This window comes from Lolium perenne, chromosome 5, assembly GCF_019359855.2.
Source record: "Lolium perenne isolate Kyuss_39 chromosome 5, Kyuss_2.0, whole genome shotgun sequence".
NCBI lineage: Eukaryota > Viridiplantae > Streptophyta > Magnoliopsida > Poales > Poaceae > Lolium > Lolium perenne.
In genome coordinates, this window is record NC_067248.2 from 143,747,827 (window position 1) to 143,819,537 (window position 71,711).

A 71,711-nucleotide genomic window follows, 5' to 3' on the forward strand; every position below is an offset into this window, starting at 1 on the left:
CTCCTACCTCTCCCCACGAGCTGCTGCTCCTCCTAGAAACCATGGCCGGCCATGGCCATGGAAACCTCTCCAAGATTCAACTCCCTCCTCCCTCAAGCTTCCCCTCACCATGAGAGCATCCCTCTCACTCTCTTCTCCCCTAACCCTAGCTGAATCCATATCTATTTCTCCTTTCTCCTCTCACAAGATTGGATCTTGATGCAGGTGCATGTTGGTCCAAGCATGGAGAAGCTTGAGCTATCCTCAGATCTGAAGTTCTAGAGCAAAGTTCGTCCAAATCCCTGCAGTAATTTCTGCTATCTTGCTGTTTCAGATTCTGGTACGATTTTGTAAAATCCGTCAAAACTCATGTGCAGATCCAAATCGACTTATTCAAAGTTCCACAGATAGGTATTGAAAAGATCTACAACTTGGCGTTGGTCTCATCCTCAAATTCGTTAAGGATTTTCCTTGGTAAATAAAGTTCTGTAAACATGCAGAATCACTGTTTGTTAGATTTATCCCGTTTTACAAAACTTTTTTGAGCAAACTCAACTGTGGGTGAAAGCCCTCTTCGGTACCTTCATTTTGGCGTTGGTTTCACTTCAAATGACCTCCTGAAATTGAAATGGTTCACAGATCAAGATCTGGTCAGATCTGACTTTGTCGAATTAAACCAGGAGCTTGGAAACGAATTTTTGAATGAAACCAATTGGGTAAGAAACACCTATTCAATACCTTTCAGATGCAGCTTACCCCATATTTTTATGATTTATGTACGATTTGTGGTGAATTAAACTTGTTCTGTGTGTTCTGCAGACATGGCTGTTAGCTTTTATTTCATCAAAAATCCATTTTTGAACCTAATTGAGTGATTCCAATTCTGTAGGATTACTGAATGTTTTCTTAATCATCTCAAACAAGTTTCAAACCTTTATCTGTTCTGCAACTCCATAGTTAAAGCAAATGGTGAAAACATGCAGTAACCTTATCAATCCATTTGTGAGAGTTTCAGAAACAATTTGAACCCAAATCCAATTGTGTATGCATCTCTGTTTAATTACCTTTCAAATGCAAGTGGCCTCATATTTTTAGGATTTTTCTACGATTTATGGCTTACAGATCTTGTTTTATGTACAGTCAGATTCAAAGAAATTCCTAAAATAGTAGGATTAACCTTTTTGGGTGATTCCAATTGGGTTAGTCTTGTATTAGTACTGGCTATCTAGGAAAAATATTATTAGTATCTGTTCATACATATTTGTTGCTGTTAGTAATGTATATGTGTGACATGCAATGTTGAAGCAAAACTTTTCGGTTTAATTAAAACCCTTGACCAACTCTTTTTAGTAGAGATGGGCAATCTTTGTTTTATGCTTGCAAAACAAAACCTCTGCAACTTAACATTAGCCCTATTGTTTTGCTTCAGTTTTCAAATGATGTGGAATATGGTTTGCTTCCTATTTTGGATGTTGTGTTATGTGAGCAAACTAAGTTAGGAAAACTGTTTTCTACTTTTCCAAAAATGTTTTGTGAATGTATTTGATGTCAAACTAATGCTCTTGTCCTCCTTATGATGTTATCTACCAGGGGATGTTTGGTTTATACCATGGTGATAACCGAAAGAGGCAATTGCTAAGTCATGGCACTCTCATACCTTCACTAGGTAAATACATTGGGTTCTCTTTTAGTTGCTTTGTAGTATCTTTAAGTCCTTAGTATGTTATACCTTGGCTGCATGGTTAGTTGTTGATTGTTGCATGTTTGTTTTGTTGGTGCAATGTGATTGACTGTATTCCTTTTATATTTTTTCCGGCGGTAGATGCGAACAATTCCAGAGAAGAAGAAGAAGTGGAATCGGACGAGGATTTTATTTATGTTGTTGGGATTCTTATATTGATGGAGTTGAAGAAGTACAGGGACAAATAAGCCAAGGCAAGCCATCTTTTGACCTCTGATTCGGTGTCTAGTTGGATGTCATTTTTTGATGTCCAAAGCACCTTGGTTCTATGTGTGTTGTTCCCCTTATTATTGTCATATATGTATGGTTGCTAGTGGAGTACTCCCTAGTGGTGATACTCCACTATTGTCGTTGTGATTATGGGATGCATGGTATCATGGCCGTGCTATTCCACTTGGTCATCTTGTATGCTCAACATGAGCATGTCTCATTTCAAGATAGTAACTTACACCACACTCACCACTTTTGTAGTTTAGAGGTATCAATGTCATGATCTTGGTGTTTTCTCAAAATGAGAGAGGTATGCCTCCGTACCATATCGGAGAAGTATGTTGGATAGGGATACTCCACTATCTAAGTTGTATATTTAGTACCAAAAATCTGAAAGTATAATCCTCCTTGTGTTGTCATAATACATGCTTACCGTAAGCAAGTATGATCCACTCCACTACCCTTTTATACCTTCTATGGCGTGATGACTCTCATCTCGGCCGTAGTGCAATATTAGTTCCATCTCATGAAACTATAGGTTGGGAACCCCTCAAGGTTTACCTTGTTGTAAATGTTTATGAAAACCTTGGGTGAGTTAACCCAAGTGTATGGTTTGAGAAAACAAAGGATCTTGGTAAGAATGTTTGGGAAAGTGGTATGGCTGTTTGATGAACAACCATGGTGTTGTGGGAAAAAGTGTTGGTTTCTAAAAAGGGGCACTGCATATAAGTGTTCGCCATCCCAACTTTTATCGCGCAACCACTCTACCCTGGTGTGGGACGGGGTTTAGCCCGTAGTTTGTTGAAGCTGGCAGGAGCACCCTTCACAACTTTCTAGGGAGGGTCACGATGACCTCTGACGCCGGGTTGCGCTCTGGAGGAGGCAATACACTGTAGTTGTCTATAGCCGGACGACACGAGGGTCTTGTCATGGCGCCGGAGATACGCTCAAAAAGGAGGTATGCTGCCGGGGTGCCGGGAAGGGTTAAGCCCGCAGGGAAGGACTCATGCCAGTGGAGATGGGCGAAAGGTTATGTCCGGGTATCCGTCGTGGCATATGTTGTTATGCGGGGATGATGCCCACACGATAGGTATCCGGATAGTTGTGGGGAAAGTGTGCAAACTCTGCAGAGTCAAATCTATTCGAATAGCCGCGTCCGCGGTCATGGACAAGTTGAAATGGCCATACTTAACCGGGGCTTGATTTTTGTTTTGACAAATGCTTTGCAAAGAAAGTGTTGTGTTTATGTGTACCAGAAAGGTACGGGAAAAGGGTGTGTATTGACCATATGGAGATGGTCGTGGAAAAACTGAGACCAAGTGGGGAACTCTTTCCTAGTGTTTCTTGAAGAGGAACTATTTTTTAACAAAGATATAGAGATGTCATAGATATCTTTTGAAGTATCTTCTTCAATAAAGATATAGATATGTCATAGGAATTCTCTAGCATTCCCATCAACTGAGATGGCCGTATGCTAACTCTTCTTCAATAAAGATATAGATATGTCATAGAACTTCCTAAGCGTCCCCATCAATTGAGATGGCGGTATCCTACCTTTCCTCCTAGAAGGTTAGCGGGATGTCCTTGAAACACCATAGTGTCCGCATCACTTGAGATGCCGGCATGCTATATCCACAAGAGAAACTGACACTCTTGTGCATGCTATCTCCACGAGAGAAACTATGTCTCTTCCACATGCTTTATCCACAAGAGAAACTGATTCTCTCCCCCTGCTATTTCCACTAGTGAAATTAGCTCTTCCCTCTTGTCATCGTAGATTAGCACTTGTTATCTTGCACTCTTGCAAAGTACCTTTCTTGATGGTTTGCGAGTACAATTCCAAATGTACTCACGGCTTTGTCCCTGGCTATTTACTTGGCCAGACTTGGAGGAACAGGATGGATGAAGAAGGAGTTGACGACGTCTATGCGAGCTAGGAACGTCTTCCCGCCCGATTGCTGTAGGGTTATGGCAGATGACTTGGGTACTGCGCTGCTGAAGTGATGATGCTACTCTGATGTTTAGTTAGGCCCTTCGAGGCTATTATGTAAGTATCGGTCATGTGACCATGTTGTAATTTTCTTATTCCGCTTTGTAATGGATGGTGTAATTTGATATCAGTTCGGTTATGTGTTCACGGCGCACTGATCATGGGATCGTGAACTGTATACATAAGAGGGAATTTTGGACAGCTAGTCCGGGGTCCCCACAACCGCCATCTTCATCAACGCTGCTGTCTCCCATGAGGAGGGAGTAGTTCTCCCTCGAGGCTAAGGGCTGTACCGATAGCTATATGGTTAATCTCTCTCCTATGTACTTCAATACAATGATCTCATGAGCTGCCTTACATGATTGAGATTCATATGAGTTTTGTATCACTATTCATCTATGTGCTACTCTAGTGATGTTATTAAAATAGTCTATTCCTCCTCCATGATGTAATGTTGACAGTGTGTGCATCATGAAGTACTTGGTATATGCTATGATTGTGATCTCTTGTAGATTATGAAGTTAACTATTACTATGATGGTATTGATGTGATCTATTCCTCCTTTCATAGTCTGTCGGTGACGGTGTGCATGCTATGTTAGTACTTGGTATAGTTGTGTTGATCTATCATGCACTCTAAGATTATTTAAATATGAATATCGAATGTTGTGGAGCTTGTTAACTCCGGCATTGAGGTGCTCTTGTAGCCCTACACAATTAGTGGTGTTCATCATCCAACAAGAGAGTGTAGAGTATAGCATTTATCTATTCAGTTATGTGATCAATGTTGAGAGTGTCCACTAGTGAAAGTATGATCCCTAGGCCTTGTTTCCAAATACTGCAATCACTGCTTGTTTCTTTTTTCTGCATCTCTACTTCTGCAATATTACTATCGCACGCCAAAGAACCTATTTTCTGTCGTCGTAGACAGTCAAGTATTTTCTGGCGCCGTTGCTACTGCTCATATTCATTCATACCACTTGTATTTCACTATCTCTTCGCGGAACTACTGCACCTATACATCTGACAAGTGTATTAGGTGTGTTGGGGACACAAGAGACTTCTTGCATTGTGATCGCAGGGTTGCTTGAGAGGGATATCTTTGACCTCTTCCTCCCTGAGTTCGATAAACCTTGGGTGATCCACTTAAGGGAAAACTTGCTGCTGTTCTACAAACCTCTGCTCTTGGAGGCCCAACACTGTCTACAGGAAAAGAAGCGTGAGTAGACATCAAGCTATTTTCTGGCGCCGTTGCCGGGGAACGAAAAGCTACACAACAGAGATTTCCTCCCACGTCAACCACGCGCCAGTTGTGGACAGCAAGCTATTTTCTGGCGCCGTTGCCGGGGAGGAAAGGTAAAAGGTACTCACACTCCGGATCTCGGCTACTAAGCTATTTTCCGGCGCCGTTGTAAGTGCTCGAAGCTATTTCCTTTAGATCCTGCAATTGCATCTTTTTGTTTCTTGTTTTTATTTCACTAGTTAGGCATAATGGAAAGCAACATGGAGCTTTTTAATCTATTTCCTGAGTTAAGACATAAATGGTGTGTTGCAAAAATTGAAAAACCTATGGAACCTTATTTTCATGCTAATGGCAATGTTATTAGTATGAATACTTTGAACACCATTGTTGCTAATGATATGGAAAATTCTAAGCTTGGGGAAGCTGGTTTTGATGAGCTTGATATTTTTAGTCCCCCAAGCATTGAGGAGAAAATTTACTTTGATGATACTTTACCTCCTATTTATGATGATTATAATGATAGTAGCCTTTTGGTGCCACCTACTATGGAGAGTAAATTTGATTATGATTACAATATGCCTCCTATATTTTATGATAGCTACTTTGTTGAATTTTCTCCCACTACAATTAATAAGAATGACTATGCTTATGTTGGGAGTGGTAATAATTTTATGCATGAGACTCATGATAAGAATGCTTTATGTGATAGTTATATTGTTGAGTTTGCTCATGATGCTACTGGATATTATTATGAGAGAGGAAAATATGGTTGTAGAAATTTTCATGTTACTAAAACACCTCTCTATATGCTAAAAATCTTGAAGTTGAGCTTGTCTAGTTTTCCTATGCTTATTGCATTATGCCTACATAACTTGTTTGTTTACAAGATTCTTTTTCATAGGAAGCATGTTAGGCTTAAATTTGGTTCATACTTGCTTTTTGATGCTCTCTTTGCTTCAACTCTTATTTCTTGCGAGTGCATCATTAAAATTGCTGAGCCCATCTTAATGGCTATAAAGAAAGCACTTCTTGGGAGATAACCCATGTTTTTTATTTTAGTACAGCACTTTTGTTTTATATTTGAGTCTTGGAAGTTGTTACTACTGTAGCAACCTCTCCTTATCTTAATTTTGTTGCATTTTTGTGCCAAGTAAAGTCTTTGATAGTAAGGTTCATACTAGATTTGGATTGCTGCGCAGAAACAGATTTCTTGCTGTCACGAATTTGAGCAGTAGGCTCTATAGGTAACTCAGAAAAATCTGCCAATTTACGTGCGTGATCCTCAGATATGTACGCAACTTTCATTCAATTTGAGCATTTTCATCTGAGCAAGTCTGGTGCCTCTAAAAAATTCGTCTTTACGGACTGTTCTGTTTTGACAGATTCTGCCTTTTATTTCGCATTGCCTCTTTTGCTGTGTAGAATGGATTTCTTTGTTCCATTAACTTCCAGTAGCTTTGAGCAATGTCCAGAAGTGTTAAGAATGATTATGTCACCTCTGAACATGTGAATTTTGATTATGCACTAACCCTCTAATGAGTTGTTTTGAGTTTGGTGTGGAGGAAGTTTTCAAGGATCAAGAGAGGAGGATGATACAATATGATCAAGGAGAGTGAAAGCTCTAAGCTTGGGGATGCCCCGGTGGTTCATCCCTGCATATTTCAAGAAGACTCAAGCGTCTAAGCTTGGGGATGCCCAAGGCATCCCCTTCTTCATCAACAATTTATCAGGTTTCTTCTCTTGAAACTATATTTTTATTCGGTCATATCTTATGTATTTTACTTGGAGCGTCTGTGTGCTTTTATTTTCGTTTTTGTTCTCTGAATAAATGATTGTGTGGCCGCTCCGCTGGTTCATATGAACACATGTGTTCTTAGCTTTTAATGTTCATGGCGAAGGTTGAAACTGCTTCGTTAATTGTTATATGGTTGGAAACAGAAAATGCTACATGTTGTAAATGGTATGATGTCTTGAATAATTTGATACTTGGCAATTGTTGTGCTCATATGGATCATGTTTAAGCTCTTGCATCATATGCTTTGCACCTATTAGTGAAGAAATACATAGAGCTTGCTAAAATTTGGTTTGCATGATTGGTCTCTCTAAGGTCTAGATATTTTCTGGTAAAGGTGTTCGAACAACAAGGAAGACAATGTAGAGTCTTATAATGCTTGCAATATGTTCTTATGTAAGTTTTGCTGTACTAGTTCATACTTGTGTTTGCTTCAAACAACCTTGCTAGCCTAAGCCTTGTATTGAGAGGGATTACTTCTCATGCATCCAAATTCTTGAGCCAAAAACTATGCCATTCATGTCCACTATACCTACCTACTACATGGTATTTCTCTGCCATTCCAAAGTAAATTGCTTGAGTGCTATCTTTAAACACTTCAAAATTTATTACCTCTTATTTGTGTCAATGTTTTATAGCTCATGAGGAAGTATGTGGTGTTTATCTTTCAATCTTGTTGGGCAACTTTCACCAATGGACTAGTGGCTTCATCCGCTTATCCAATAATTTTGCAAAAAGAGCTGGCAATGGGGTTCCCAGTCCCAAATTAATTAACTTTCATAATTTTACAAAAAAAAGACACTCCTCCATGGTATGTGATTGTTGGACGGCACCCGAGGATTCGGTTAGCCATGGCTTGAGAAAGCAAAGGTGGGGAGGAGTGTCATCTAAACAAAACTAAAATAAAAAGGCACTCCTTCATGGTATGAGATTGTTGGCATGCACCCGAGGATTCGGTTAGCCATGGTTTGTGAAAGTAAAGGTTGGAAGGAGTGCCACCCAAAAATTAAAATGTTTCATGGGAGCCGCTCTTTGAAGGTTTGTCTGGCAATGGGGTTAGAGTGCCCACTACCATTCGCTGACAACAACAAACACCTCTCAAAACTTTACTTTTATGCTCTCTTTATGTTTTCAAAATAAAAGCTCTAGCACAAATATAGCAATCAATGCTTCCCTCTTCAAAGGGCCATTCTTCTACTTTTTTTGTTGAGTCAGTTTACCTACTTCCTTCTATCTTAGAGGCAAACACTTGTGTCAACTGTGCATTGATTCTTACATGCTTACTTATTGCACTTATTATTTTACTTTGCATTGACAACTATCCATGAGATATACATGTTACAAGTTGAAAGCAACCGCTGAAACTTAATCTTCCTTTGTGTTGCTTCAATGCCTTTACTTTGAATTTATTGCTTTATGAGTTAACTCTTATGCAAGACTTATTGATGCTTGTCTTGAAAGTACTATTCATGAAAAGTCTTTGCTATATGATTCAGTTGTTTAATCATTATCTTTATCATTGCTTTGAATCGCTGCATTCATCTCATATGCTTTACAATAGTATGATCAAGATTATGTTGGTAGCATGTCACTTCAGAAATTATCTTTTATCGTTTACCTACTCGAGGACGAGTAGGAACTAAGCTTGGGGATGCTGATACGTCTCCAACGTATCTATAATTTCTGATGTTCCATGCTTGTTTTATGACAATACCTACATGTTTTGTTCACACTTTATGATGATTTTATGCGTTTTCCGGAACTAACCTATTGACGAGATGCCGAAGTGCCAGTTCCTGTTTTCTGCTGTTTTTGGTTTCAGAAATCCTAGTAAGGAAATATTCTTGGAATTGGATGAAATCAACGCCCAGCATCTTATAATTCCACGAAGCTTCCAGAACACCCGAGAGGGACCAGAGGAGAGCCACAGGGGGCCCAGACATGGGGCTGGCGTGGCCCAGGGGGGGGGGCGCCCCCCTATTGTGTGGCGGCTCCGTAAGCCTTCTGACTCCGCCTCTTCGCCTATAAGAAGCCCCCTGACCTAAATCTTTGAGACGGAAAAGCCACGGTACGAGAAACCTTCCAGAGCCGCCGCCATCGCGAAGCCAAGATCTGGGGGACAGAACTCTCTGTTCCGGCACGCCGCCGGGACGGGGAAGTGCCCCCGGAAGGCATCTCCATCGACACCACCGCCATCTTCATCAACGCTGCTATCTCCCATGAGGAGGGAGTAGTTCTCCCTCGAGGCTAAGGGCTGTACTGGTAGCTATGTGGTTAATCTCTCTCCTATGTACTTCAATACAATGATCTCATGAGCTGCCTTACATGATTGAGATTCATGTGAGTTTTGTATCACTATTCATCTATGTGCTACTCTAGTGATGTTATTAAAGTAGTCTATTCCTCCTCCATGATGTAATGTTGACAGTGTGTGCATCATGAAGTACTTGGTATATGCTATGATTGTGATCTCTTGTAGATTATGAAGTTAACTATTACTATGATGGTATTGATGTGATCTATTCCTCCTTTCATAGTCTGTCGGTGAGGGTGTGCATGCTATGTTAGTACTTGGTATAGTTGTGTTGATCTATCATGCACTCTAAGGTTATTTAAATATGAATATCGAATGTTGTGGAGCTTGTTAACTCCGGCATTGAGGTGCTCTTGTAGCCCTACACAATTAGTGGAGTTCATCATCCAACAAGAGAGTGTAGAGTATAGCATTTATCTATTCAGTTATGTGATCAATGTTGAGAGTGTCCACTAGTGAAAGTATGATCCCTAGGCCTTGTTTCCAAATACTGCAATCACTGCTTGTTTACTGTTTTGCTGCATCTCTACTTCCTGCAATATTACTACTGCACGCCAGCAACCTATTTTCTGTCGCCGTAGACAGTCAAGTATTTTCTGGCGCCGTTGCTACTGCTCATATTCATTCATACCACTTGTATTTCACTATCTCTTCGCGGAACTACTGCACCTATACATCTGACAAGTGTATTAGGTGTGTTGGGGACACAAGAGACTTCTTGCATTGTGATCGCAGGGTTGCTTGAGAGGGATATCTTTGACCTCTTCCTCCCTGAGTTCGATAAACCTTGGGTGATCCACTTAAGGGAAAACTTGCTGCTGTTCTACAAACCTCTGCTCTTGGAGGCCCAACACTGTCTACAGGAAAAGAAGCGTGAGTAGACATCAAGCTATTTTCTGGCGCCGTTGCCGGGGAACGAAAAGCTACACAACAGAGATTTCCTCCCACGTCAACCACGCGCCAGTTGTGGACAGCAGTATTCGGAAAGTGTAAGTTGAGGCATGTGGATCAATAGTGGGATTTGTCCATCCCGATGACGGATAGATATACTCTGGGCCCTCTCGGTGGAATGTCGTCTGATTAGCTTGCAAGCATGTGATTGGATCACAAGAGATGACATACCACGGTAACGAGTAAAGAGTACTTGTCGGTAACGAGGTTGAACAAGGTATGGAGATACCGATGATCGAACCTCGGACAAGTAAAGTATCGCGTGACAAAGGGAATCGGTATTGTATGTAATGGTTCAATCGATCACTAAGTCATCGTTGAATATGTGGGAGCCATTATGGATCTCCAGATCCCGCTATTGGTTATTGGTCGGAGATGAGTCTCGACCATGTCTACATAGTTCACGAACCATAGGGTGACGCGCTTAAGGTTCGATGTCGCATAAGTAGATTCGGAATATGAGATGGAGACCGAAGTTTGTTCGGAGTCTTGGATGGGATCCAAGACATCACGAGGAGGTTCCGAATGGTCCGGAGAATAAGATTCATATAAGGGAAGTTGATTTCTAGGTTTCGGAAAAGTTCGGGATTTTTCCGGCGGAAGAACAAGAAGGTTCTAGAAGGTTCCAGGGGTCCCACCAGTGGGCCCACAACCCTAGGAGGCCTAGCATGGGCCGAGGGGATGCTCCCTAGCCTAATGGGCCAGGGGCACATGCCCCCAAGGCCCAGCCGGCCAAACCCCTAGGGTTTCCCCAAAACCTTAGGGGGATCAACTTGGGGGGGAAGTTTCCCCCCTTTCCCCATCTTGGCCGCCGGCCAAGGGCTTGGAGGAGGGGCCAAGCCACCCCTGGCCGCATCCCCCTATATAAAGAGGGGAGGGGGCAGGGGGCGCAGCCCTCTCTCACCCCTTGACGTCTGGCCGCCTCTCTCTCCCACCGATAAACTGCTCCGGCTTAGGCGAGCCCTGCAACTTTTCTCCTCCACCACCATCACCACGCCGTCGTGCTGCTGGGATTCCGAGGGGATCTACCACACCTCCGCTGCCCGCTGGAACGGGGAGAGGACGGGCTTCATCGACACTGTACGCACGACCGAGTACGGAAGTGCTGCCAGATTGCAGCACTGGATGATTGACTACATCAACAACGAGATCTAATCTCGTAGGCTTTGGAAATCTTCGAGGGTTAGTCTCACATACATCTCGTTGCTTCGATCTTCATAGATTAGATCTTGGCTTTTCCTAGATTGGATCTTGGTTTTTATTTTTGTTCACGGTAGAAATTTTTTGTTTTCTACGCAACGAACCCATCACACATCAAACCCACGCCACATTAGCGATGAGCGCCATTGGGCCATGAGAGGGCATCACCTTTTTTCGGTCTCTCAAAGCGGACCCAAAGGCGGTCGTGGGAACTCCCCAACGTGTGGGCATGGTGGATGCGATGACACGAACAACAGATTTGGTAGATACGATGGTCACCGGTGAATTTGTCCGGATTTGATCTCGGAGGAGTCAAGGGGCGGTGGAGAACTTGGCCGGGATTTTCCCCTTACATCCGCCTCCAACCCCTATATCGTTCTCGAGGGCGACGGATTTATGGTAGCCTTAAATTCTCATGGTTGGGCCATTCTAACGGGTCGGGGCTATTTAAGGTCCCTGCTAGAGATGCTCTTACAAGAATTTTGAAGCTAAGGTTTGTTCCTACTATAACTAAGTACATATTTTGGAGCACTAGGTACATTTCTCTTCCTCGCGCAAAAACAATAATAAATTTTCCTATGAAGAATGCAACAATAACCAACGAATTAGACCATTTAACTTTGGAAAACTCTTTATACTAGCCGGTTTGGAGGAGAGCGCATCTATTTTCTTTAGAACATGATACGCATCCAACATGTTCCTTTCGCCAGCGGCGTAGCCCCGCCACTGCTCCTCCAGGCAACCGTCTTGGCCGCCGATGCTCCTCTGTAGGGCATTGCTGCTCCTCTCGGCGACCTTCTGGCTCACCGCTTCTCCTCGCGCGCTGGCGCTGCTGCTCCTCCAGGTCGGGTCCTCCAATCCATGGATGTCGCTGTCGTGAGCCTCCGATGCCTTTCTTTGTCTCTCAGCCCGCTTCCAATCACCGCCGGTGAGCTCGACATGGTAGAGTTTGCCAAGGAGGCCATGAACGGTTAGGTGAGGTGCCCAATCTTTTCCGGACTTGGAGAAGACAACACCCACGAGTAGATGGGCCGGGGATTCACCCAATCTAGCTCCAAGGACCTCCGGCATGGCGGATTTGCCGTTGGTCAGCTTGAATCCGGCCATGTGAGTGCCTCCATGGTCATTAGGAAAGCCAAATTTGGGGATCTTTTTGTTGATGTTACATACCACATTGCAATTTGTTATATGTATACATTAGTTTTATTATGTTAGTATTAGTATGGACATAGTGACACAATGATTTTGATATGTATACTACATAGATATTGAACCAATATTACATACGTCTTCCTATAATGTTTTATAAGCTAGACAAAACTGTTGGATATGAGAAATGTCAAAAAATGATGTAACCTTTTTTATCTACATTCAAAATTATTTTGTACCATTGATGGATTTTTTTGCACCATAATATCCCGATTTGCTAGACTATAGGGAAATACGAACCGTTTTATATCTTGATTGGGCCAGAATCGCTCACTTAAGTTGATCAGACGATCTAGAAGGCAGCTGATGGGTGGCGTTTTTACAGCCTGATGCCTAGCGCTGGCCTTTAATTTTTTGTTAGGAAAAATATCTACGTTGATTTTTATATTTCTGGGAATGTAGACATTGATGGGCCGGGGCTAGTCTAGCCCAACCCGGCCCAACCCATGCCTGTCCTGCGGTCTGTGTCTCTCCTCGCGCGGCGCAACGCAAACAAAAGCGAACCCAAGACAAGAGAGAGAACCCCTCTCAAAACCCTAGAACACTAGGCACCGCCCGCCGCCACGCGCAAGACAGCAGAGAAGGAGGACGAATCCAAGCCTCCGCCATGCCGAAATCCAAGCGCAATCGCGCAGGTCAGTTCACCCGCTCCATTCTACTGCACTTCCATGCCCCGTCCTACCTCTCTACCCGATTCTTGTTCTTCTCCTGGATTCGGCCAAAGTTTGGCTGGTCTAAACGTGTCTATCCGAATTTGTTCTAATTAGTGGTGGTATATGTATTATTGATTGGGATTATTGGCTTGTCAATTTTCAGCTTGCTTGTAGCTCTAGTTTCTGTTACTTGCTTGGCAAATATCCAAGTTTTCTTGTAAATTATGAGAGGAACCTTTCCGAGGATCCTCTTCAGCTCTTCTCATGCATCAGTTCCCAAATTTCCGTGCTTCTTGATAATTAATACCTGAACCTCAAGTATTAAGACTTCAGTGGACAGTTATAGCCTCTCTCTTTTTCCTCATGCGCAACGATTCAATTTTTTATGGACGCAGTTACCTTGTCAAAGACCAAGAAGAAGCCAGGTCTAGAGCGTAAGGGCAAGGTGGTCACGGAAATCAAAGACGCCATCGAGCGCCACAGCAGCGCCTATGTCTTCACCTACAATAACATGAGGAATCAGAAGCTCAAGGACTTAAGGGACCAACTGAAGTCCTCTAGCAGGTAGGTTTTCGCTATTTACTATGTTGTGTTCTGCTGCTATCCAAATGGTATGGGTGTGCTGAGGGAAGTTTATGATATGGTTGTTCTTGGATCTTCTCTCCTTTACAACAAAGACATATATGCAAGTGTTAACATCAGTTATTTGGGCTGAATCAGCACAATTTGCATTCATTTGTTGATTCATGCAGTTGTATTTTGCTAGAGAGTACACTTGAAACCCTGCTAAGTGACAAATATCGTGTAGACGCACCATGCCAAGCTTGACTGGATGGCTTTTGCTGCAGAAATTTGTGGACATGTTAATAGCTCCTATATGTTCTCTTCTCAGGATATTTCTTGCTGGAAAGAAGGTCATGCAGATCGCATTGGGGCGTTCACCTGCTGATGAAGCAAAAACAGGCCTGCATAAACTTTCCAAGGTGATTTATTCTTTGTCATTGTTTGGTAAAGATCGAAAAGTGTAATTTATAGCATTCTTGTGAGGTTTTGCTGATGGTAACTTTTCTGTATCCAGTACCTTCAAGGTAATACTGGATTGTTATTCACGAATCTCCCAAGGGATGATGTTGAGAGGTTAGTCTCATTGTCTGATAGTTCTTATCTGTACACAATAGTTCTAAATGCTTGCTTATTTACTTGCTGCCGCTCTAATAATTTTATGACCTTATGATCATATATCTGGTGTGCAGATTATTTCGAGAATTCGAAGGGCTTGATTTTGCAAGGACAGGAAGTATTGCCACCGAAACGGTATTGCTTTTTCTTTCATGTGTTTGTTCATTGTGTTTAGCTTCCGAAAACAAATGAATGCCATGTTTTGAACCAAAGTCGTACCCTGGTTACCAAACACAATGTTATCTTTTTGATGGTTCTGAGCATTTAATTAGTAATAGTGATATGACTGTGAAAAGGAAGGTCAACATTATTCCTGGAGTTAGTTGTGTTATCACATCTATATTCACATAGTAGCACTCTGTTCAGAATTACTGTTTATGATAGCTGCTTAGCCTGTATAGGATACATCAATGAATGCATATTTAAATCGTGTTATTGTTCAGAAATAAGTTGCCCTTGCAGCTTCTTGTATGATATGGTTAACTCAATTAACACATATACAATGTTCCAGGTGGAGCTAAAGGAAGGTCCTCTGGAAAAGTTTTCCCATGAAATGGAACCCTTTATACGCAAACAAGGACTGCCAGTTCGTCTAAACAAAGGTTTGTAGCCCCATTACATTTACACAGCTCCTTGAAGCTACCAAACAAAATGGTTGGATTTCCTAAAGTTGACCGTTGCTGCCTTGCTGGTTCAGGTGTTGTTGAATTAATTGCTGACCATGTAGTATGTGAAGAAGGGAAGCCCCTTTCACCAGAAGCAGCACACACTCTGGTATGTATAAATAGCATGCATTATTAGCTGCATAAATGTTAGTTAAAAGTTAGATACATGATAACCATATCCTTTGATCAAGTTATGGCAATGGTTTACCTAACACATAGGTAGATGCTTCACTTGGTACAAAGTCTTACTCTTACACTTGATTTGGTTTATCCAGGCATCTGGTACCATTTTTACTCGTAAGTGTAGAGCTGTGGAACCTGCTTCGTTTGTATTAATGTCCCTTTGATTTTCTTGTTGCAGCGTTTGCTTGGGGTGCAGATGGCAACATTCCGACTGTACCTTGTCTGCCGCTGGTCTTCGGATGACTTTGAAGTGTACAAGGAAGGCTTGGCTCAGCTGACAGCTGGTGATGCTGATGAATCATCTTAAGGTTGTGGATGGCAATGCTGAGTTTATGGTGGCACTATTGTTGTCTTGCTGTGTTAAGACAGTTTTCTGATATGCCTTTGTACCCTTGGAATCTCAAATATATGATCTGCCCCAGTTGTGCATTTCGTTTGGTCCTAATATTCGTATGAGCTATTAGCAGTAAAATTTGACAGGCATTGTAAGAGTTATTTTTCCTGAGAAAAATAGAGGAGGATGTCAGCAGAATTTTTTTGCCAGAAAGAGTGCCGTGTTACAACACAAAAACAGTGGAGGAGCACAAAGAAAAACAACTGTTTTGGAAGAACAAGATCCGAACTCTTGTGTCCTCTGTGCAGACTCCAATTTTCGCATTTTTTTATTGAAATTTGGCAAGTCCACATGTTACAACACAAAATATGTTCATAAGAAAAATATAATATCCTCATTTTTTTAGTAAACTTAAAGTGCCACAACCGATCCATGGTGAGCACCTGTGTTCAAGCTCACAGAATATGATTTGATGTTATAACGTATAAACTGCTTCTAAATTTTGACTAACTTTTAAATTGAGATACATCAATCACCATTTTAGTTTACACTAATAATCATATTGCTAACCACACACGAGTTAAGCTAACATTCAATGGGAGGTTTTTTTTTTTCATTGACATGAGAGGTGAGACAAGGCTAAGCATAAGAATCTGTACTAGGAACTTTGCCCCAAAAAAAATTAAGGCCATATCGTTTTGACTTTGCTCATGATATAAAAATTGGTAAAGCTGGCATAGACGATTGGACAATAAAAATCCCGACGAGAAACTAGTTCAGTTGAACTTCCTGCTTCTCCCTGCAGTAGACATTTTCTTTTTGTAGTCACTGACTAGCATGACCCACAGGGCAGCTGCAGTAGGCATTTTCATTTTCTTTTTATGTTTCTGATTGTTTTGCCGCTTTTAATGGTTTGGCCACCGCTCATCATTTCCCCACCGAGCTATTCGAGAAGCAACGGCGGCTCGAGGGCAGTGGGGGTGGGTTGTCGGCCGGAGCCTCGCCGGAGCGCTGCATCGCCGTATAACTCGCCGACGAGCTCGTGCTGCCTGATTCTATCAGGTTCAGGTAAACTCCTCCACTTCTCTCTCCCCCGCTGGTCCTTTGCTTGCCTATTCCCCCTCCACGAGAGCACAGCAGAAATCGAGTGATGAATCCCCAATTGTAGGAACTAGGGTTTCTAGATGGTCATGTTTCTGATTTGGTGCTGTCGATTTCCTGGTTTCTTGAGCTATTCCGTTGTCAGTTTAGGCTGTAGAGGGGACGAGGGTGTCCTGCTACAGTTTAGGCTGTAGCGCTTAGTGCTACTGTTTACTGGGGTAAACGCCGGCCGCCGTTGCTGTGCATAGGCTCTTCCGCTCTGCCCATGCCCCATGAGTGCTCTCGCTCTGCCACTGAATCCCTCCAAACCAACCCAGTCTCACTTAGATTCAGAGTTTTCTCCTATGTTTCGTTTTCCTTATGCTGGGTGGAGAAGTTTCAGGTTCGGCCTGAATTGTTGTTGTCCAAGTTGCAGCATATAAATGGCCTTGGGCGTGTGAGGTGCAGCACAGACTGCATGGTGTTTAGTCAAGGACATGTGGTGTGCCCTACTGAATCATCCTACGTATTGTGCATCTGCAGTGGATATAGATTTTGTGTTGCTTGGCTTTTGTAAACAGTGCATATTTGCTTTGCACCAGCCTGCCCCTGATATGAATTGTGCCCTACTGAATCCTACGTATTGTGCATCTCTGCATATCCCTGCTTATCTAATAGACATCTTCTCCTGCATAGTAGTCTATGGTGTTTTTGTGATGCCGTGAGTTTTGTTTTTTGTCGCAAATTCAGTGGCACATCTTCAGCGATAGGGATCTCTATTCATGTAGAGGGACGGGCCGGAGATCAATTCAACTTGTATGTAGAATTGTTTTGTGTGGATCGATTTTACAAGTATCTGCCATTTTCTTTGGCTGGTCCATTTTTGCTTGCACCCAGCACCCTCGTATCTCTGTAGTTGATGGCTTACGGGTTAAGCATTTTATCTACACTTGTTTTGCTTGAATTGGCGATTGGATGCTGCTGCGGCAGGTTTGGTTTTGATGTATTTTTTTCGTTGCTGCTTTTAAAGCAATTTAACATACCAACTACATGAGTTTACATGTGTTCTGAAAATGTATTATAGGTAATGATAGCGGTATATATTTGCTGTTTCTGTCATTTTAGTTCATGCACTGTTTTCTGTCTACTTCGCTGAATAGTTGTAGCTAGTCGAATGCAACCAGGTCCTACTAGGATTTTTAAGGAATGCAGAGCGCTAACTCCTCATCTGCATATTTATATTCGTGGCAGAGGGTGTGCCGGAGGTGGATGATCACCAGCAGCATCGATTGCAATGAAGACTCTGGCAGCAAGATCGCCATTGGTGGCGCTAGCCCTGTGCCTATGCCTCTCGTTTGCGTTCGCGTCGAGGGATGTGGAAGAGGTAGGATGGAGGACAGCAGAAGGTCGGGCGGAATGGGGAAAAGGGCATTCCGGCGACGGTGGCCGGCCGTACTACTTCGGCGAGGAAAGCTTCCGTGAGTGGTCGCGCACGCCTCTCGGCCACTTCAAGCTGCTAGAGCGGTTCGACGACAAACTGCTGCGTGGCTCCGTGGGCGACTACCGCGTGGCGTACCTGGAAGTGGCGCCGCGCGCGTTCCTGCAGCCCAGCCACTTCGACGCCGACAAGGTCTTGTACGTGAAGGAAGGCGAGGGCGTGCTGGTGCTGCTGAGGAAGGGGAGGCGGGAGTCGTTGTGCTTGAGGGAAGGCGACGTGATGGTCATCCCGGCCGGCTCCATCCTGTACTCCGCCAACACACACCGCTCCAAGTGGCTCCGCGTCGTCATGCTCCTCAACTACGCCAGCTTTGAGGTGAGCGACTGACGCGTGTTGGAATTCGCCTACGAATCAATCATATCAATATAGATGAACACACACACACAAAAAAAAATTGCCTAGGACGCCGGTGTGTTGCTACTAATTTTATTCTCTTTATTTCTTTTCTGTTCTCTGAGTTATAAATCTTCAGCCTGGACGCGCATATATATTCACTCACAGCCAAATAACCTAAACCTAGACTTGGACGCCTAACTTGAACCTGAAACTGCTTGGACTCAAACTCTGCACCTCTCCTAAACTGACTCAATACATATACAAGACTAGTACTGCTCTACTTTTAGCAACTAGGACACACGCACGGACAAGAACTAACCACTGCATGCTACCTAGCTGATTACAACTCTTAACGTAACCAGACTAACCAAACCTACCAGCAATCTTGCTGACTCCAAACCGGACAACACTAAAACTACTAGGACTCTTACTCTTGAACACTGAATTCACTAAGGCAAGATTATTTTTAACAACGCACTCGATCGATCGAACCGCTTTGCAACCGTAATTTATGGGCTGAGCTGGGCGTGCTGCATGTGCAGGAATTCTTCCCTGTTGGAGGCGAGGGCCCGGATTCTTACTTGAGCGCCTTCAGCGACGAGGTTCTCCAGGCGGCATTCAATGTACGTGACATAACTCTTTGACATTTTCTTTGTTCATCTGACCGAATGATTTTGCTTGACTTTAACAGTCGCGCCGGGATGAACTGGAGAGAGTGTTCGAGAGGCAGAGCAAGGGGGAGATATGGCAGGCGTCGGAGGAGCAGATCCAGGAGCTGAGCAGGTTGTGCTCCAGGGGCGGCGGGGGCTCAGGCTCCAAGGAGGAGGAAATCAAGCCGACCAGCCTCCTCGGCCAGAAGCCCCGCTACTCAAACAACAACGGCAGGATGCACGTGATCACCGGCGACGAGTGCCGCCACCTCCGTGACCTCGACATGGAAGTCGGCATCGCCAACATCACCAGCGTACGTAGAAAAGATTAGCTAGCTCGTTTTGTAACAACACACGCAACTTGACTTGATCGATGGTGGCGCGTGCAGGGGTCGATGATGGCACCGAGATACACCACCCGCGCGACCACGATCGCCGTGGTCGTGGAGGGGAGAGGCTACTTCGAGATGGCGTGCCCGCACAAGTCCGACTCCGGCCGGTCGGAGCGCCGCGAGCATGGCAGTGAGGAGCAGCAGATGATGAAATCGAGAGGGTACAAGCAAGTGACGGCCCAGATCAAGGAGGGGTCGGTCATCGTGCTCCCGGCGGGCTACCCGGCGACGTTCGTGGCCGGGAACGATGGGAACCTGGCCGTGGTCTGCTTCGGCGTGGGCTCTGGCAACGACGAGGAGGTGTTCCTGGCGGGCGGCAACAGCTTGCTGAAGCAGCTGGACCCGCCGGCCAAGGCGATCGTGTTCGGTGAACAGGGCAGGGAGGCGGCAGACAGGGTCATCGGCGCGCAGACGGAGTCCGTGTTCCTACACGGCCCGCAGCAGCAGAGCCGTGGCTGCGTCTCCAACATGTGAGTGGTAGTGCGACGATCTAGAGCGAGGTTTTGTGCGCAGCGCGCATGCAGTTCGATCAGGTAGCCGCTGGAATAAGTAGCAGCTGGCACGTACCCGCCGAGCCAGCTGAGAAGATGCTAAGTACTGTATGTATGAGCAGGAAGTATATTGCTACTGTAACGGTATTGATTTTGCTTTCATGTGTTCCTTCATAGCGTTTAGTTTCAGAAAACAAATTAACAGGATGCGTTGAACCAAAGTCGTACCCTGGTTAACAAACAAAATGTTCTCTTTTTGATGATTCTGGGCATTTAACTAGTAATAGTGATATGACTGAAAAGGAAGGTCAACATTATTCCTGGAGTTAGTTGTGTTATCATGTTTATATTCAGATAGTAGCTCTCTGTTGAGAGTTACTGTTTATGATAGGGACACACATCAATGAATGAATATGTAAATTGTGTTATTGTTCAGAAATAAATTGCACTTGCTGTTTCTTGTATGATATATATGGTTAACTGAATTTACACATTTACAATGTTTCAGGTGGAGCTAAAGGAAGGCCTTCTGGAACAGTTTTTTTTCATGAAATGGAACCCTTTATAGGCAAACAAGGACTGCCAGTTTGCCTAAACAGAGGTTTGTAGCTCCTTTACACTTACACAGTTCTTTGAAGCTACCGAGCAAAATGGCTGGATTTACTAAAGTTTCACCATTGTTGGTGCAGGTGTTGTTGAATTAATTGCTGACCATGTAGTTTGTGAAGAAGGGAAGCCTTTCACCAGAAGCAGCACACACTCTGGTATGTATAAAACATCATGCATTATTACCTGAATATTTTTAAAGTGATAGACGATAGTGGTATCCTGTGATCAAGTTATGAGAAGCCGAAAGTCTTACTCTTACACTTGATTAGGGTGTTCAAGACATCTGGTACCATTTTTGCTCGTAAGTGTAGAACTGTAGAACTGTGGAAGTATACATGTATGTTTTGTGGTAAGGGCATCTTCATCAGCCCGAAGCAAATGGATCAAGGGTTCCTTTGATTCATAGGATAACGAAAGTATAGAAATAGAAAAGCATGGGATTTGGATGTCATATCTCTTTGAATCATATCGGAAAATGAAGCGTGTTTGATTGTAGCAGCGAAGAAATATTTCATGATGTACTGTATGACCTAATTTTTTTATAGGATTTACACTACAAGACTCTTATAGGATTAATTCCTATAGGATATGTTTGTATAAGTTAAACAACAAGTGTATGGAATTTTTCTATGAATCTAAATCCTACACAATTTTTATGCAAATCCTATGAATCAAAGGAGCCCCAAACATGTCCATTTCGGTCCGCATTGACAGTAAATGGGTAAGACCTGGCTCGATGCAAAGTGACCTATTGGATTGGGAATGCGTCGGTGGACACAACACGGACGTGACGAGTGTCCCCCTTAACTAGCCATCTAAAAAGCACTAGCACGAAACGTCTTTTGCACCATCATGCTAGCCTTCGATCGCACGCCCATCGATCTAAAAAGGGCGCACCTTCTTTTTTCTTTAAGCTTCTTCCTCCATGAAACCTGCCGCCCCCACCTCCTGTTCGAATCCCGTGGCTGTTCGAATCCCGTGGCTGCGCTGACCCACCGCCCCTTGACGAACAGCCACGCCGCCCACCCCTCGCTAGGCCATCGCGTCGCGTTACCGCACTTCGCACAGACCCGCCCCCTCGCCCAAGGCAGGGCCGCACAACCCTCGCCCATGCCGACGCGCAACGCTGCTGGCTGAACGCACCTTGTCTAGGCCGCTGCACTGGCCTACCCTTGTTTCAGCGGCTGCGCATGCCACCGTAGCTCCAATACATCGAATTTTGGCGTAATTTCACGAAAAATGATGGGAAGTCAGGTGGCGGTGGTAAGGGACACTGTCCGCGCAGCGACAAACTTGGGGATGGCTAGAATCAACCACCGACGGTGGCAGCGGCGGCGAGGAAAGGAGGCTTCCGAGCTAAATATCCCCCCCACCAACCTTTTTGGAGCGATGCAGGGGAATCTAGGCCTCAAGTCCGTGTATATGCAATATTTCGAGAAACGATGCGGGTTTGATGAAAAATAAAATTGGAGGCCAGCTATTTTTCCGGTATCTGCATGGGACTTTTTTTTGACCTGGCACCGCAAACTTGCGGTTATTTTTTGGTTTGCTCTGAATAGGTTATATCTGCTAGACCATGAAACAAAAAAGGAAATTCTTGCAAGCACGTTTTTTTTTTTAGCTTATCTTGCAAGGACTTTTTTTTTTTTGAGCCAATGAAAAAGGTGACGCACCACCAATTTGAGAAAAAAGAAATAACGATGTCGGGCCCAGCATAACCCGCGTCAACGCGGCCCAGATCTGAATCCCGCGTAAACTCTACGCAGTCTGAGTTCGAGTTCGAGTTCATGTCGGAGACGGAGATCCTTCCGGTGGATTTAAGGCCGCAATTCGCCCGCCGGATCGAAACCCTAGCTCCCCCCTCCCGAGATCTCGATCTGATCCAGCTCTCGACAAACCCTAGCTTCTCAGCGCTCCGTTTCCCGGTGATCGCGCGCGCGTGCTTTCCCTCGGCGGCGGACGACGATGTCGAGCGCGGCGGCGCCGTGGGCTCAGGCGCCTCACCTGCTGCAGGAGTTCGAGTTCTTCTTGGTCGTGGATTTCGAGGCCACGTGCGAGAAGGACAAGCGGATTTACCCGCAAGAGATTATCGAGTTCCCCTCCGTGCTCGTCGACGGCGCCACCGGCCGCATCCAATCCGCCTTCCGCAGGTACGTCCGCCCCAAGTACCATCCAGTGCTGACCCCGTTTTGCAGGGACCTCACAGGGATCCGGCAGGAGGACGTCGATGGAGGGGTGGATCTCAGCGAGGCGCTTCTGCTGCACCACCGCTGGCTGCAGGCGGCGACGGCAGGGGCCAGGAAAGGCGGCAGCTTGGCCGTCGTCACGTGGGGGGATTGGGACTGCCGGACTATGCTTGAATCGGAGTGCGTCTTCAAGGGGATTGAGAAGCCGGCCTACTTCGATCGCTGGGTCAACCTCAGGGTTCCCTTCCAGGCGGTGCTCGGGGGCGTAGGGCGCGTCAATCTGCAGGAGGCCGTCCGGGCCGCTGGGTTACAGTGGGAAGGCCGCCTGCACTGCGGGCTCGATGACGCGCGCAACACGGCGCACTTCTTGTGGAGATTATGCGCAGGGGCGCCAAGATCGCCATTACCGGCTCCTTGGCGCCGCCGCCGATCCAGCACAAGGAGGAGGAGGAGCAGCAGCCTCACACAAGTCTGTGCGGGGGTGCCTGCTACTGCGGAGTGGCGAGCCGAGGAGGCGTTATGGCGGTGCCAGGGCAGACACAGGGGAGGTGCTTCTGGGGGTGTGGCAACTGGACGCCAGCCATGGGAGCCGCCTGCCCCTACTTCTTGTGGACCAACTGAATCAGTTGCGCCACCGATTGCGATTTCAGGCTCAGTCTAGATGAATGCTTGTGTTAGCTGTAGTCAGAATCAATGGCAGCCTAGTTGATTCTTGTAGTCAGAATCGATGGCAGCCTAGTTGATTCTCTTGTAGCCAGAATCGACGGCAGCCTAGCTTAGTTCATGTGTACTGTCAACGGGTCACCGAAACCTATGGCCTAGGGGAGTAGCTATCCTATGTAATCGGTGTCTGAGTTATTAATATTAATAAAAGGTTTGATTTAATTATGATCCTTCTTCTCTGTGAAATTCTTCAACATCGAGCAACGTTTGTCTTCTAATTTCATCAGTTTGTGATTAAAATTAAATAATTGCTGACCAAAGTTAAAAGTGGGATCACTTGTATATATGGTACCACCGATGGTCTTGGATGAACATATCGAGCAGCCATTGCTCAAATCAGGTGGATCCAAAGCACATTTATCCTTTTTTGTTTGTTAATAATTGATATCTAAATGCTACCTTAAATTGGTGAAAAAGACCTAAAGATATTTCTGCAATTGATATTATGTGCTCGATCATGTTTGTAGTTCGGTAATTCCAATGGATTTGTAACCCCATATGTTAATATTTAAATGCTTCCAGCAAGTATCTTTAATTAGTGAACAAGGCTTATGAACTAATTTCTTTGCAAATTTCTGCAGTTTAGTCATTTCTTACACATACAGAACTCTTTAAGCTTTTCTTTTTTCCTTTGCTATATGACTTTGTTGTGCTTTGATATATGCAGATTACAATCAGGACAGGGCATGGTGTTGATTTGGGAGTTTTCGGCGGTTTTCTGTAATTGATATGCGCGGTTCTCTGCTTTGATGAACTGTGAGTTTGGGTTAAGGTGTACTCCCTTTGATCGGCATCTGATCATACCCTTTGAGGCGGGCTCTTTATTGAGTCATGATTTATTATCGGATTATTGTGCTTCAGGTTAGTTTTCCATGCAGAGATGGATCAATAATCCTAATGTTTAATACACAGATTTGTAGTACGATTATTTTTTTAAATAAAAGAACGTTTTTACTCCGGTTGGGCTTAATGTCACACATGAATTATATTGATCTAAGAATCCGATCACTGGATATATTGAGATGAGTAGTACCGTTATTATTTTTAATAAAAGAACATTTTTACTCAAGTTGGGCTTAATGTCACAGCAATATACTTGTTTCGCTTCTTAGCAATCACTCTAACTGTATGTTATAGTGTTATCATTTTAAGCACCTCATAAGTTATTACATCCTAATTTTTCCTCAAATCACTGGTACTATTTTGATTTCCCTTCCAACTTTCTGAAATCTATTTCATCTTGAATAAAAAGTGCAACATACAGTGCTCTCAAATAAAAGGTAGAAGTAGAAGCATAGAACTGCAAAGTAGCATACTGCTCTCAAAGAAGCTCTGACTCAGTGTTTTGATTCAGTAGGAATGCTTTTTAGATAATATAGGAGACTGGGAGGTTCCATTCTTTGGTATCTCAGTGGCATTTTCTAGGGAGTTATCCGCTGTAAATTTCACATATTTATCCAGAGGCCACAATCTCTCCAATGTGATTATCCACTCCCTCCCCCCTCCATAGAAAAATTCTCCTATATTTTATTTATTTATTACACATATTTCCGTGTGTAATCTTGGTTTAGTGCATTTCTGGTGCAGTAGTGACATGATGTGATCACAATTGTTAATAACTTGATCAACAATTTGTGGGTCAGAACATTTAGAATATCAATTAGCTGTCAAAATTGGATGATGGGCTGGTGAACACAATTTATACTGCGCACTTGTTTGCTCACGTCCCTCGCCTCATCAAGGTCTGAACTCCACCTTGACACCCACTCCGCTGAGTAGTACCTGTAACTCGTGAGACTCTTCTTTTTCTGTTTAGTTTTTAGATTTTTTTAGACTTTTGTCTGCAGATTAGTGTCATAAGAATCACCTTTAACTTGAAATAAATGAATGATAGCTCGTTCCATTTGAATTGATTACCAAGTGCAGTTCATAGATATCTAGGTGCATCTAGTTGCTTTTTATGGTAAAAGCACCTAGATATGGTTAGGTAATATTTATGGGAGTGAGGGTTACATGATTGTCCTGGTAGCCAGTACGTATGTAGATTCAATCTGAATGTTATTTTTCATTCTATTTCTTTCTTGTTTTTTTTGTCTTACTATCCACCATCCTAACGATCCATTCTCTCGATTTCATTCTCTTTCATTAGGTAATAATGCTCATGTGCATTGCAGGTACAGGGAACACCATTTGTAAAATTACAGGTTGCAACATGAAAGTTCTGGTTACATCTCAATGGCAGTTAATCGTATCATATTCTTGCAAATAGAGGTACCATTCCTCCTGTTACAGAATCAAATAAGGCATCTGAATGTAAATTCGAGAACCAAATTTTTTACTATTAAGCACAAGAAAGGCTTGACATCGTCTAGCTCAGGTCCCATGTTGGTTCATGTCTTAAATAGGGCATCACCAGGCCTCTTGTGTGGTTAGGGACCTGTTGTGAGGTTAGAGTAGGCAGAAAATTCAGACTAGTAGCTGGACATACACATGGTTAGTGACTCTGGTTGGAATATAGGCCACTGGCGAGAGTAGCAGGTGATCCATGGAACGGCACTTGAATGCACAGCTAATTCTCACTGTACATGCATATATCGATTCATCACCAAATCCCACATATCCATAAATTCCGCAATCGCAGGCACAGAAGGTGCACCCCTGATCATGTGTACTGTCAACAGGTCACCGAAATCCATGGAACGGCACTTGAATGCCAGCTAATTCTCACTGTACATGCATATATCAATTCATCACCAAATCCCACATATCCATAAATTCCGCAATCGCAGGCACAGAAGGTGCACCCCTGATCATGTGTACTGTCAACAGGTCACCGAAACCTATGGCCTAGGGGAGTAGCTATCCTATGTAATCAGTGTCTGAGTTTGGCAGAAAATTCAGACTAGTAGCTGGACATAGACCTGGTTAGTGACCCTGGTTGGAACATAGGCCACTGGGTGAGAGTAGCATGTGATCCATGGAACTGCACTTGAATGCACAGCTATCAGTTCTCACTGCACTTACATATATCAATTCATCACCTCGACGAACTATTGCATCATCCATCAGGAGATGGATCGTGTCCTGGTTGAGTTGTTCCTAAGATGTAGTTAGCATTCAGCAGCTGATCTGCATGGGCATGAAGGACCTGGAGGGTGGCGTCTGGTACAACCTGGGGGCCTTGATTTCCGGGTGGTCCTGGTTGTTGGGGTCCTTGGTTAGGCGGCTTCTTCGGATCCTGGTAAGTTGGATCATCAGCTAAGTTTTAACTTCGCATTTCTTCCAGCGAATTCGTCAATTTATTCAGTCAACTTTTCATAAGGAAAAAAATACTATAACAATTCCTACAGTTAGGTTGTTAGTGCTTCAGTAGAACTTTCAGTACTAAATGATGAAAATGCAATATGCAAGGGATGAAGCATGCACTAGTCATTTAGCTTTTTTCTCTTATTTGACGGCTACCTCTGATTATCTAAAACTGACCGAATGCTTCTTGTGCAGCTTGCCAGCTTCTACCTCCTCATCTGCTGCTGCTGCTGCTGCTGCCTGCTCATTGTACCAGGAAGATGCTATTGGTCAGAGAAGTCCCTGTGGATGCAAGATGGATGAGACACCTCCGGCGGACACTCTCTGGCAATGCAATCACCCAGTTCACTGAGATTTGGACTCTGCTGGAACATATTCAGCCGAACGCTGACGTCCCCGACTTAGTGACTTGGAAGTGGACGGATGGAGGCCTGGCTGGCAAGGTGCAACCTGCTGCAGTTTTCAGGCCTGGCCGGGAAATCGGATTCCAGATTTTCTCATGGCTCGCCGTCCGTGGCAAGTGTTTGACAGTAGATAACCCGCTGAAGCAAGGCTGTACTTGCAATCCCATATGCTCGCTTTACAGAATTATGCCCGAGGCTTCAGTTCACCTCCTTGCGGAGTTCTCCTTCATCAGAGCTCTTTGGCAGTTGATCCTGGATCACTGCCACCCCCCAATGCCAGCCATGCGAGTAAACAGTGACGTCAAACTTCTGGATCAACGGTCTGTCTCAGCTTACTCCGTTCCAGAGCCTCATTGGCGGGCTTTGAGTTCTCTCCTTCAGTTAGTTTGGTGGTCATCATGGAAGGGGCGTAACCAGAGGGTGTTCAGAAGCAATGCTATTTCATTCTAGGTGTTCGCCCAAAATCATAGTGGAGCTATCAATGTGGCATCAGGCCGGACGCAACAGAACCAGGAAGCTGATAGACACATCCCGAGAGCGGGACTGAATTTAGTTAGCCAGGCGCGATTTTTCCTGATTGCTTGCATGGAGTAGCTGTTTCTGTCACTTTTTTTTTTGACAACTAGTAGCTGTTTGTATCTTCTTTGAGCCATGTACGAGACGAAAAGGCCCTTGTAAAACTCTCTTTTTCCTCTAATAATGATCAATGAAAAGCTGCCCTGGGTTCGTCAGGCACCCAGCTTTGGTTAGCCTGCTGCCGGCCTGCTAACAGCGTGCTGAAACTGTGCCAAATAATGGCCTGGATTAAAATTCGTAGCCTGAACAATCACTGAAAAACTCACTTGGTAGAACAACAGAGCAGAGTGAATCAATACTAGCGAAAACTTTTGTTTTGTATCTTAGGAGTTAGGAGATAACTGTATGCAGTCTTAACTTGTGTGCCTTGATGATACATTACACGGATCAGCATGGGACGAAACTGCAACCTCGTAGTTGAACGAGGCCAACCATGCATGGTAACAAATCACAAAACTGCACCGAATGATAATCAGAGAACTGCAAGGAGTTTGTGTGGTACTGATATTTGATTTGAGGTCTATTGTAAAAGAAGAACGAGGAACTAGCTAAAAAAACATCTCTATCTGCTACATCTCTATGGACGAGGAACCGAGGAAAGGGAACTAAAAGAAGCAACGTACCCGTGAATAATCAGTGTGGCGGTTGGGCTGCGCGCCTAACAAAATGTCGGATACATCACCGAAAACCCACTTTTAAACAAACATGGGAGCATATGCTCCTGCTATACGGGAAAAAACGCTTTAAAATGTCAAAAGAGATCGTATATATCGATGTTATATATGCACGTTAAGTTTCGCAGAAAAGTGTATCTTTTTGTGTCATGTGTAAAAAAGACAAAGAAATATCTCTGTTCAGATGTACATGTCAAATTTTTATTCGATTTTTTTAACTTTTCCAACTTTGTTTAAAAGATATTTCAAAAACCGGAAGCATTTGCCCCGGCTGCCAAAACGTCTCGTCCATACATCACCTCTCTTGGTGATGCATATTTGAGTCGCTTGGCCCAAAATATACATCATGAGGTAAATCTTTTACATCACTAAATAGATCAAGGTCATTTCTTGGAGAGATATTTTTGGTCAAATGTAACCTAAAAACAGGTTTAACATCACCAAGTTTAATTTGCATCATCTTTTAAAGATGCTTTTATTGTACTTGTACTCCGACAGAATGCATAGACCATGTCTAAGCTTCTGCTACATTATGCAAATCGTCGCACAGCTACCAGTCTACCACGTACACACTTGCATTAATCAATTGGCCCGTTGAATCTCCCGGATAACAATCTCGAGCGCTTGATCATCGGCCACAAGATCATTATGAGTCACGTTGGACACCTTGACCAGCCTATAATCCTTCCACTTGTTCTCCACCGCGAGGGCGCTCGCCAGATTCACCACTCCGTCACCGTCTCCGGCGACCGTGGCGGGCGTCGCATCGAGGTCATCCCCGGGGTACACAATCCTCTCAGTGGTCCCCACCCCGACCCCAACGATGTTGGTCACCGGAACCCCGGGAGGCGGCAGGTAGCCGCCGAACAGCGGCAGCACGCGGGACTCGTATGGCCCGACGGCCTCGCCGAACCCGATGGCGACAAGGTAGTCCGCCACGTCGCCGGCCGAGTAGTTCCTGCTCTTGGTGATCACCAGCGGCTGCGCGGTGCCGAAGACAGCCGGGCTGGGGCTTGGCAGCAGCCAGAGGCTCGTCTGCTGGCTCCTGCCCGCCGCCAGCAGCGCCCGCGCGTCCACGAACGGCAGGCCGTAGTTGTTCCCGGAGACGAGCGTGACCATTCCTAGCACGATGCCTCCCCACGGAGCGGCGACGGGCACGAAGCGCCTTACGAAGCGCTGCCGCCAGGCCGGCGGCTGCCGGATGAGCAGCTGGTGCGTCAGCGGGCCGCCGGCGCTGTGGGTGATGATCGTCACGGGCCTGCCGCCGTTCAGCCGGCTCGCCCGCTCGACGAGTCCCTTGAGCGCTCGGAGGAAGGCGTCGCCTACCCTGGACGGGTGCCCCGCCGGCGCCACCACGTACCGGAAGTCGTAGGGCGCGCCGAACATGGTCTCGCCATCCCGGTACCCCACCTTCTCCAGCCGCTCCACCAACGTGTTCATGTACGAGAAATTCCTAAGCGTTTGAGAGAGGAACTGTTACGAAAATCGTCTGACCTTTACATATTGGGAAATTGTTGACTTACAGGCAGGCACAATTCAAGAACGAATTGATACTTACTTGCGGTCTGGATCGGGATAGCGGAAAGCTTGGGTGGAGCCGAAGAAGGGGACGCGCGTCTCGACGCCGGGGACGTTGAAGTAGTCGTCGGAGGCGGTGTCGTACACGCTGGTCATCTGCTCGGCGAAGCACGGCACGTTGGCGGGGTCCTGGAGGGCCGAGTAGTTGAGGTAGAGCCGGAACCAGCCCTTCCCCTTGCGCTCGCCGCAGCGCGGCGACGACGGCCGGTAGAGCTCGGTGAGCCGCACGTCCAGCTCGTTGGTGGCGTAGCCGGGCACCAGGACGATGGGGTGCAACTGGTGCGGCGCTGCTGCTTCAAGTGAGCATGGCGCCGCTGCAACTAGCAGTAGTGGTAGTAACTGGACAAGAATTGGCAACGGAATAGCCATGAATGAACTGATCAAAATTCAGACTGCTCTTTGTAGATGGGGACATGCGAGTGGATCTTAATTGGGGCTTGCTGAAACAGATTCGCATTTATAAGTGAAGTACTATCCATGGATGAAAGAACCGTTCTGTGTGGTACAACCATTTCTGGTTCAAAGATCGCATTCGTCACAGTCCACACCAGTCGGTCAATGAAAATAATGTACTTAGCATGCAGTTGTTTACGTTTTGCCTCAAGTCCAAAGGGCTGGCGTCTGTGGACCGGAAGCTTTGCAATAATCGTTGTAATTAGCTTAAGATAATAGCTAGTACTACTGTATGCTGAGGCTTCGTCGGAAGCTTGTGCACCTACTGCTTTTGGGCTGGACTCACGCCCGTGATCCGAAACCCAAATCAGTTTGGTTTAGCTCGATCGTGACTTGACATCTACTACTCCAGTATATATGTCGGCCAATCGCGAGGACGATAGGATATTGTACCGCTCGGTCCACGGCAGAAACCATGGCCAGCTCGTCGTCCCAGGGAACCAAGGCGCCGGAACCAGAGCAGGCGGAGCATGATTCCTCCATGGAAGATCAATGCAAGGCGATCGCAGAGAAGATAACGAACACGGCCATTGAGGGGGAGAAGAAACCTAAGAAGAAGATGGTGCGATTCACACAGCAGCAGATCGACTGCTGCATCGCGAACGGGGAGCCGACGATCCGCACGGAGCACGACAGACCTGTGCTCATGGAAACCTTCACGCCGGATTTCCTGCCGCAGCACCTCCTCGACGCCCTCACCAGGATAGACCAAGACCGGAAGACCTATACGGCCAGGAGGACCACGCTGCAGGCAGCCCTCCGCAAGGAGCGGCAGGATATCCTGGACCAGTATTACGCTAAGGGCTACCCCGAGTACGAGGTTGATGATGACTACGAGAGGAAGAAGATGATGACGATGAAGTGGCTGAGCCTCGACCTGGCCGGAGAAGGTTTCGGCGCGCAGGGGGTCGTGAAGCACGCAGGGAGAACCTGGAAGCTCAACTGAAACTGAACTTTTTTTTTTTGACCTGCAACTGAAACTGAACTAGTATCTACTTGAGATTTTTACTGCGCAACCATCTATTGCAGCTTTACAAATACTTTTATTGTCAGATCTTGAGCAAAATCAAGTTTTGGAACAAAGTTCTACAAATTCCTATGGTTAGCCCCATTGGAAAACGTCCCGATAAACGTATGTTAGACTAACTTGAGCAAGTCAAGATGATTCTCAAGTTACTGCATGTCGCGATAATTTCCTGCTGGCCCAAAAGTTACCACACGATAATTTCCTGTGGGCTCAAAAGTTATCACGCGCAACGCTTCGGGATTGCTTTTTCAACGCTCACGCATGCCTAATCACGATTAAAAGAAAAGCGTAATGATTAATGATTAATCGTGCCTACCGCTTAATTAGCCGCTTCGGTTCTAATCGATGCGTTACCCCTCCGCTTCACACTTCATCGCGCTTAAGTGACCGCTTTTTTCCACTTTCCCGAACCTTGATCGGCGATTTCGTTTTTGCTGTTGTTGACAATATCACTCGGAAGTATTACAGAATATGTCCCACAGAAGGTGAAAATGTTTGAGAACATTTCCTGATAGGGTTAGAAGTGCACCTTTGGATAGTATATAAACATAAAGCCTGTTGTCAACACCCGGATTTTTAAGTCCAGATGCCTATTATGCCATACATCGCAATCCCAGGAATATTGTTGTTGCGAGACATAACAGTCGATATCATAAGTCATCATTCATTACAAACCATATTCGTCTTAAGATTCAGATCACATGATCCAATATTACACAAATAGTTGATCTATTGATCAACGAACACATTACATAGCGGAAGCGAAATAAAAGGGGACTCTATAGTCCACAGGCCAACACTTGACGTTGGAAGAACTCCTAGTTGGTGTAGACGTCCTGCTGACCGTCATCCTCGTACTGCTGCTCCTCTTCATAGTCTGGCCATTGGAATAGGCAGGGACACAGCCGTGAGTACTTTAACGTACTCGCAAACTAATACTAATATAAGTACTATCAATTCTAGTATTGGTGTGCTAAGCTCTAGTTTATTTGCATAAAGCCAATTTTAGTTCACAAGCATTTGATGAAAGACTCTTTCATAGGCTAACTAACTCAAGTGGGAACATTAGTGTCATTCCCACAACTCAGTTGTGATTCAAGCCAAGTCACCATTCAATTCATCAACCATTTTCAAGAAAATTTGACAACGGTAACAGTATGGCCTTTCCAACTGCCCGTAACCGTGGACACGGCTATTCGAATAGATTTACACTCTGCAGAGGTTGCACACTTGTGCCATAACATTGGATTACATCCGTCAGGGATAACCTTGAATCATCGTAACTCAGTACGCGGATCATCAACCATAACCTTTCACTTACATACCGTAGTATAGGTACCTCTCCCCATGAGCTTGGCCTCCCAGTGAAGACAAACCGTCAGCCTGGGAACTGCACAGGGCTTGGGCCGGACAATTCACCTCATTTCACATCATATCACTTTTAACGAAGGCAGCCTCGGCATAACCCCTATGATGCTTGTTCAGAGGGAACCCATACTAAGATGCATAAATTTCCAGTTAAGCCCTACCCATAATCAGGTATTGTGGGGGTACTCAAATATTGGAAAGGTATCGCATTCAAACCAACCATCAGTTTTATCACAGTTCACCAAATCATTCATAAGTCATATTCACATTCAAAACCTTTCAATGGAATGACTCATCATTCCAAGGTTTTCAAATTCATTTCAAACTCACAAGTTCCCATCTAGAGTAGTCAATTTTATTTGTTAGCACTAGCAACTAGTCATGAGGGGTGCTACTTAACTCATAAGCTCCTTAGGCTAAGTTTGATACTCTTGCTCTACTCTAAACTTAGACCAAAGTTAACTATAAAAGTAAGCTTTAAATAAACCAAGTAAAAGTTTGCAATGTAAAACTTGGGATAGGATGATTGACATAAAGTGAAGTGGAGTGGTGCCTTGCTCAAGAGAGCTTTGCACTTGCAAGAATATTAGCTTGCCTTGGTTGGTGTACCGGTCAAAGTGGTCTTCCTCCTCTTGGTAGTAGACCTCCTCCTCCTGGTACTCCTCGGTACTAGCGTCTAAAAACGGATACGAGGTAACAATCACCACACAAGGTTCAAGAGCTTTACTAAGCACACAATGGGTACACACAACTATTCTAGCATCATTACACACCTAACATGTTAGTTGGATTGGTTTTCTTTATTTAATAAAAATAATTTCCTCTCATTACAATAATGAGTTAGAGTTACTATTTAGTTCTTGGAGGAAATAATTTCCTCTCATTGAATCTTGTTAAGATTTAATCTCCTCAAGTGAGTAAGGTATGAACCCATGTTGACTAATGTCAACCATTCATAATCCTCATTTGGGGAAAGATTTAATTGAGGTAGAATACCTCATACCATTTAGCAATACCACTTATGATTTAACATCACCAAGTAATTCAATGTGAGAGTAAATAGACCAGGGTCACAATCTCATATGAAGTTACTTGGGACAAGATTTAAATGAGGCAAAACACCTCATATGATTTATTCTATAGTTTTGGACAATATCATTTGACTAGAATAGCCATAAAGTCCTTTCTTTAAGCTAGGCCATGATCACTCAAATTAACCATGTCATATTATTGCAGAAACAATTAATGTAAGTGAAATGTGAGCTATTAGAGTTTAAATCAACTCAAAATAATTTTTGGTTGATTTTTAATAATTGTTTGAATGTGCAAAAGTCCCTGACTTGTTATTTTTGTCATATTAATTCTACAACGGATCTCAAGGTGAGACCAGTGGGGCTGTGTAGATCGTTTCTCTAGCTTTCTATCAATATGAAATTCACAAAATTTGGCTAAGCCAAACAGATTCTATTGAAGTTTGAAAACAGGGTCAATATTCAATTTGATTTAAACAGAAATTCGAAATTCAAACATTTGGGCCGCGCGGGAAAACTAAACGGGCCGATTTCATTTAAACAGGCAAAGGGCCAGCCCACCACGCATCCACGACGCGTGGGCTGCCTGACAGGTGGGCTCCACCCGTCAGCCTCTCTTCTAACGCGAAGCGGTACGGGGGTGTGTTAGACGTTGGATTAGATTGAGATCTAACGGCTCGGGTTCGTCGTTGTTGTGGGTATAATTTATGGGTATATCAACGGCATAGCCTAGATCCGGAAAGCCCGGGTGGCCCACAGGTGGTGATGTGGCATGTGGCCCGTTGGGCGGCCCAGTTGCTGTAGATCCTGAAGGATGAAGTCCAGCCCAAGAATAGGAAGCCGGATCCCAACCGACTTACGAAGGAGGCCGGATCCGTGAAGGCCCATGAAGTATCCGGATCCAGCACGTTCTTAGAGGAAGGTGGATCCTTGACGTACACGGCAAGATATTGTACCGTAGTTAGACAACTTGTATTCCGGCTAGGACTCTCCTTGTAAACCCTAGATCCGTGCGCCTATATAAGCCGGATCCCGGGAGCCCTAGAGGCACAACCACAACTCATTGTAACAACGCGAAAGCGCCCAGATAATTCCAGACAAGCAGCAGTAGGCCCTGTCATCGTGCAGGTGTTCCGAAGCTGGGTAAATCGCGTACCACCGTCCCGTGTGCACTCCGCCCGATGGCCCCTACTTCTTCTCCCCCTCGGGAGGATCCCTCCTCCGAGGTACCGTTGAATAGGCAACGACAGTTGGCGCCTGATACGTCTCAAACGTATCTATAATTTCTTATGTTCCATGCTACTTTATTGATGATACTCACATGTTTTATACACATTATATGTCATATTTATGCGTTTTTCGGAACTAACCTATTGACGAGATGCCGAAGGGCCAGTTGCTGTTTTCTGCTGTTTTTGGTTTCAGAAATCTTAGTAAGGAAATATTCTCGGAATCGGACGAAATCAACGCCCAGCATCCTATTTTTCCACGAAGCTTCCAGAACACCCGAGAGCCAGCAGAGGAGGGCCACAGGGCCATCAGATGATAGGGCGGCGCGGCCAGGGCCTGGGTCGCGCCCCCCTATCGTGTCACCGCCTCGTCAGCCCTCCGACTCCGCCTCTTCGCCTATTTAAGCCTCCTCGACCTAAAACTTCGATACGGAAAAGCCACGGTACGAGAAACCTTCCAGAGCCGCCGCCATCACGAAGCCAAGATCTGGGGGACAGGAGTCTCTGTTCCGGCACGCCGCCGGGACGGGGAAGTGCCCCCGGAAGGCCTCTCCATCGACACCACCGCCATCTTCATCAACGTTGCTGTCTTCCATGAGGAGGGAGTAGTTCTCCTTCGAGGCTAAGGGCTGTACCGGTAGCTATGTGGTTAATCTCTCTCCTATGTACTTCAATACAATGATCTCATGAGCTGCCTTACATGATTGAGATTCATATGAGTTTTGTATCACTATTCATCTATGTGTTACTCTGGTGATGTTATTAAAGTAGTCTATTCCTCCTCCATGGTGTAATGGTGACAGTGTGTGCATCATGTAGTACTTGGCGTAGGTTATGATTGTAATCTCTTGTAGATTATGAAGTTAATTATTGCTATGATAGCATTGATGTGATCTATTCCTCCTTCATAGTGTGATAGTGACAGTGTGCATGCTATGTTAGTACTTGGTGTAATTGCAATGATCTATCATGCACTCTAAGGTTATTTAAATATGAACATTGAATGTTGTGGAGCTTGTTAACTCCGGCATTGAGGTGCTCTTGTAGCCCTACGCAATTAGTGGTGTTCATCATCCAACAAGAGAGTGTAGAGTGGTTTTATTATGTGATCAATGTTGAGAGTGTCCACTAGTGAAAGTATGATCCCTAGGCCTTGTTTCTAAGCATCGAAACTCCGTTTATTTACTGTTCTGTTGCATGTTTACTCGCTGCCATATTTTATTCAGATTGCTATTATCACTCATATACATCCATATCTATTATATACTAAAAGCAAAATACGGAACTAAAATAGAGACACCATATTAATCCACATCACTTAAATTACTTAAATTATTTTAACAGTTAGATCTAAAACTTATGGCTAGAATTTAACAAAATTTTAATAGTTACGTACCTAAAAAGCAGTTCGGTTGACACGCTAAATATCAGTCGGTTGCCACGATCAATTCCGAAAGGAAACTATCGTGTTGGGGCCATGTTTCCACGTAAGTCAAATAACAATGGACAGTCCATGTGGTGTACGGGAGATAAAAAAAACCCAGATTTAATCGATGTAGTACTATTTATACGTTACAAACGTGTCTTCTATTTCGTTATACCAATCTAGCTACCACCTTACAAAAAAGCGGAGGTCCGTCTTCACAGGATATTATGCCTAAAAAGGAGGTACACTTTGACACGTTATTATGCCAATAAAAAGAATGGAATGATCAGTTTTTTTCCTTGCTGTATTACGAACATGATAAGTTATTATGCAAAAAAAGGAATGATCAGACATTCCTTTCACGTTTCAATCTCCCTATCAAAAACATGTATCCAAACCATACTATTTTTATATAACTATTAAAAATAGTCATATAAAAAATCCAATTTCTCATCCTTCACCGCCAATGGATCTGCAATTAGATGCATGCATGGTGGTCCTTGGGATAATTTAATGTGAGATTAGTTTTAATATTCATATAAAAATAGTTCGGTTTGGATACATTAAATTATAACTGTATATTTCAGATCCAACTATAAAAATAATTTAGATATTGTTTGACATGGTGTTTTTATTATATCTCCGCCTATGTATGGAAACCATCGTTAACACAGGTAACCGAGTACACGACAGCTGCATAAACGCCCAACAACTATCTTCTTGAGCTCCGAGGTGCTTCCACTAAAGCAAAGGAGGATCTTGATTAGTATCTGGCTGACATTGACTATAAAGACTAGGATCCACTTCCGCTTCCATGATGAGCTAGGCGTGGACGGTTCTAACATGCCATTGGGGTATTCCATGGCGGACTTCCGTGATGGTTCGAGGCGCGTTTAGGTTGCAGCGGTGACAAGTAGAACGCCCATCGTCGGGTTCGGCTCCTAGTCATCACCCAAACTCGTGCGCGTGCTAACGACGGTGCAATGGCAGAAATGGCCATGATCCTGGGGTTCGACGTGTAGGTGGGGGAGACGGAGACCAGCACGGTCATGTTCAGTTCGTCTGGCTAGTAAACTCGGCCAACATGATGGTAGGCATGCACGGGGCCAGGCTGACCAACATGGTGTTTCTCCCTGCCGGCTTGTGCTGATCTAGGTGATGCCCTATGACGGGTTGTAGTCGGTCGCTCACCGCACTTTCTGGGAGCCATCGACGGACATGTAGATCCACTACATGGAGTACATGATCCAGCTCGACTAGACGACATTGAGCGAGCATTACCCCAAGGACCACCTTGGTGGTGAAGGATGAGAAATTGGATTTTAATTCCCTCATGCAGTTGTATCATTTCCTTCTTTTGGTATTTCAAATTTCATTTATTTTCATAATTCATATTTCCATTTGAGAAATCATCATTGCACTCTAATAAGCATGCCATGTTATCATGTGAGTTAGAAAAAGCACACACACACGTTGTTAAAACAGAAAAAACACCTATATGATTTTGTTTATATAAGAAGTCTTCCAATCGATCGATTCGATATTTAGGTAATTTAGTAGTTAATAATATTGAACAAAAAACAATTTAACTACATACTACCCACGCAAATGCGAGGTCATTCTCTTACAAAGTCAAAATTGATAAATTCACATTCATAGTGTATGGGCATGTGGAATAGTGAATTCAAATGGGATCAAGCTTATCAATGTACTAATGTAGATAAATTCATGTAGAGTGTGGTGGATACTCCATCAAATTATTTTCAATCATATAATTTATATGTCGAGAACATATAATTATAAAGATGACGCCCTCACATTTGCGAGGGCCACCTTACTAGTTACTTGTATTTCACTATCTCTTCGCCGAACTAGTGCACCTATACATCTGACAAGTGTATTAGGTGTGTTGGGGACACAAGAGACTTCTTGTATCGTGATTGCAGGGTTGCTTGAGAGGGATATCTTTGACCTCTTCCTCCCTGAGTTCGATAAACCTTGGGTGATCCACTTAAGGGAAACTTGCTGCTGTTCTACAAACCTCTGCTCTTGGAGGCCCAACACAGTCTACAAGAATAGAAGCACCCGTAGACATCAGCGCCCACCATGGGGCCAGCGGCGTCTGGAGGCCGGAACCGGGAGGGTTCCGCCATAGGAAGCTACGACGACACCATCGCTGTGGGGCGCGTCCTTTACGCCGGAAACCTTCCGATCGTCCCTCCGGACGAGTGCTGGATTCCGGCTAAGACTAACCCCGTCAAGCTCTCCATCGTCCCAGTTGGCGGCATACACATCTTCATCGACGAAACCGTCGATTCCGACGGAAACGCTCTGGTAAGTAGCGCTGACGTGACCGCCGCTGAGCAGGACGCAGTCGCGAAGATCCGATCTGAGATGCAGGAGCTTCCTAAGGAAGATTCCGCCTTAGATCTGAAAAATTTAAAACCCACCCAATCCGCCCCTGAGCAGGAAACAAAGGTGGAAGACCAATGCAGATCCGCCTGGGTCTCCCAGGTGTTAGAGAAGCAAAGGTGTCACTTCGTACACTTCTTAGCCCATACCGCAGGAGCCGCCCCTCAAGAAGTTAGAGCACCATGCAGGTTGAGGAACCGGAAAATAACGCTGCTCCGGATCAGCAGGAGGCTGTCGGAGAAAGCAGCGCTCCGGGTGAAGAATCGATCCTGGGTAACCTAAGTCCAATTTCCGGGGATACCCCCTCCATGGATACTGATGAGTTCGATCACAAGGTGAAGGAATTTGGATACGGTGATCAGCCTGAAGTTGAATCCGCCCAGCCTAAACAGGTGCTCGCAACCTTGGCGGCGCTGGATCAACGGGAATCAGAAGCTGAGACTACCCAGTCCGATCCACAGCCATCCAATGCAGGATCTCCGCTGTCGCAGGAACGTCCGCATAAGGAAGTCCTGTCCCCAGAAGAACTGGTTGAACAGGCAGGCATGGATGCAATCGCACACTCGGATATCCTCAACAAACCCATAACTCCTGAAGACGCAGCAGATGCGGAAGCTCTAGAAGCCAAAAGGCAGGAGATGCTGGCCACGGCCAAAAAGTTTGCCTCCACCGTAGCAGCAATGCTTGACGAGAGGAAGGAAGCCGCGCACTTCGTAGACAATTTACTCCAACGAGAACGTCAGGTGGACGAGTCACTCGCGAAGGTCAAGCAACTCCGGAAGCATTGGGAGGACAAGATCACTGAGGCTCAGCAGGAGGCTGATAGGATCAGGCGAGAAGCTGTAGCTCCCCGCAAGATCACCTTCGCAACTCCAACTGAACAATAGCCGTTTGCCACTCCAAAGGATAATATGAAGAAGGCTGCGGAGATCTTGAAGAAAAAGGACGAGGAGATTGACATCGACTACGTCCGTACGCTCGTTGCTTCAGCAATGAAGCAGCATAGCAAGGCAGATACTTCGCGCAGGTTGGAATCCAACCCGGATCACTGCATCTCTACCGCGCAGAAGGAAGCCTACGACAATCGCCATCGCGATGATGAATCGCGAACCGGATCCTCGGAACGCAGAAGGAAAACCAGAGAGCACCCAAATCCAATCCCTATGCCATCAAAGACACCTCCGTCAGATCTGAAGAAGGGAAAGGATGCAATGTACACTGGTAGGGACAAGTACTGGAACGCTTCACCTCCACCCAACGGGTACCCGCGTCCTCCGCCCCCTCGCCTCCGTAGTCTAGTCGGAAACACCAGACCCCATGGTCCAGGTGGAATCAACATCCGCGACAACGTGCCGCCTCCGAGGAACACAGAGTGTACGCCGGAACCCCGCCGGAGCCGGAACGAGGAACGCGAGCCGGAGCCGCGCCGAAGCCGGAACGATGAAGGCAGCCAGCACCATGGTGAAGGCACCCACCGAAGCCGGAATCAGCATCGCGAAGGGCGAGGAGAGTTAGATGGCGGAAGCAAGAGGTCACATCGGCCCCCTCGTAGATCTCCTTCCCCACCACCTAGCGGTGGAGGCGGAGGTGGAGGCGGAGGCGGTGGCCGGAGATCTCGCTCAAAATCCCCTCGCAACGGCTCGCGTGACGCGCGGGAACGTCTCAATGAATACAAAACTGACTACATCGGCCCAAAGTGCTTTGGCAGGATGATTCGAGAGGAACCAAAGCCAAGGATGAACCTCAGGCTACCCGGAAACCTGAAGAATTATGATGGCACGGAAAGGCCGGATACCTGGATTGATGACTACTATAATGCAGTAACCTTTGCCGGAGGAACCCCTAATGTCGCCTGCCGCATGCTTCAGCTGTACCTTGTAGGTCCAGCCCGGATCTGGCTCAGCGACCTCGAGAAGAATTCCATGTTTTGCTGGTTTGACCTGAAGACCGCCTTCGAAAAGCACTTCAGGGGAACCTACAAGAGACCTGCCACGACAAGCGACCTACAGGCATGTATCCAGAAGAAGGGAGAAACATCAAGGAACTTCCTTACACGATGGTTAGCAACCAGGAACGAGTGCGAAAACGTTGATAATCGCACATCCATGCACGCCTTCATAGGTGGATTGCAGAGAGGAGGACTGCTGCGGCACAAGCTCACTTGCTCGGTCAACGCAAATAAACTGGCTTTCGATGAAATGATCACCATTGCCAGCGATCACACTGCCGCCGATGACGACGCAGGCGGAGATCTCGCAGCTACAGCAATTCCCCTGCATCAGCAAAAGAAGAACCGTGATAACGGTAAACGCAGCGGCACTAAGCGGAAAAATCCCCCTGATGACCAGAAGAGTGGCGGATCCGAGATGGTCGCCATGGCTTTCCAGCGCGGAGGTCAAGGAGGCGGAAGAGGCCGCGGTCGCGGAGGCGGAGCCGGTAGGGGCCAGCAGCGTGGTGACGAGGTCACCGCTGCCGGAACTTGCGCCCCCCAAACATACGAGGAGTACAGAGACATGCCCTGCCTGGCCCACCTGGATCCGGCTACGGGGAAGTCCACTCACACTAACCGCAACTGCAAGTGGGTCAACGATCTCAAAGCTGACCCGGAAGCAGGATACAAGCGAGCCCGGAAGCACCGCCCACGCGGCAAAGGAGGCAAGGGCAAGAACAAGGACAAAGAGGAAGACAGTTCCGAGGCAATGGATGAGGATGATGCTTCGCCGGACCTCAAAGAGGGATCCACAGCTAAACCCAACCCCTTCGTCAAAAAGAGCGCGGGCGCGTACCACACCTTCCTCGGAACCCCAACAGTCCGTGCCAGCAAGTCAGCTTTCCGGATCCTGAACGCCACGATTCCGGGTTGTCTGCGATGATATCAGGTGGTCAGAAATTCCGTGCACATTTGATAGGCAGGATCATCCTACCATTGTGCCAAAAGAATGCTACGCCTTGGTTGTAAGTCCCCGCATCGACGGCTATGACTTCTCCAAGTGCCTCATGGATGGCGGAGCCATCTTGAACATCATGTACCTGGAGACTCTGGAGCGGATGAACCTCACCAAGGAACAGCTCAAACATAGCACCACTGAATTTCATGGTGTGGTTCCGGGTAAAAAGGCGAATTCCCTCGGTAGCATCAGACTTCCCGTGGCCTTCGGCGACATTAATAATTTCCGCGAAGAGATGATCACGTTTGAGGTCGTGCCTTTCAAGAGCTCCTACCATGTCATCTTCGGTAGGCCCACCTACCATAAGTTTCACGCAAGAGCGTGCTACATCTACAACAAGCTCAAGATTCCGGGCACCAATGGTATGATTACCGTATCCGGAGACTACAAGAAGGCTCACGAGTGCGAGTTAGGCGAAGCCGCCTTCGTAGAGTCTGTGATATCTGGAGAGGAGCTGAAAGGCTACAGAGCCGCGGTGGATCTGACAGAGATGCAAACCACCAAGAAGCAGATCTCCGAATAGAAAACCTCGTTCATGGCCGCGATAGATACCAAGAAGATCGACTTCAAGAAAGGCGATACCACTAAGCAGGTCTCGGTCGGAGCCAACATGGACCCCAAATAGGAAGACGCGCTCGTCGAGTTCCTCCGCGCTAACATGGACATCTTTGCATGGCAGCCTTCTGACATGTTCGGAGTACCTAGGGAACTCGCCGAGCACTACCTCAACATAAACCCGGGGGCTAAACCGGTGAAGCAAGCTATGCGACGCTTTGGAGATAAGAAGCGCCGCGCCATAGGAATGGAATTAGAAAAGTTATTAGAGGCAGGTTTTGTAGTAGAAGTTATCCATACTGATTGGGTCGCAAATCCCGTCCTTGTACCCAAAAAGAATTCTGAAATACTAAGAATGTGCATCGATTACTCCGGCTTGAATAAGCATTGTCCGAAGGATCCGTTCCCCTTTCCGCGCATTGACCAAGTCATTGATTCGACGGCAGGGGCGGAACTTCTGTGTTTTCTTGACGCATATTCCGGGTATCACCAGATCCGGATGAAGAAGTCCGACCAAAAGGCGACCTCATTCATCACCCCTTTTGGCACTTACTGCTATGTCACCATGCCTTTTGGTTTGAAAAATGCAGGTGCCACTTATCAACGTACGATGCAGCGGTGCTTGAAGGACCAAATTGGCCGGAATGTACAAGCTTACGTCGACGACATCGCGGTCAGGACCCGGAAAGGATCCGACTTGATCAGCGACCTCACAGAAACCTTTGAGAACCTCCGACGGTACAAGATGATGTTGAATCCGCTGAAGTGCGTCTTTGGCGTTCCAGCCGGAAAACTCCTTGGCTTCATCGTCTCTAACAGGGGCATTGAAGTTAACCCGGAGAAAATCAAGGCAATCCTGTGCATCAAAAGGCCAACTTGTCTCAAAGATGTGTAACGACTAACTGGTTGTGTAGCAGCAATCAGTAGTTTTGTCAGCCGTCTTGGCGGGAAGGCACTACCTCTGTACAAACTGCTGAAGAAAACAGACAAATTTGTCTGGGATGACGCGGCAGATGCAACACTCCAAGGGTTGAAGGAAATACTCACCTCCCCACCTATCCTGGCAGCCCCAGAAGAGTCAGAGCCTATGCTCCTTTACTGGCAGCTACCAACAGAGTCATTAGTCTCGTCATCGTGGTGGAGCGAAAGGAAGAAGGTCACGAGTATGGAGTCCAAAGGCCTGTCTATTACATCAGCGAGGTACTGACGGAATCCAAACAAAGATACCCTCACTTTCAAAAGCTAGCCTATGGTGTATTCCTAGGTAGCAGGAAGTTGAGGCACTACTTCCAAGAGCATCCAGTAACAGTCGTGAGCAAGGCTCCGCTGTCAACAATTCTAAACAACGCTGACGCAACAGGACGCACAGCAAAATGGGGCATTGAGTTATCCGCCTTCGACATCAATTACAAAGCCAGGACTGCGATCAAGTCCCAGATCTTGGCAGATTTTGTTGCAGATTGGACAGAAGCTCCGGATGCAAATATGGAGCCGGAACCAGAAACATGGGTCATGCACTTCGACGGATCCAAGCAGCATCAAGGCTCAGGAGCCGGAGTCACCGTCAAGTCCCCTACCGGAGAAGAGCTGCAGTACGTTCTACTGATTCACTTCGAAGCTACAAACAATATGGCAGAATACGAGGCTCTACTACATGGTCTGCGCATCGCTAAGGAAATTGGGATCAAGCACATCATTTGCTGTGGAGATTCCGACCTGGTGGCACAACAAGTAGCCGGAACCTGGAACGCCAGAAACTCCATCATGGCAGCTTACAGAGACGAAGTTGATGAGATCGCCAAATGCTTCCTCGGATACGAAGTCAAGTACGTCAGGCGAGACGATAACGCAGCGGCATACATGCTGTCCAAGCTCGGATCCGGCAGGAAACCAATTCCGCTTGGTATTTTCCTGGAGCACCTACGGATACCCTCGGTGAAGGGCGCTAACCCGGAAAATCCAGAGGTGGCAGTATCTCCGGCTAGGGAAGTGATGGTCATCACTCCGGCCTGGACACAGCCTTTCCTGGACTACCTCATCGATCAGAAGTTGCCAGAGGACGAGGTCCTCGCACGACAGATCGTCAGATGAGCAAGATCCTACACAATTGTTGACGGACAACTCTACAAACAAAGCGCAACAGGAGTATTTCTCAAGTGCGTCTCCAGTCAAGATGGCATTGAAATCCTCAGAGAGATCCATGCAGGGGATTGCGGGCATCATGCCGCCCCCAGGTCACTCGTTGCAAAAGCTTTTCGGCTCGGATTCTACTGGCTCACAGCTAAAGAAGATGCTGACAAGCTGGTAAAAACCTGCCGAGGTTGCCAGTACTATGCTACTCAACCAAACGCTCCAGCCCAAGAGCTGAAGACCATCCCTATCACCTGGCCATTTGCGGTCTGGGGGCTCGATATGGTTGGGAAACTAAAGAAATCATTTCCTGGCGGTTTTGAGTACCTCCTGGTCGCTGTTGACAAGTTCAGTAAGTGGATCGAGGCAAAGCCAGTGAGAAAAGCCGATGGTGCTACGGCACTAAAATTTGTCTGCAGCCTCATGACGAGATTCGGCATCCCACACAACATAATCACAGATAATGGCACAAACTTTGCACAATGAGAATTGAAGGGTTATTGCCATGACGTAGGGATCCGGCTTGACCTCGCATCTGTGGCTCACCCACAATCCAATGGTCAGGTCGAAAGAGCCAACGGCCTCATATTATCCGGAATTAAACCACGCCTTGAAGAACCGCTGCGACGCGCAGCCGGAGCTTGGGCGGAAGAGTTAGACTCTGTTCTGTGGAGTTTGCGAACTACCCCTAATAGGTCAACCGGATTTACTCCGTTCTTCTTGGTATACGGATTCGAAGCCGTGCTCCCCTTCGACATCATCCACGATTCACCGCGAGTCTCCGCCTATAATGAAGAAACTGCTAACGAGGCCAGACAGCTCTCTGTGGACCTGATCGAAGAAGCTCGGAATTTGGCCGACCAACGTTCCACCATCTACCAGCAGAAACTCCGACGCTATCACAGTCGTCGAGTTCGAAATCGCTCGTTTATGGCCGGAGACCTGGTCCTCCGCCTTCGCCAGGTGAAAGATCATAAGTTGCAATCTCCATGGGAAGGACCCTTTATTGTTAGCAAAGTGCTTCATAACGGATCATACTACCTTGTCGATTTCCGGGAGCTAAAGGATAGAACTGCTAACTGGTACCAGAAACGCAAGCGAGAGGATCCGGATGACATATACGATGAAACAGAACGTCCCTGGAACATTGCACAGCTACGTCCTTTCCACACTTAGCAAAATTATCGGATTACATACCTTGTAATAGTTATACATGATCAATGAAATAAAGCTTTTGGTTCACTCTTTGAGTCTTTTACCTCCTTTAATTGTTCATTGTTAGATCGTGTATGTTTTCCGACTAAAACCGCAGAGCTGGATATTTCCGCCTAGGCGTGTATGAAAGTTGTGATTTTCAAAATCGTCCTTTTAGACGTGAGCTTAAGTTTTCTGGTGGAAATTTTTTCTGCTGAGAACTCATGGATTCCTGCTAGCGACTTCCAGCACCTACGATGGGGGCTTGTTTCCGCGGTTATTGACGAATTGCCATTGGGCTTCGTCGCCGCTGGCGAGCTTTTCCGGTTAAAGGTCTTCCGGCTCGCAGAAGGTCAGATGAGCAAGCCGGAAAACATAGAAACTAGCACTTGCTTTCAATAAACGAAACATGCAAATAATATTTAAACGGATAGCAGGATAAGTTTTTTCCGCCCATGCATACGTGTTTCGTCCCTAGCTACTTAAAAATTTAAAGTTATATTACAAACCCTCTCGGGGCCAAAATGATGCATTGTTCTTTCTTCTTCCCGCAGGAATAAGTTTTTCACTTTCCTTCGCCGAAGAAGTTTCCACATTGTCGCCAGCCTTTGCAGCATCCTTCTCTTCACCCTTGGCTGGAGAGGACACATCACCATCATTGTCTTCCTCGTCTACAGCCCGAGTCGAAGTGCCAGCTTGGTCCTTGGAACCTGTCCATGTGTACTGGCTTCCGGATTGGGCAAGACGGGACTCCGCCTCGCGTTTCTTGTGGAGCTCTGCTTCAAGGGGCTCGTCGGCTGGGAGAACCACCTTGTCATAAAATTCATCGTGGCAAATTCTCTGGGCGATGCGGGTGTCATAGCCGCTGACTGCATCCAGTAGCGCGTTAACATCCGCACCCGGAGGAACACCAGAAGTCACTCTATCTATATCCAGATCCAGGTTATCATCAAATACATGGCCAGGGACATGGCAGCTGCGCCTCCAGCCGACGACGCCTGCAGATCATCCACCAATTCCGGAAGAACGTCCATCCTCTTGATAAGCTTGCGAACATCGCAGGGTCGGCTCTTCTTGATGGATAAGTTGTGACAAATCTCCCGGGAGGCGGAAATAAGATCCTTGCAGTCTTCTCCAGCAAGTTGAAGCAGATCATCGTGCGGGAATTGGCACCGACGTTCTTCGTCATATCCAAGCGGATCTGGAGGATGCAAATTTCGATAAGTATAACAGATTAAGCGCAACTTATGCACTAGTCTATGAACTTCAAGGACATACCCATGAAGTCGGAGTTCAGCAGATCCCAGCATTGCTCCGCTGTCTCCATATACTTCCGGAGTCCGCCAAGTTCCTTTTGCTACTGCTTAATGGTTTCACTGTCAGCCTTCCTCTTCAGCTGGAATTCACCTTCCTTACGGATGAGCTCTGAGCTTTTCTCCGCCAGCTTCTTCTCCGCCTCTGCGAGCTTCGCTTCTAAATCTTTATGAGAGGAACGCAAAGTCTCGAGCTCGGAGGAGGCAGCGGCAAGGGAAGTGGATGCACCTATTCAAGATAAATCAAGATCAGCTCGGAATTCGGATCATGAATTTTAGCATGCAAAGCCGGAAACCAACCCTGGGCGTCTGACAGCTGCTTCTTCAAATCCGCGTTCTCTTGTTTAAAGAGCTGGATTTTTGATGTCTACGCACGCTTCTATTCCTGTAGACAGTGTTGGGCCTCCAAGAGCAGAGGTTTGTAGAACAGCAGCAAGTTTCCCTTAAGTGGATCACCCAAGGTTTATCGAACTCAGGGAGGAAGAGGTCAAAGATATCCCTCTCAAGCAACCCTGCAATCACGATACAAGAAGTCTCTTGTGTCCCCAACACACCTAATACACTTGTCAGATGTATAGGTGCACTAGTTCGGCGAAGAGATAGTGAAATACAAGTGGTATGAATGAATATGAGCAGTAGTAACGGCGCCAGAAAATAGCTTGCTGGCGTGCAGTTGATGGTATTAATATTGCAGGAAGTAAAGATGCAGTAAAACAGTAAATAAGCGATGATTGCAGTATTTGGAAACAAGGCCTAGGGATCATACTTTCACTAGTGGACACTCTCAACATTGATCACATAATAAAACCACTCTACACTCTCTTGTTGGATGATGAACACCATTAATTGTGTAGGGCTACAAGAGCACCTCAATGCCGGAGTTAACAAGCTCCACAACATTCGATGTTCATATTTAAATAACCTTAGAGTGCATGATAGACCAACGCAATTATACCGAGTACTAACATAGCATGCACACTGTCACCAACAGACTATGAAAGGAGGAATAGATCACATCAATACTATCATAGTAAATCTACAAGAGATTACAATCATAAACTATGCCAAGTACTACATGATGCACACACTGTCACCATTACATCATGGAGGAGGAATAGAGTACTTTAATAACATCACTAGAGTAGCACATAGATTAATAGTGATATAAAGCTCATCATATGAATCTCAATCATGTAAGGCAGCTCATGAGATCATTGTATTGAAGTACATGGAGAGAGAGATTAACCACATAGCTACCGGTACAGCCCTTAGCCTCGATGGAGAACTACTCCCTCCTCATGGGAGACAACAGCGGTGATGAAGATGGCGGTGGTGTCGATGGTGAGGCCTTCCGGGGGCACTTCCCCATCCCGGCGGCGTGCCGGAACAGAGACTCCTGTCCCCCAGATCTTGGCTTCGCGATGGCGGCGGCTCTAGAAGGTTTCTCGTACCGTGGCTTTTTCGTGTCGAAGATTTAGGTCAGGGAGCTTTAAATAGGCGAAGAGGCGGAGTCGGAGGGGCCACAGGGCCACCTCACACTAGGGGGGCGCGCCCCCCTTGGGCCACGCCGCCCACACGTGTGGGGCCCCCAGGGCTCCCCTCTGGTCCCCCTTTGACTTTCTGGAAGGTTCCGGGAAAAATAAGATGTTTGGCATTGATTTCGTCCAATTCCGAGAATATTTCCTTTGTAGGATTTCTGAAACCAAAAACAGCAGAAAACAGCAACTGGCACTTCGGCATCTCGTCAATAGGTTAGTTCCGGAAAACGCATCAAAACGATATAAAGTGTGAACAAAACATGTAGGTATTGTCATAAAACAAGCATGGAACATCAGAAATTATAGATACGTTTGAGACGTATCAAGCATCCCCAAGCTTAGTTCCTACTCGCCCTCGAGTAGGTAAACGATAACAAGAATAATTTCTGAAGTGACATGCTACTTACATAATCTTGATCATACTATTGTAAAGCATATGAGATGAATGCAGCGATTCGAAGCAATAGTAAAGACAATGAGTAAACAACTGAACCATATAGCAAAGACTTTTCATGAATAGTACTTTCAAGACAAGCATCAATAAGTCTTGCATAAGAGTTAACTCATAAAGCAATAAATTCAAAGTAAAAGCATTGAAGCAACACAAAGGAAGATTTAAGTTTCAGCAATTGCTTTCAACTTGTAACATGTATATCTCATGGATAGTTGTCAACATAAAGCAATATAACAAGTGCAATAAGTAAACATGTAAGAATCAATGCACAGTTGACACAAGTGTTTGCTTCTAAAATAGAAAGAAGTAGGTGAACTGACACAATGGATTACTATTTTTGTGCTAGAGCTTTTCATTTTGAAAACATAGAAACAATTTTGTCAACGGTAGTAATAAAGCATATGTGTTATGTATAAGACATCCTATAAGTTGCAAGCCTCATGCATAGTATACCAATAGTGCTCGCACCTTGTCCTAATTAGCTTGGATTAACATGGATTATCATTGCATAGCATATGTTTCAACCAAGTGTCACAAAGGGGTACCTCTATGCCGCCTGTACAAAGGTCTAAGGAGAAAGCTCGCATTGGATTTCTCGCTTTTGATTATTCTCAACTTAGACATCCATACCGGGACAACATAGACAACAGGTAATGGACTCCTCTTTAATGCATAAGCATTCAACAACAGATAATATTCTCATAAGAGATTGAGGATTAATTGTCCAAACTGAAACTTCCACCATGAATCATGGCTTTAGTTAGCGGCCCAATGTTCTTCTCTAACAATATGCATACTCAAACCATTTGATCATGATAAATCACCCTTACTCCAGACAAGACGAACATGCATAGCAATTCACATGATATTCAACAAAGGTGTAATAGTTGAAGGCGTCCCCAGAAACATGGTTACCGCTCAACAAGCAACTTATTAAGAAATAAGATACATAAGTACATATTCTTCACCACAATACTTTTTAAGGCTATTTTCCCATGAGCTATATATTGTAAAGGCAAAGAATAGAATTTTAAAGGTAGCACTCAAGTAATGTACTTTGGAATGGCAGAGAAATACCAGGTAGTAGGTAGGTATGGTGGACACAAATGGCATGGTTTTTGGCTCAAGGATTTGGATGCACGAGAAGAATTCCTCTCAATGCAAGGCTAGGCTAGCAAGGTTGTTTGAAGCAAACTCAATATAAAACGGTGCAGCAAGACTCACATATGAACATATTGTAAGTATTATAAGACTTTACATCGTCTCCTTGTTGTTCAAACACCTTAACCAGAAAATATCTAGACTCTAGAGACCAATCATGCAAACCAAATTTTAACAAGCTCTATGTAGTTCTTCATTAATGGGTACACAGTACATGATGCAAGAGCTTAAACATGATCTATATGAGCACAACAATTGCCAAGTATCAAATTATTCAAGACATTATACCAATTACCACATGCAACATTTTCTGTTTCCAAACATATAACAATTAACGAAGCGGTTTCAACCTTCGCCATGAACATTAAAGATAAAGCGAAGAACACAAGTGTTCATATGCAACAGCGGAGCGTGTCTCTCTCCCACACAAACATGAACTTATTCAGAGAATGAAAATAACAAAACAAAAATAAAAGCACACAGACGCTCCAAGTAAAGCACATAAGATGTGATGGAATAAAAATATAGTTTCACTAGAGGTGACCTGATAAGTTGTCGATGAAGAAGGGGATGACTTGGGCATCCCCAAGCTTAGATGCTTGAGTCTTCTTGAAATATGCAGGGATGAACCACGGGGGCATCCCCAAGCTTAGACTTTTCAATCTTCTTGATCATATTGTATCATCCTCCTCTCTTGACCCTTGAAAACTTCCTCCACACCAAACTCAAAACAAACTCATTAGAGGGTTAGTGCATAATCAAAAATTCACATATTCAGAGGTGACACAATCATTATTAACACTTCTGGACATTGCACAAAGCTACTGAAAGTTAATGGAACAAAGAAATCCATCAAACATAGCAAAACAAGCAATGCGAAATAAAATGCAGAATCTGTCAAAACAGAACAGTCCGTAAAGACGAATTTTTTAGAGGCACTGGACTTGCTCAGATGAAAATGCCCAAATTGAATGAAAGTTGCGTACATATCTGAGGATCACGCACGTAAATTGGCAGATTTTTCTAAATTTTCTACAGCAGGGGTGGCTCAATTTCGTGACACTAAGAAATCTGTTCCTGCGCAGTAATCCAAATCTAGTATTGACTTTACTATCAAAGACTTTACTTGGCACAACAATGCAATAAAATAAAGATAAGGAGAGGTTGCTACAGTAGTAACAACTTCCAAGACACAACAAAACAGTAGCAAAATAAAGACATGGGTTATCTCCCAAGAAGTGCTTTCTTTATAGCCATTAAGATGGGCTCATCAATTTTAATGATGCACTCATAAGGATGAGAGTTGAAGCAACGAGAGCATCAAAAAGCAAGTATGAAACAAATTTAAGCCTAACCCACTTCCTATGCATAGGAATCTTGTAAATAAACAAATTCATGAAGCATAATGCAACAAGCATAGAAAGATAGAACAAGTGTAACTTCAAAAATTTCAGCATATAGAGAGGTGTTTTAGTAACATGAAAATTTCTACAACCATATTTTCCTCTCTCATAAAGATTTTCAGTAGCATCATGAACAAACTCAACAATATAACTATCAAATAAAACATTCTTATCATGAGTCTCATGCATAAAATTATTACTACTCCCAACATAAGCATAGTCATTCTTATTAATAGTAGTGGGAGCTAATTCAACAAAGTAGCTATCATCAAATATAGGAGGCATATTGTAATCATAATTAAATTTATCCTCCATAGTAGGCGGCACCAGAAGACCACTATCATTATAATCATCATAAATAGGAGGCAAAGTATCATCAAAGAAAATTTTCTCCTCAATGCTTGGGGGACTAAAAAGATCATGCTCATCAAAACCAGCTCCCCCAAGCTTAGAACTTTCTATATCATTATCAACAATGGTGTTCAAAGCGTTCATACTAATATTACTACCAGCATGCAAATAAGATTCCATAGGTTTTTTAATTTTCGCATCAAACAATCCATGTCTTAACTCAGGAAATAGAATAAAAAGCTCATTGTTGTCCATTATGCCTAACTAGTGAAAACAAGAAACAAAAAGATGCAATTGCAGGGTCTAAAGGAAATAGCTTCGAGCACTCACACACCGGCAACAAGACTAGGAGATAGCTTAGTAGTCGGAGGATTTGAATACCTTTTACCTTACCTCCCCGGCATCGGCGCCAGAAAATAGCTTAGTTGCCGGGGTCCGGAGTGTGAGTGCCTTTTACCTTTCCTCCCCGGCAACGGCGCCAGAAAATAGCTTGATGTCTACGCACGCTTCTATTCCTGTAGACAGTGTTGGGCCTCCAAGAGCAGATGTTTGTAGAACAGCTGCAAGTTTCCCTTAAGTGGATCACCCAAGGTTTATCGAACTCAGGGAGGAAGAGGTCAAAGATATCCCTCTCAAGCAACCCTGCAATCACGATACAAGAAGTCTCTTGTGTCCCCAATACACCTAATACACTTGTCATATGTATAGGTGCACTAGTTCGGCGAAGAGATAGTGAAATACAAGTGGTATGAATGAATATGAGCAGTAGCAATGGCGCCAGAAAATAGCTTGCTGGCGTGCAGTTGATGGTATTAATATTGCAGGAAGTAAAGATGCAGTAAAACAGTAAATAAGCAATGATTGCAGTATTTGGAAACAAGGCCTAGGGATCATACTTTCACTAGTGGACACTCTCAACATTGATCACATAATAAAACCACTCTACACTCTCTTGTTGGATGATGAACACCATTAATTGTGTAGGGCTACAAGAGCACCTCAATGCCGGAGTTAACAAGCTCCACAACATTCGATGTTCATATTTAAATAACCTTAGAGTGCATGATAGACCAACGCAATTATACCGAGTACTAACATAGCATGCACACTGTCACCAACAGACTATGAAAGGAGGAATAGATCACATCAATACTATCATAGTAATAGTTAACTCCATAATCTACAAGAGATTACAATCATAAACTACGCCAAGTACTACATGATGCACACACTGTCACCATTACATCATGGAGGAGGAATAGAGTACTTTAATAACATCACTAGAGTAGCACATAGATTAATAGTGATATAAAGCTCATCATATGAATCTCAATCATGTAAGGCAGCTCATGAGATCATTGTATTGAAGTACATGGAGAGAGAGATTAACCACATAGCTACCGGTACAGCCCTTAGCCTCGATGGAGAACTACTCCCTCCTCATGGGAGACAGCAGCGGTGATGAAGATGGCGGTGGTGTCGATGGAGAGGCCTTCCGGGGGCACTTCCCCATCCCGGCGGCGTGCCGGAACAGAGACTCCTGTCCCCCAGATCTTGGCTTCGCGATGGCGGCGGCTCTGGAAGGTTTCTCGTACCGTGGATTTTTCGTGTCGAAGATTTAGGTCAGGGAGCTTTAAATAGGCGAAGAGGCAGAGTCGGAGGGGCCACGGGGCCACCTCACACTAGGGGGGTGCGCCCCCCTTGGGCCGCGCCGCCCACACGTGTGGGGCCCCCAGGGCTCCCCTCTGGTCCCCCTTTGACTTTCTGGAAGGTTCCGGGAAAAATAAGATGTTGGGCATTGATTTCGTCCGATTCCGAGAATATTTCCTTTGTAGGATTTATGAAACCAAAAACAGCAGAAAACAACAACTGGCACTTCGGCATCTCGTCAATAGGTTAGTTCCGGAAAACGCATCAAAACGATATAAAGTGTGAACAAAACATGTAGGTATTGTCATAAAACAAGCATGGAACATCAGAAATTATAGATACGTTTGAGACGTATCAATTTTCTCCGCCTGGCTCAAGGTCACGCGGCGCTGCAGAGCGATGTTCTTGTGAAGCTCGTAGTGCAGGGCCTGCTGTTCTTGTAAAGTACAAGCAGAGCAGGAGTAAATTCTGGGTTTTCCGTAACGTATGTCCTTCTGAAGCATTAGCGCCAAAAACATTTTCCGCCCTAATACTTGGGGGCTACTACGACATTTTTTACAACTACTTCAGTTTGAGTTTTTTCTCTAAGTATTTAGACGCTAACTATCAACTAGTTTCCGCCTATATACTTGGGGGCTACTGGGGAGTACCTTTCGCTTGCAGAGGAGCTTGTCGAGGAACAGGCCAACCTCTTTCTTAAAGTTCTGGATCTCCGACGATTCGGCGTCAGGCTTACCCCAGGCATTGTCCAGCATAGAGTTGAGCAGATCTTGCTCGAGCTCCCGTTTTTCCGCTTCTGTGAGCTTGTTAAAAAGCTTTGTTGCATAGGCCTTGGGAGTGGAGGTGAGATCAGCCGGATCTCCGAAGTTCTTCGGAAAAACGACGATATCGCTGGCTGCAGCTTCAGCTTTTCCCATATAGTTGACTTCCGCCTCCTCTCGGCTCTCAAATTCAGCCTCTTCGGGGATAGGGCCTTTGGCTCCGGAGTTCTCCTCACCCACCTTTTCGCTGCTAACCGGAATTATCTCCGGTGGAATTTTGGTGGCTGGAGGAGGAGATTGCTCTGCTTGAGGAGGAGAGGGCTGGGGAGCAGCATGGGAGGTGCTTGGTGGAACTGGCGTCGCGGGACCAATAGCTGGAGACTTTTTCATATACTTAGTGATGGGCTCTTGGACATTGGCCCGCGCAGTGGTGGTACTCGGATTCCTACAGACAGGTAAAAGGAAATAGATAAGCAACAAGTTTATCAAAAATAAAAGACGCGCTGTACTCGGAAACTTACGTCGCGCCAGGAATATTGGGACGTGAGCGGTTTCCTGCTGTCGCCAGCAGTTTGAGACGCTCGCGTTCCGCCTTCCTGGAGTCAAGCGGAGGCGGCTTGGTGACCTTGGGCTTCTTGGCGGAGGCCTCACCACTAGCTCCGGCATCGGAGCCGGAACCTCTGGCTCGGGGACGCTTTGAAGGTCGAGGGGCATCCTTTCGGGGTGCTCGCTCCTCTTCCTCCTCGGGGTCCTCCGGATCCTCCTCCACAGCGTCGCCGCTAACAGGGACTCGGAGTATCGTGCGCAAATCTTCCTCCGCCAGAGTGTCAAGCTGAGAGGAGGATTCGTGGTTAAGTTAAAACACTTCACAAGTTATGATAAGTTGAAGAATATGACAAAGGAGCAAGAACGTACCGGAGGACACTGGTTGTTCGTGTTGATGTCCTTGATCAGTTCCGGGACTGGTTGGCCCCTGGCTATCTTCACGAGCGTCTTGATCCTCTTCTTGAGAGAATCCGCAGGGAGATCATGGCGCGTTACCCGGAGAAGGTCGTCCGCCCCGGTATACTCGCACATCAGACGTGCGTTGTAACGAAGAGGCTGGATCCTCCGGGAAAACCAGCTAAGGGTCAGCTGGGCTCCGGTCAGTCCGTCGTGGACTAACCAAGATATCCTCCGCACAGCCTTCTCCAAGATCGGAGTCTGGGCGAGCGTAGGGATGAAGCTCCAGCTAGCGAGCTCTTCCGGAGGCTGGTTCTTGAACTTGGGTAGTCCTTCGTGGACATCCGGAACTGAAATGTTTTTCTCGTAAAACCATCCGGCGTTCCAGTACCGGACGGATTCGTGGGAATCATGAGGCGGATACATGCGGCCAGGCCGGAGCATAAACGTCATGCTCCCGCAGTTCACCATGGCCTTGTCCTTTGTTTCCTTCTTCACCCGGAAAAAGAACTGCCATAGTAGGACATCTGGTCGGATTCCGAGATGCCCTTTGCAAAGAGTTGCGAAGTTGGAGAGAAGGAGATACAAATTTGGGCAGATGTTGTGGGGTTGAAGACCGTATGTGTTGAGAACAGATAGGAAGAATTCCGAACAAGTGAGCGATAGACCCCGTTCGACCCAGGCCTTGGTCATGACTCTCTCGTCCGTATCCGGATTGGGGACGTCGGAGTCGCGCATGAAACTCCAGTGGGAGGAGATCATGCCCTCGTTCTAGAGCTCTCTGAGCTCCGCATCGGTAGTTTCACAGGGCCACCATTGACCCCGTTCGCCTTCACGGATCTGAGCTTTGGAGGCCTTCTTGTTTTCCGCCTCCTGAACTTTGGCTGCCATTCTAGCTTGTCCTTCGAGTTCTTCTCGGAGTTCTTTGGCAGTGGGGATCCGGCCTAGTGCAGTGCTGGAAGAGGCGGAGAACGGTTGAGGTAATCTGATGTCGGAAACAAATGGTGGCAAGAAAGCAATGGGATCCAGGCAGATTGGTTCTAGTGTGCTAGGTTCCGGGGTGCTCGGAGAACTACAAGTACAGTTTGGTGAACTATTTGACATGCTTCCGGCTGCACCCATGCAAACTAGATTTGAGTAGTCGGAATCTACGCTACTTCTTCTTCTACGAGGCCGGCAGACTTACCGTCAATGGCGCGGTGGTTCTTCGGGACGCCGGCGAGGTTGAAGTGGCCGGACTTGCGGTGTTGAGCCTCTGGCGACCACGAATCGGCGGCGGAGGCAGAATCCCGATCAAACGCGCGGATCTTGGGTCAAGAGAGACCTTGGAACGGCGGCGGATGAAGCTCCCTGCACGGTGTCGCCGGAGTTGAGATTTCGCGGGCGGTGCTGCGCAAGGAGGAAGATGAAGGTAGGTTTGCGGTGAAAGAATGGAAAACTTACCGCGCGCGGGGGTATTTATAGACCTCGCGCGGAGATTCGTGAATCGGATCTGACGGTGGAAACGGAACGGTCACACCGTCGGATGACTGACACGTGTCTTAGGTCAAAAGCGGTAAAATGACGTGGAGGTGACTTACCCATGCACTCCTGAAATTTCCGGCTACAAATTCACATCTCCGAAAATTTAGCGCGGGAAAAAAGGAAGTTGTGCGCGGGAAAAGTGCAACATCTGCTACATTGCCATTACTGAAGAAAAGAAGATTTCCGAGAAGATTATATCGGAAACGAGTGAATTTTTGAAGCTCTTCAAGATTCTCTTCAGATCCGAGTTTTGAAGTCGGAGGAATGATGAATCTCGGAGAACTTCGGGGGCTACTGTTGTGGGTATACTCTATGGGTATATCAACGGCATAGCCTAGATCCGGCAAGCCCGGGTGGCCCACAGGTGGTGATGTGGCATGTGGCCCATCGGGCGGCCCAGTTGCTGTAGATCCTGAAGGATGAAGTCCAACCCAGGAACAGGAAGCCGGATCCCAACCGACCTACGAAGGAGGCCGGATCCATGAAGGCCCATGAAGTATCCGGATCCAGCACGTTCTTAGAGGAAGGCGGATCCTTGACATACACGGCAAGATATTGTACCGTAGTTAGGAAACTTGTATTCCGGCTAGGACTCTCCATGTAAACCCTAGATCTGTGCGCCTATATAAGCCGGATCCCGGGAGCCCTAGAGGCACAACCACAACTCATTGTAACAACGCGAAAGCGCCCAGATAATTCCAGACAAGCAGCAGTAGGCCTGTCATCGTGCAGGTGTTCCGAAGCTGGGTAAATCGCGTACCACCGTTCCGTGTGCACTCCGCCCGATGGCCCCTACTTATTCTCCCCCTCAGGAGGATCCCTCCTCCGAGGTACCGTCGAATAGGCAACGACAGTCGTCGTCACCGGCGAGAGAAGCTCACTGGCGCGACAAGGCTAGGGGGTCGGAGGGCTCACCGTGTGCTCGGAGACGATGTCGACGACGACGAAGCTCCAGGTACCGGCGGCGTGTCCTGTGGCGGCTCCAATCGACGGCGAGCTTCCGCGGCGGCGCACGGCAGTGGTGTTGCAATTGAGCGGTGGCGGTGGCTAATGTCGAGCGGCGAGTGGCTGAGGAGGTCGAGGGAGGTGAGGTGAGTGCGGTGGTTTGAAAAAATCGTCGAGGGAAGGCCTCCTTCTATAGGCGCGGAAGGGCACCGAGGTGCTGCGGCAATGTCGACCACGGCGCGGGTTCTCCGGCGAGCTATCACGCTAGGCGAGGGCGGCGTCCTATTCCGCGTATCCAGGCGATCCTCTGGGCGCCATTGGCTAGGCTAGGCGGTGCCTAACGCGGTCGGACGGTCGCGAGGTGTTGCGCGCCCGAGGCTGGGTTTGGTCGTCTTCTTCGGAAACGGCGGGCGTGGGTCGGTGGCGTGAGCGTGTCCGTCGTGTTCGCGGTGGCACGACGATGCTCAAGGAAGAGAGAGGGGGGCCAGAGGTGGCGCAGAACGTCGAGGCGACATGTGCGCCGTGTGTGCCCGTGGGCGTGCCCACTGATACGTCTCAAACGTATCTATAATTTCTTATGTTCCATGCTACTTTTATGATGATACTCACATTTTTATACACATTATATGTCATTATTATGCATTTTCCGGCACTAACCTATTGACGAGATGCCGAAGAGCCGATTCTTTGTTTCTGCTGTTTTTGGTTTCAGAAATCCTAGTAAGGAAATATTCTCGAAATTGGACGAAATCAACGCCCAGGGTCTTATTTTTCCACGAAGCTTCCAGAAGACCGAGGGAGAAACGAAGTGGTGCGACGAGGCGCCGACACAACAGGGCGACGCGGCCCAGGCCCTGGTCGCGCGGCCCTGGTGTGTGGGGCCCTCGCGTCGCCCCTAAACCTACCCTTCCGCCTACTTAAAGCCTTCGTCGCGAAAACCCCAGTACCGAGAGCCATGATACGGAAAACCTTCCAGAGACGCCGCCGCCGCCAATCCCATCTCGAGGGATTCAGGAGATCGCCTCCGGCACCCTGCCGGAGAGGGGAATCATCTTCCGGAGGTCTCTTCATCACCATGACCGCCTCCGGATCGATGTGTGAGTACTTCACCCCTGGACTATGGGTCCATAGCAGTAGCAAGATGGTTGTCTTCTCCTCATTGTGCTATCATGTTAGATCTTGTGAGCTGCCTATCATGAGAAAGATCATCTATTTGTAATGCTACATGTTGTGTTTGTTGGGATCCGATGAATATTGAATACTATGTCAAGTTGATTATCAATCTATCATATATGTTGTTTATGTTCTTGCATGCTCTCCGTTGCTAGTAGAGGCTCTGGCCAAGTTGATACTTGTGACGCCAAGAGGGAGTATTTATGCTCGATAGTGGGTTCATGCCTCCATTGAATGCAGGACGTGTGAGAAAGTTCTAAGGTTGTGGATGTGCTGTTGCCACTAGGGATAAAATATCAATGCTTTGTCTAAGGATATTTGTGTTGATTACATTACGCACCATACTTAATGCAATTGTCTGTTGTTTGCAACTTAATACTGGAAGGGGTTCGGATGATAACCTGAAGGTGGACTTTTTAGGCATAGATGCATGCTGGATAGCGGTCTATGTACTTTGTCGTAATGCCCTGATTAAATCTCATAGTACTCATCATGATATATGTATGTGCATTGTTATGACTTCTTTATTTGTCAATTGCCCAACTGTAATTTGTTCACCCAACATGCATTTATTTTATGGGAGAGACACCACTAGTGAACTGTGGATCCCGGTCCATTCTTTACATCTGAAATACAATCTACTGCAATTGTTCTTTACTGTTCTTCGCAAACAAACATCATCATCCACAATATACATCTAATCCTTTGTTTACAGCAAGCCGGTGAGATTGACAACCTCACTGTGACGTTGGGGCAAAGTACTTTGATTGTGTTGTGCAGGTTCCACGTTGACGCCGGAATCCCTGGTGTTGCGCCGCACTACACTCCGTCACCAACAACCTTCACATGTTCCTTGACTCCTACTGGTTCGATAACCTTGGTTTCTTACTGAGGGAAAACTTGCTGCTGTACGCATCACACCTTCCTCTTGGGGTTCCCAACGGACATGTGTCTCACGCGCCATCAAGCATATTTTCTGGCGCCGTTGCCGGGGAGATCAAGACACGCTGCAAGGGGAGTCTCCCACATCCAATCTCTTTACTTTGTTTTTGTCTTGCTTTGTTTTATTTTATTTACTGCTTTGTTTGCTCTCTATATCAAAAATACAAAAAAATTAGTTACTTGCATTTGCTTTATTTACCTTTTGTTTATTTCATCATGTTTCCTCCTAAGTACACTCTAAAAGACATACCGGTAGGACAAGGGTCTATCATTGGGAGAGATAATATAGAAGATTTTTTCACTCATGTTAGTACAGCTGAAGATTTTGAAGATAGACACTTGGTAGAACTTGCTCCTACTTATGAAATTGCTGCTACTTCTTTAGTACACATGTTGGAAACTAAATTTGTTAATCTCAATCCTATAATTCAACATATGTTTCTTACACTCTGTGATATGGAGGAAGGAGAAAAGAAAGATTTTGTCTTAGAAATCCTTCTTAAAGAATTTGGTGGTGTAGCAAGAGAGGCTAGAAAAGTCTTTATTGAATATAAGAAGCTTGGCTCTTATACCAACTTTGCTAGTACCCTTGAAAAAATGGAAAAAGATAGATTAAAGGACACTAATAAAGTCAATTGTGAAGGGGAGATTAAGACATCAATACCTTGCAAGCTCCTAGGAATGCATGAAGCTCTAGAAAATAACTATGGTTGGCTTGTTCCTGAAAATTTGTTTGATGAGAATAGCAAGCCTAAGAGTAATGAAAAAGAAGCCTTTGAAACTTACATAGATAAGATACAATGCATAGTTGAGAAAATTCCAAACCCCTCTATTGATGCTTCATCTCTTGATAATACTTGATACACACTTTCTGCGCCTAGCTGAAAGGCGTTAAAGAAAAGCGCTTATGGGAAACAACCCATTATTTTACTTCTGCACTTTGTTTTATATTTGAGTCTTGGAAGTTTTTACTACTGTAGCAACCTCTCCTTATCTTTATTTTATTGCATTGTTGTGCCAAGTAAAGTCTTTGATAGTAAAGTCAATACTAGATTTGGATTACTGCGCAGGAACAGGTTTCTTGCTGTCACGAAATTGAGCCGCCCCTGCTGTAGAAAATTTAGAAAAATCTGCCAATTTACGTGCGTGATCCTCAGATATGTACGCAACTTTCATTCAATTTGGGCATTTTCATCTGAGCAAGTCCAGTGCCTCTAAAAATTCGTCTTTACGGACTGTTCTGTTTTGACAGATTCTGCCTTTTATTTCGCATTGCCTGTTTTGCTATGTTTGATGGATTTCTTTGTTCCATTAACTTTCAGTAGCTTTGTGCAATGTCCAGAAGTGTTAAGAATGATTATGTCACCTCTGAATATATGAATTTTCAATTATGCACTAACCCTCTAATGAGCTTGTTTTGAGTTTGGTGTGGAGGAAGTTTTCAAGGGTCAAGAGAGGAGGATGATACAATATGATCAAGAAGAGTGAAAAGTCTAAGCTTGGGGATGCCCCGTGGTTCATCCCTGCATATTTTAAGAAGACTCAAGCATCTAAGCTTGGGGATGCCCAAGGCATCCCTTCTTCATCGACAACTTATCAGGTCACCTCTAGTGAAACTATATTTTTATTCCGTCACATCTTATGTGCTTTACTTGGAGCGTCTGTTTGTTTTTGTTTTTGTTTTTGTTTGAATAAATTCGGATCCTAGCATTCTTTGTTTAGGAGAGAGACACCCTCCGCTGTTTCGTATGAACACATATGTTCTTAGCTTTACTTTTAATGTTCATGGCGAAGGTTGAAACTGCTTCGTTCATTGTTATATGGTTGGAAACAGAAAATGCTGCATGTGGTAAATGGTATAATGTCTTGAATAATTTGATACTTGGCAATTGTTGTGCTCATATAGATCATGTTTAAGCTCTTGCATCATGTACTTTGCACCCATTAATGAAGAACTACATAGAGCTTGTTAAAATTTGGTTTACATGATTGGTCTCTAGAGTCTAGATATTTTCTGGTTAAGGTGTTTGAACAACAAGGAGACGATGTAAAGTCTTATAATGCTTGCAATATGTTCATATGTAAGCTTTTCTGCACCGTTTCATACTTGAGTTTGCTTCAAACAACCTTGCTAGCCTAGCCTTGTATTGAGAGGAATTCTTCTCGTGCATCCAAATCCTTGAGCCAAAAACCATGCCATTTGTGTCCACCATACCTACCTACTACATGGTATTTCTCTGCCATTCCAAAGTACATTACTTGAGTGCTACCTTTAAGAATTCTATCCTTTGTCTTTGCAATATATAGCTCATGGGAAAATAGCCTTAAAAACTATTGTGGTGAAGAATATGTACTTATGTATCTTATTTCTTAATAAGTTGCTTGTTGAGCGGTAACCATGTTTCTGGGGACGCCATCAACTTTTACCTTTGTTGAATATCATGTGAGTTGCTATGCATGTTCGTCTTGTCTGAAGTAAGGGCGATTTTCATGATCAAATGGTTTGAGTATGCATATTGTTAGAGAAGAACATTGGGCCGCTAACTAAAGCCATGATTCATGGTGGAAGTTTCAGTTTGGACAATCAATCCTCAATCTCTTATGAGAATTTTATCTGTTGTTGAATGCTTATGCATTAAAGAGGAGTCCATTATCTGTTGTCTATGTTGTCCCGGTATGGATGTCTAAGTTGAGAATAATCAAAAGCGAGAAATCCAATGCGAACTTTCTCCTTAGACCTTTGTACAGGCGGCATAGAGGTACCCCTTTGTGACACTTGGTTGAAACATATGCTATGCAATGATAATCCATGTTAATCCAAGCTAATTAGGACAAGGTGCGAGCACTATTGGTATACTATGCATGAGGCTTGCAACTTATAGGATGTCTTATACATAACACATATGATTTATTACTACCGTTGACAAAATTATTTCTATGTTTTCAAAATGAAAAGCTCTAGCACAAATATAGTAATCCATGCTTCCCTCTGCGAAGGGCCAATCTTCTACTTTATTGTTGAGTCAGTTTACCTACTTCTTTCTATCTTACAAGCAAACACTTGTATCAACTGTGTGCATTGATTCTTACATGTTTAACTATTGCACTTGTTATATTACTTTGTGTTGATAATTATCCATGAGATATATATGTTGAAGTTGAAAGCAACCGCTGAAACTTATATCTTCCTTTGTGTTGCTTCAAAGCTTTCTACTAAGAATTTATTGCTTTATGAGTAACTCTTATGCAAGTCTTATTGATGCTTGTCTTGAAAGTACTATTTATGAAAAGTCTTTGCTATATGATTCATTTGTTTATTCATTGTCTTTACCATTGCTTCGAATCGCTGCATTCATCTCATATGCTTTACAATAGTATTGATCAACATTATGATAGCATGTCACTTCAGAAATTATCTTTGTTATCGTTTACCTACTCGAGGGCGAGTAGGAACTAAGCTTGGGGATGCTTGATACGTCTCAAACGTATCTATAATTTCTTATGTTCCATGCTACTTTTATGATGATACTCACATGTTTTATACACATTATATGTCATTATTATGCATTTTCCGGCACTAACCTATTGGCGAGATGCCGAAGAGCCAGTTGCTGTTTTCTGCTGTTTTTGGTTTCAGAAATCCTAGTAAGGAAATATTCTCGTAATTGGACGAAATCAACGCCCAGGGTCTTATTTTTCCACGAAGCTTCCAGAAGACCGAGGGAGAAACGAAGTGGGGCGACGAGGCGCCGACACAACAGGGCGGCGCGGCCCAGGCCCTGGCCGCGCGGCCCTGGTGTGTGGGGCCCTCGCGTCGCCTCTAAACCTACCCTTCCGCCTACTTAAAGCCTTCCTCGCGAAAACCCCTAGTACCGAGAGCCACGATACGGAAAACCTTCCAGAGACACCACCACCGCCAATCCCATCTCGGGGGATTCAGGAGATCGCCTCCAGCACCCTACCAGAGAGGGGAATCATCTCCCGGAGGTCTCTTCATCACCATGATCGCCTCCGGATCGATGTGTGAGTAGTTCACCCCTGGACTATGGGTCCATAGCAGTAGCTATATGGTTGTCTTCTCCTCATTGTGCTATCATGTTAGATCTTGTGAGCTGCCTATCATGATCAAGATCATCTATTTGTAATGCTACATGTTGTGTTTGTTGGGATCCGATGAATATTGAATACTATGTCAAGTTGATTATCAATCTATCATATATGTTGTTTATGTTCTTGCATGCTCTCCGTTGCTAGTAGAGGCTCTGGCCAAGTTGATACTTGTGACTCCAAGAGGGAGTATTTATGCTCGATAGTGGGTTCATGCCTCCATTGAATCTGGGACAGTGACAGAAAGTTCTAAGGTTGTGGATGTGCTGTTGGCACTAGGGATAAAACATCAATGCTTTGTCTAAGGATATTTGTGTTGATTACATTACGCACCATACTTAATGCAATTGTCTGTTGTTTGAAACTTAATACTAGAAAGGGTTCGGATGATAACCTGAAGGTGGACTTTTTAGGCATAGATGCATGCTGGATAGCGGTCTATGTACTTTGTCGTAATGCCCTGATTAAATCTCATAGTACTCATCATGATATATGTATGTGCATTGTTATGCCTTCTTTATTTGTCAATTGCCCAACTGTAATTTGTTCACCCAACATGCATTTATCTTATGGGAGAGATACCACTAGTGAACTGTGGACCCCGGTCCATTCTTTACATTTGAAATACAATCTACTGCAATTGTTCTTTACTGTTCTTCGCAAACAAACATCATCATCCACACTATACATCTAATCCTTTGTTTACAGCAAGCCGGTGAGATTGACAACCTCACTGTTACGTTGGGGCAAAGTACTTTGATTGTGTTGTGCAGGTTCCACGTTGGCGCCGGAATCCCTGGTGTTGCGCCGCACTACACTCCGTCACCAACAACCTTCACGTGTTCCTTGACTCCTACTGGTTCGATAACCTTGGTTTCTTACTGAGGGAAAACTTGCTGCTGTACGCATCACACCTTCCTCTTGGGGTTCCCAACGGACGTGTGTCTCACGCGCCATCACCCATGACGTTGTCGGCAAGGCCCTAGCCATCCTGGGCGCGACGCGTGCCGCCTCTGTGGCCTTCCTCTCCGACAATGGCAGCCACCAGGGTGCTCAGGGGAACAAGGGGGACTAGGGGACATGGTGAGGTGGAGAGGGGACCAGGGGACATGTAGGAGCACAAGTGTTGAGTAGGGTGATACGTCTCAAATGTATCTATAATTTCTTATGTTCCATGCTAGTTTTATGACAATACTCACATGTTTTATACACACTTTACATCATTATTATGCATTTTCCGGCACTAACCTATTAACGAGATGCCGAAGCGCCAGTTCCTGTTTTGTGCTGTTTTTGGTTTCAGAAATCCTACACAGGAAATATTCTCGGAATTGGACGAAACGAACGCCCAGGGTCTTATTTTTCCACGGAGCTTCCAGAAGACCGAAGAGGATACGAAGTGGGGCCACGGGGCGCCGACACCACAAGGCCGCGCGGCCAAGGGGGGCCCGCGCCGCCCTATGGTGTGGGCCCCCGTGCCTCCTCCGACTCTGCCCTTCCGCCTACTTATACTCTCCGTCGCGAAAACCCTATTACCGAGAGCCACGATACGGAAAAAGTTCCAGAGACGCCGCCGCCGCCAATCCCATCTCGGGGGATTCAGGAGATCGCCTCCGGCACCCTGCCGGAGAGGGGAATCATCACCGGAGGACTCTACATCATCATGCCCGCCTCCGGATTGATGCGTGAGTAGTTCATCCTTGGACTATGGGTCCATAGCAGTAGCTAGATGGTTGTCTTCTCCTCTTGTGCTATCATGTTAGATCTTGTGAGATGCCTATCATGATCAAGATCGTCTATTTGTAATGCTACATGTTGTGTTTGTTGGGATCCGATGAATATGGAATACTATGTCAAGTTGATTATCAATCTATCATATATGTGTTGTTTATGATCTTGCATGCTCTCCGTTGCTAGTAGAGGCTCTGGCCAAGTTGATACTTGTGACTCCAAGAGGGAGTATTTATGCTCGATAGTGGGTTCATGCCTCCATTGAATGCAGGACGATGTGAGAAAGTTCTAAGGTTGTGGATGTCTTTGTTGCCACTAGGGATAAAACATCAATGCTTTGTCTAAGGATATTTGTGTTGATTACATTACGCACCATACTTAATGCAATTGTCTGTTGTTTGCAACTTAATACTGGAAGGGGTGCGGATGCTAACCCGAAGGTGGACTTTTTAGGCATAGATGCATGCTGGATAGCGGTCTATGTACTTTGTCGTAATGCCCTAAGTAAATCTCATATTAGTCATCATGATATGTATGTGCATTGTTATGCCCTCTCTATTTGTCAATTGCCCAACTGAATTTGTTCACCCAACATGCAATTTCTTATTGGAGAGACACCACTAGTGAATTGTGGACCCCCGTCCATTCTTTGACATCTGAAATACAATCTACTGCAATCATTGTTCTCTGTTGTTCTTCACAAGCAAACATCATTCTCCACACCATACGTTTAATCCTTTGTTTACAGCAAGCCGGTGAGATTGACAACCTCACTGTTAAGTTGGGGCAAAGTATTTTGATTGTTTTGTGCAGGTTCCACGTTGGCGCCGGAATCCCTGGTGTTGCGCCGCACTACACTCCTCCGGCAACAACCTTCACGTGGCCTTCATCTCCTACTGGTTCGATAAACCTTGGTTTCATACTGAGGGAAACTTGCTGCAGTACGCATCACACCTTCCACTTGGGGTTTCCAACGGACGTGTGCTTCAGACGTTAACAAGCTAAATTTCTGGCGCCGTTGCCGGGGAGATCAAGACACGCTGCAAGGGGATTCTCCCACATCCAATCTCTTTACTTTGTTTTTGTCTTGCTTTACTTTACTTTATTTACTGCTTTGTTTGCTTTCTCTATATCAAAAATACAAAAAAAATTAGTTACTTGCATTGACTTTATTTACTGTCTTGTTTGCATTCTTTATATCAAAAACACAAAAAAATTAGTTACTTGCATTTACTTTATTCTGTTATCATGACTAGTCCTGTAGCTGTTACTCTATCACCTGAGGAATCGATCTTTACTTTTAAACAAGGGGGTGAGGAGAGTTTTAAAGAAGCTTGGTCTAGAATTTTTGATTCTTATAGTAAAACTGAACCTAAAATGACTCTAAGTTTGCTTATTAGTAACTTTTATTTTGGGCTTATTCTTCGCTATAGATATGCCTTAGATGCTGTAATGGGAGGAGATTTCCTTCACTGTGATGGGGATCAAGCTTTTAATGCCATAAAAAAATTGGTTACATCATCTAGCTCCGCTAATAATTTTGATTCATCTCTTGCTAGCATTCATAATAGATTAAACACTCTCGAAACAAATATATCTTGTTTAAAAGAAGGGTACAACTAGATTCGTGAATATTATGATTATGTTCCAGTGAGCTTTGAACCTTCAATGTGGGTGCCTACTATTAAAGTTGCTATTTGTGGTGAAATTTTTTATGCCCGCTGTGATATTATGTCTGAGTTCTGCCTTATGCCTAAAAGTATTTATGAATCTTTGACACTTTGGGAACTTACTGAAGGAGGAGAAGGAATAACTCTTACTGATAACTCTGCTATAATTCCTAAGGGAATAGCTGAAGGCGTGTTCACAACCTTTCTAGGAAGAACGGTATCCACTGATTATCTCGTTGTTGAATGTGTAGGGACAGGATAAATCACATTTGGAAGATCCCTGCTGAAACTCGTGGGAGCAATCATAGATGTGGGGAAAGGCACTCTAAATTTTACCTCTACACCCGGATGCGGTCATATATTCCCTAAACCAAAGAGTAAGAATAAGAGTAAGAAGGGTAGGCGCAAAGCCCCTGGTAAGAATGTTAATGCTTCATCTCTTGATAATACTTGATTCACACTTTCTGCGCCTAGCTGAAAGGCGTTAAAGAAAAGCGCTTATGGGAGACAACCCATTATTTTACTACAGCAATTTTGTTTTATATTTGAGTCTTGGAAGTTGTTACTACTGTAGCAACCTCTCCTTATCTTTATTTTATTGCATTGTTGTGCCAAGTAAAGTCTTTGATAGTAAGGTTGATACTAGATTTGGATTACTGCGCATATACAGATTTCTTGCTGTCACGAATTTAAGTAGACCTCTCTGTAGGTAACTCAGAAAAATCTGCCAATTTTCGTGTCTGATCCTCAGATATGTACGCAACTTTCATTCAATTTGAGCTTTTTCATCCGAGCAAGTTAAGTGCCCCTAAAAAATTCGTCTTTACGGACTGTTCTGTTTTGACAGATTCTGCCTTTTATTTCGCATTGCCTCTTTTGCTATGTTGAATGGATTTCTTTGTTCCATTAACTATCAGTAGCTTTGTGCAATGTCCAGAAGTGTTAAGAATGATTGTGTCACCTCTGAATATGTGAATTTTTGATTATGCACTAACCCTCTAATGAGTTGGTTTTGAGTTTGGTGTGGAGGAAGTTTTCAAGGATCAAGAGAGGAGGATGATACAATATGATCAAGAAGAGTGAAAAGTATAAGCTTGGGGATGCCCCCGTGGTTCATCCCTGCATATTTCAAGGAGACTCAAGCATCTAAGCTTGGGGATGCCCAAGGCATCCCCTTCTTCATCGAAAACTTATCAGGTCACCTCTAGTGAAACTATATTTTTATTCCGTCACATCTTATGTGCTTTACTTGGAGCGTCTGTATGTTTTTGTTTTTGTTTGTGTTTGTATAAAATCGGATCCTAGCATTCTTTGTGTGCGAGAGAAACACGCTCCGCTCCTTCATATGAACACTGGTGTTCTTAGCTTTACTTTTAATGTTCATGGCGAAGGTTGAAAATGATTCGTTCATTGTTATTTGGTTGGAAACAGAAAATGCTTCATGTGGTAATTGGTATATTTTCTTGAATAATTTGATACTTGGCAATTGTTGTGCTCAAATAGATCATGTTTAAGCTCTTGCATCATGTACTTTGCACCTATTAATGAAGAACTACCATAGAGCTTGTTGAAATTTGGTTTGCATGATTGGTCTCTCTAAAGTCTAGATATTTTCTGGTGAAGTGTTTGAACAACAAGGAGACAGTGTAGAGTCTTATAATGCTTGCAATATGTTCTTATGTAAGTTTTGCTGTACCGGTTCATACTTGTGTTTGCTTCAAACAACCTTGCTAGCCAAAGCCTTGTACTGAGAGGAAATTCTTCTCGTGCATCCAAATCCTTGAGCCAAAAACCTATGCCATTTGTGTCCACCATACCTACCTACTATGTGGTATTTCTCTGCCATTCCAAAGTAAATTTCTTGAGTGCTACCTTTAAAATTTCATTCCTTGTCTTTGCAATACATAGCTCATGGGAAAATAGCTTAAAAAACTATTGTGGTATTGAATATGTTACTTATGTATCTTATTTCTTATAAGTTGCTTGTTGAGCGGTAACCATGTTTCTGGGGATGCCATCAACTATAACACCTTTGTTGAATATCATGTGAGTTGCTATGCATGTTCGTCTTGTCTGAAGTAAGGGTGATTTATCATGATCAAATGGTTTGAGTATGCATATTGTTAGAGAAGAACATTGGGCCGCTAACTAAAGCCATGAATCATGGTGGAAGTTTCAGTTTGGACATTAATCCTCAATCTCTTATGAGAATATTATCTGTTGTTGAATGCTTATGCATTAAAGAGAAGTCCATTATCTGTTTTCTATGTTATCCCAGGTATGGATGTCCTTAGTTGAGATCTATCAAAAACGAGAAATCAAATGCGATCTATCTCCTTGGACCTTTGTACAGGTGACATAGAGGTACCCCTTTGTGACACTTGGTTGAAACATATGTTATGCAATGATAATCCATGTAAATCCAAGCTAATTAGGACAAGGTGCGAGCACTATTGGTATTCTATGCATGAGGCTTGCAACTTATAGGATGTCTTATGCATAACACATATGAATTATTAATACCGTTGACAAAATTGTTTCTATGTTTTCAAAATAAAAGCTCTAGCACAAAAATAGTAATCCATGCTTCCCTCTGCGAAGGGCCTTTCTTTTACTTTATGTTGAGTCAGTTCACCTACTTCCTTCTATCTTAGAAGCAAACACTTGTGTCAACTGTGTGCATTGATTCCTACATACTTGCTTATTTGCATTCATCATATTACTTTGTGTTGACAATTATCCATGAGATAAACATGTTGAAGTTGAAAGCAACTGCTGAAACTTATATCTTCCTTTGTGTTGCTTCAAAACTTTCTACTAAGAATTTATTGCTTTATGAGTTAACTCCTATGCAAGTCTTATTGATGCTTGTCTTGAAAGTACTATTCATGAAAAGTCTTTGCTATATGATTCAGTTGTTTAGTCATTGTATTTACGATTGCTTCGAATCACTTCATTCATCTCATATGCTTTACAATAGTATTGATCAAGATTATGATAGCATGTCACTTCAGAAATTATCCTTGTTATCGTTTACCTACTCGAGGGCGAGTAGGAACTAAGATTGGGGATGCTTGATACGTCTCAAACGTATCTATAATTTCTTATGTTCCATGCTAGTTTTATGACAATACTCACATGTTTTATACACATTTTACAACATTATTATGCATTTTCCGGCACTAACCTATTAACGAGATGCCGAAGCGGCAGTTCCTGTTTTGTGCTGTTTTTGGTTTCAGAAATCCTACACAGGAAATATTCTCAGAATTGGACGAAACGAACGCCCAGGGTCTTATTTTTCCACGGAGCTTCCAGAAGACCGAAGAAGATACGAAGTGGGGCCACGGGGCGCCGACACCACAAGGCCGCGCGGCCAAGGTGGGGCCCATGCCGCCCTATGGTGTGGGGCCCCCGTGCCTCCTCCGACTCTGCCCTTCCTCCTACTTATACTCTCCGTCGCGAAAACCCTATTACCGAGAGCCACGATACGGAAAAAGTTCCAGAGATGCCGCCGCTGCCGCCGCCAATCCCATCTCGGGGGATTCAGGAGATCGCCTCCGGCACCCTGCCGGAGAGGAGAATCATCACCGGAGGACTCTACATCATCATGCCCGCCTCCGGATTGATGCGTGAGTAGTTCATCCTTGGACTATGGGTCCATAGCAGTAGCTAGATGGTTGTCTTCTCCTCTTGTGCTATCATGTTAGATCTTGTGAGATGCCTATCATGATCAAGATCGTCTATTTGTAATGCTACATGTTGTGTTTGTTGGGATCCGATGAATATGGAATACTATGTCAAGTTGATTATCAATCTATCATATATGTGTTGTTTATGATCTTGCATGCTCCCCGTTGCTAGTAGAGGCTCTGGCCAAGTTGATACTTGTGACTCCAAGAGGGAGTATTTATGCTCGATAGTGGGTTCATGCCTCCATTAAATCTGGGACAGTGACAGAAAGTTCTAAGGTTGTGGATGTGCTGTTGCCACTAGGGATAAAACATCAATGCTTTGTCTAAGGATATTTGTGTTGATTACATTACGCACCATACTTATTGCAATTGTCTGTTGTTTGCAACTTAATACTGGAAGGGGTGCGGATGCTAACCCGAAGGTGGACTTTTT

General features: G+C 45.0%; 3 protein-coding genes and 1 pseudogene across 8 annotated transcripts; 3 read left to right on the plus strand and 1 right to left on the minus strand.

The window, feature by feature from the left end:
- Window positions 1-13,112: 13,112 nt before the first annotated feature.
- Window positions 13,113-15,737, plus strand: LOC127300144 (uncharacterized). Its single transcript, XM_051330221.2, has 8 exons — window positions 13,113-13,263; window positions 13,677-13,845; window positions 14,174-14,264; window positions 14,360-14,418; window positions 14,535-14,595; window positions 14,972-15,062; window positions 15,158-15,234; window positions 15,487-15,737. The coding sequence occupies exons 1-8, from the start codon at window positions 13,236-13,238 to the stop codon at window positions 15,613-15,615; spliced, it is 705 nt and encodes a 234-aa protein (XP_051186181.1). The 5' UTR covers window positions 13,113-13,235; the 3' UTR covers window positions 15,616-15,737.
- Window positions 15,738-16,564: 827 nt separating this feature from the next.
- Window positions 16,565-28,066, plus strand: LOC127300141 (cupincin). Of its 6 annotated transcripts, none has more exons than XM_071820022.1 (11): window positions 16,565-16,710; window positions 17,974-18,535; window positions 19,099-19,179; window positions 19,248-19,520; window positions 19,596-20,068; window positions 20,598-20,690; window positions 20,779-20,853; window positions 24,275-24,468; window positions 25,782-25,878; window positions 26,729-26,848; window positions 27,109-28,066. In XM_071820022.1, exons 2-6 carry the CDS (start codon window positions 18,017-18,019, stop codon window positions 20,605-20,607), a joined length of 1,356 nt encoding a protein of 451 aa, XP_071676123.1. In that variant the 5' UTR covers window positions 16,565-16,710; window positions 17,974-18,016; the 3' UTR covers window positions 20,608-20,690; window positions 20,779-20,853; window positions 24,275-24,468; window positions 25,782-25,878; window positions 26,729-26,848; window positions 27,109-28,066. The 6 variants fall into 6 exon arrangements, with proteins under 6 accessions (XP_071676123.1, XP_071676124.1, XP_071676125.1 ...); XM_071820023.1 differs by having other exon boundaries at window positions 26,732-26,848; XM_071820024.1 differs by having other exon boundaries at window positions 19,596-20,233; window positions 25,782-26,848.
- Window positions 22,441-23,772, plus strand: LOC127300143 (uncharacterized; annotated as a pseudogene).
- An 853-nt stretch (window positions 28,067-28,919) lies between the features above and the next one.
- Window positions 28,920-30,633, minus strand: LOC127300142 (lecithin-cholesterol acyltransferase-like 1). Its single transcript, XM_051330220.1, has 2 exons — window positions 30,126-30,633; window positions 28,920-30,020 (listed from the first exon to the last, which is right to left on the minus strand). The coding sequence occupies exons 1-2, from the start codon at window positions 30,512-30,514 to the stop codon at window positions 29,150-29,152; spliced, it is 1,260 nt and encodes a 419-aa protein (XP_051186180.1). The 5' UTR covers window positions 30,515-30,633; the 3' UTR covers window positions 28,920-29,149.
- Between the last annotated feature and the right edge of the window lie 41,078 nt (window positions 30,634-71,711).

What these genes read in the sequence shown, in the direction of transcription:
- LOC127300144 (XM_051330221.2), top strand. Translation starts at nt 13,236, where the DNA reads ATGCCGAAATCCAAGCGCAATCGCGCAG. An exon ending in ATCCAAGCGCAATCGCGCAG is followed by an intron (nt 13,264 to 13,676) that starts GTCAGTTCACCC and finishes TTATGGACGCAG; the next exon opens with TTACCTTGTCAAAGACCAAG. An exon ending in CAGAAGCAGCACACACTCTG is followed by an intron (nt 15,235 to 15,486) that starts GTATGTATAAAT and finishes TTCTTGTTGCAG; the next exon opens with CGTTTGCTTGGGGTGCAGAT.
- LOC127300141 (XM_071820021.1), top strand. Translation starts at nt 18,017, where the DNA reads ATGAAGACTCTGGCAGCAAGATCGCCATTGGTGGCGCTAGCCCTGTGC. An exon ending in TTCTCCAGGCGGCATTCAAT is followed by an intron (nt 19,180 to 19,247) that starts GTACGTGACATA and finishes TGACTTTAACAG; the next exon opens with TCGCGCCGGGATGAACTGGA. An exon ending in GCATCGCCAACATCACCAGC is followed by an intron (nt 19,521 to 19,595) that starts GTACGTAGAAAA and finishes TGGCGCGTGCAG; the next exon opens with GGGTCGATGATGGCACCGAG.
- LOC127300142 (XM_051330220.1), bottom strand. Translation starts at nt 30,514, where the DNA reads ATGGCTATTCCGTTGCCAATTCTTGTCCAGTTACTACCACTACTGCTA. An exon ending in TATCCCGATCCAGACCGCAA is followed by an intron (nt 30,021 to 30,125) that starts GTAAGTATCAAT and finishes TCAAACGCTTAG; the next exon opens with GAATTTCTCGTACATGAACA.